This window comes from Xenopus laevis, chromosome 8S (assembly GCF_017654675.1).
Source record: "Xenopus laevis strain J_2021 chromosome 8S, Xenopus_laevis_v10.1, whole genome shotgun sequence".
Lineage (NCBI taxonomy): Eukaryota > Metazoa > Chordata > Amphibia > Anura > Pipidae > Xenopus > Xenopus laevis.
In genome coordinates this window covers 79,000,661-79,072,749 of record NC_054386.1, presented here as the reverse complement: position 1 = coordinate 79,072,749, position 72,089 = coordinate 79,000,661, and the positions used below count along the sequence as shown (strand labels likewise).

Genomic DNA, 72,089 nt, shown 5'->3' with positions numbered 1-72,089 from the left:
CTAAATCAAGGTTAATTATAGTAATGCTCAGGTTTTTTCCCCAGTAACGTAACTAGAGGGGGGCAGGCCCTGGTGCGGGACATGCAGCCGGGCCCCCGCCCCCCTCCGTACATCATTTTCTGCCGACGGAGTCAGTGGCACGCAAGCTACCGGGGGGCCCTGAGGGGGTGCGGGCCCTGGCCCAATCGTACCCCCTGCTCCCCCGGTAGTTACGCCACTGTTTTTTCCTTTTCTATAAAAGTTCTCTCTGAGCCTTTTACTTTTAGAAAATAATGTAGACACCAATATTCTTAGACAAATTGCAATTGCTTTTTTTTTGTTACTTGGCTTCTTTAATGATTGCTTTTTATGTTCTTCAGTTCTTAGAACTGGATTTTAAGCGTTATTTGTATGCTTAGTCCTTAATTAATCTAGCAAACAGGCAGCTATTAGGAAGTCAAAATGAATATGGATATGAATAGGATAAATGCTGAATAGAAAGATAATTAATAAAATCACAGTCAAAGTGTTTTTGGTTTCTGGGGTCAGTAACAATCAGAAGGCATTTTCACAGGCTGAACAGAGGCGGACCTTAAATATGTCAAATAATAATAATGAAGACAAAATGAAACATTCCTTCGAAAAAGTCCTCTTATAACATACTAAACATTCATTTAAAGGTGAGCTTCCCCTTCAAGTCACAACACATAAAACAATAGCTGGTGTTATGCCTCACAGTAAAAGAAAAAATAGATGAATAGTTCTCTGTAAAATGTAAACAGTGAAGAATTCCAAAATCACTTTATATAAACTAAATGAAATTTAATAAGCTGTTAATATGAATAGACTAAAACAAAAGCACAGTGAATGCAGTTATACAAAACCATTGTGTAATTGCCACAGAAACGCATGGATAGCTGCCATACCAATACTGAACATAACTAAGTAGGAAAGGAATAGTATGTGATTGTTTTTAAAAGAAAGAACAGCCATGCAACTTTTCACTCCTAATAACTTTAAAGACAACTTTTCATACCCAGATACACTAAAAAAGTGGACTATTGCCCCAGTGTCAAACAGAAGCCAGCACAGATACTTCTTTGACTGTATTTCTGCAAGTCTCATTGCTATGTAAGCTTATGTAAGTTGTGGAATGTGCCTACAACTGCTCTTTCTGAGTACACCCTGCACCAGATCTGGAAAAGATCTATGGCATCCCCACTGTATTTCATTTTTAGGTATTGAGCTTACTAGCTCCATTAGAACCTTATACAAATTCAGGTCTGCTCAATGTCTTTGCCTTAATTCTAAGGGAGGGGTGGGGGGCAACCACCACAGAGTTGTCAGGTAGCTGCTATCTGGGCAGCTGTTGGGCTGCTAAAAGGGAAGGGTGGTGATATTACTCAAACTTTGAGTGTAGCAGTAAAGAGTGACTGAAATTTAGCAGAGCAGTCACATGACCTGAGGGCACCTGTGAAACTGACAATATGACTAGCCTGATGTCAGATTTCAAAATTAAATATAAAAAAAATGTGTTTGCTGAAAAACAGATTTTATTGCAGAGGTCTACTGGAGGAGTACCATCACCATCAACTGATGCTATTTTTAAAAAAAACATATTTTATAGCGACCGTTTCCCGTTAAAAAATGTTTACTGAAACATCAAGAAGCGATAGCAGACTAAAAAAGAAAAGCTCAATAGCCCTTCCATGATTCTGTTATTCCTTTTTGATGGTCTAGTGAAGAATTGATTTGTTTTATTTTTAGAAGAGTACAGCATGTTTTAGAGCCCAGGACTCTGCCTTACAGAAATCCAAGCAACCCCAGGGAGAATATATAGGGGCAGATTTATCAAGGGTCGAATTTCGAAGTTTAAAAAACTTCGAAATTCGACCATCGAATTGGCCAAATTCGATAGTCAAAGTTTTCTTTTTGAATTTTTTGGCCGTTTGCGGTTCTAGGAGGTCCCATTGGCTAACATAGCAATTCGGCAGGTTTAAAGTGTCGAAGTCGAAGTTTTTTAAAGAGGCAGTACTTTGATTTTAGAATGGTCGAATATTCGAAGTATTTTCAATTCAAATCGAAGTCGAATTTGGCCTATATATCTATCTATCATAAAATTATCTTTGAATGCTATTTATAATTTTGCCATAAAAGTATCTGCCTGATGTTTTTACATTACCTTTCTTACCCCCTTTTTTCCCTATGAGGGGGCTGCCATATTTGTGCAGCAGGAGTCTGTTAGCATTAGAAATTATAACTGACAGGTTAAGATGGGACAGTCAGGTTGGCAAAACAGTCAGGTTTAGAAACTTCAACTAACAATCACTTACAGAAGCAGAACTATCAGCGAAAAACAATCAACATGACCTATAGGTAACTTTTAATGTAGATTAATATTTTGAAATAAAATTTTTAGTGTCAGTATCACTTTAAAGTTATCCGTCTCATTAAATTATACGGCAAACTCTCCAATTGATAACCATTCATTTAGATTTGATTGTGTTACATGCTACATTTTGCCCCTTTTTGGAAACTTTATCCAACTTACTATAAATAATAAACAACCGTTTATATAACTGTCTGTCTCTAGTGAAAATGTGCCGAAATATGTCCCTTTCATTCATTGGCCTACAGAGAAACACAGCTTTCACTAAATAATATCCAAGCCAGTCCAATATAAAAGTCTGGTGCAATTTCCAATGCATCAGCTACATTTTAGTAACATTAAGAAGTAAAAATATTTATTTACATTTAACGTTTCTTCATCAATCACCTACAAAGACATTCTTTCTCGGTCACAAATGTCCTATTTCATATGAGGAAGGTTCGGCCTGTAATCCTGTCAAGATCCATTAATTTTTTATATCTGTAAAAATAAACCCATTTAAAGGATATGTAACCCTTAAAATCATAAATAAAACATAAAATTACTCAGGGTGCTTAGGCACTTTTGCAATTTACTGTTTACATTAATTCTATTTTTTTTCCAAAGATATTAAACTGTTTTTAAACTGCAAATATAATTAAAGGGGAACTCTGGCTTCCAAACCAAAATTTGATAAAGAGGCCCACATAACACAGAAACCCCTAATATACCCATCACAGTTACCTGTTTCTTCAAAAAGTATGAGTAAATGCCATTTTCTATGCTGCAATGAATCCAGCTGGTTAACAGTTCTTCTCTTTCTGCATCATTTCAAAGGGAAGGAGGGACTTAACACTGATCTTACATATTGTAACAACTACTCTGCAGCTTACAGACAGCATGTAGGAACTACATAACCCACAATTCATTGCACTGTGATGTTCCTTTTCTTATTGAAATCACGTGTTTAGGGAATTGTGGGGTTTCGAGGATGCAGGCTGAGGACAGATGGCTGTTGATACAAAGTAACAGTAGTCAGCCAGCTCAGCAAAGTAGTCTGAAAGATCAGCAGGAGAGAAGGGGGGCTAGGCTTAGGGAACTGTTCCAAACCATTGAAAATCATGAAAAGATGGCATATTTTTAATTGATGTATATTGCAAATTTGCTTGAAATTGTGTTTACTTTTCAAAATGCTTAAGTTATGTTTTTGAGTTCCCCTTTAAGAGTCAGATTAAAAATTCGAATTTTGAATTATACAAACTCGAGTTTTAATTTGAATTTCGAGATTTATCATACTCTGGCCCTTTAAGAACTCAAATTAGACTATTCACCACCTAAAACCTGCCAAGTTCATGCATAAGTCAATGAGTGAAGTCCAGGGACCAATATGGACATTAGTAGCCTTCCTGAAATTCGAGTTTTAGATATTCGATTTTTCTTTTATAAATAACCCCCCAGTCGAATTTCAAGTATATTCGAATTTAATAGAGTTTTAAAAATGTGCCTCCCAATGTATCAATTTAAAATAGTTACAGTCAGTGAACCCCCCCCCCACCTCCCAGAACTTCTTTATAAGGTGAAAAATTTAATTTTACACTCCAGTATTAGAAAAACAGTCACAAATAGAAAGTAATTGCAAAAAAGTCTTTATTTCTGATGAACTATCTGAAAACAACTAAACTGGAAAAAGTGTTTGACGGTGAACAGTTTAATACTTTCGTTTATAAATTTTACTGTGGCAGTAGAAGTGACTACTGAGATTGGTTTGCTGAGATTTTCTAATGTCACAGAGCAACTGTTACAATTTGTGCATTAGTTGCTGGTAGGGTTGCCACCTGGCCGGTATGTTACTGGCTTGGCCGGTAAAAATGATGGCTGAAAAAAGTTAAATATATAGGAAGGCCGGTATTTTTTTCCAGAAAAGGTGGCAACCCTAGTTGCTGGCATCTGCCAGATACTACTGAGAAATGTATTAACAATTTATCTGTCTGAAACAGTGCACAACCTATCTAATTGAGATAATATGAGAAGTGAAATGAATTTTTAAAACCTATATTTCATAAAATCTATATAGAAAACAGCAATTATTTTATTTGTGATATATCATTTCAAAATAAGTCACGCAAGGTTAGACTGCCCCTAAATGAAGCTAGCAAAAATCCAGGTTAAAGGCAAAATAATTCTGTTTAATTTTTCCTCTGCTTGTGCCCAGGGCAGCCATCAGGGGGGGACGGGGGAGAGTTGTAGGGGGCCCGAGGGTAAGAGGGGCCCTGCTACACCACACTTACTTGATTAGCTGGGCCCCCCATCTTTCTGAGAGCTGCTAACTTTGGGATGGTATGGATGTTTAAGGGGCCCTGGCCACCAATTTTCTTATTTTCTTACAATTTTGGCCACCACATTTTTTTTCTCATGTGGGGTCCTAGCCACCAATATTTTTTAATGGGGGGGCCCTGGCCACAAATGTTTTTTATGGGGGGCCCTGACCACCATTATCTTTTTATTTTTTATTAACATGTGGGAACCCTAGCCACCAATATTTCTTTTGTTTTTTCACTGTGTGGTGAGGGCGGACCTGTGGGGTGGGGAGGTCGGACCTGTAAGTGGGGCTTGCGGTGGGCGCAGCCCAGGGGGCCCAGGAAATGTTGTCGTATGGGGCCCTGTGATTTCTGATGGCAGTCCTGCTTGTGCCCATAAATGTTGAGGCCAGCACAAACAAACAATTGTGTGTGAGTTTTATGGTGGGACAAGAAAAATCTTTAAAAATTAAAGTTAAAATATTAAAATAAAGTTTGCTCCAAAAGATTTGCATTGTGGCCAGAGGTCATCCTGTCTGAGTTGGGAGATATAAATTTGTTGGAGAAATTTGTAGTGTATAAGTCTGTCTATTAGTGTAATTTTAGGCAGTGTCTGTTGCTTTCAATGATTGCTCATGATTCAAATCAAAGATTTCCCATAAAATCTCTATAAGTCCCAGGCAGAACTTTAGCTGGAGAAGGGGAGTAGAGTTTCCTCAAGAGCCACAGTTATCATTGTGGAAAAGAGAGTGTGTAAGGGATGACCTAGGAGTTTCAGAGTGATGGACCATCCTGTGTGTTGTATATTAGGCGGTGCCCTCAATAGAGTGGAGGATGGAGGCAAGTAGGGCAATGCTGGAGTTATAAGGTTTCAGGAAGGGGGCACCAGTGTAATTAATAAATTCCAGTGGCTGAATAATAGAAGTAAAATGGGGTATGACCAGTCCCCATTTAGTGGTAGCTGCAGTTAGTCTCTCCCAGTAGAAGCTAGAGGGCAAATTTACTAAAGGGCGAAGTGGCTAACGCTAGTGAAAATTCACCAGCGTGACGTCATTTTGCTACTTCGCCGATTTACTTACGGTCCCTGGCGTAAATCCGCTAGTGAAGTATACAGCCTTTAGCACCCTTATGCCAGACGAAATTGTGCTCTGGCGAAGGGACGTTACTACGCTAATTCACTAAATTGCAGATTTTACTGAACGTTACCTCTTGCGCCAGACTTGCCTTCGCCACCTCAGACCAGGTGAAGTGCAATAGAGTAGATAGGAGTTTCTCTAAAAATAGTTGAAAAAACGCTGGGTTATTTACTTTTTACTTGGTGATAGGCTGAAAAAGATCGAAAATGTTTTTTGGGGTAGCCTCCTTCCCCCATTTGGCACCTAAACTTTACAGTGGGCAAATGTTTAGGGCAATATAAGACCGCTATTTAATTCTATTAAGTTTCCCTGGGCTTGTGTAGTGTAATGTAGTTGCTGCAGCATACAGTCCATTGTACTTTAACTGCACGCCGTATACTAATTAGGCATCGCTAGCATAACTTCGGACTGCTTATCGTATTATCGCGCAACTTCACAAGCGTTTGGTAACCTATGCGCAACTTCGGATCTTCATGAATTTGCGCAGATCTGGCGAAACTACACCTGGCGAAGTGTGGCGAAGCCGTCGCTAGCGCATTTTCGGCGCTTACTGAATTTTGTCCTTAGGAGCATTATTTGTCTAAATAAATGGTATTATGAGTCTGCTTAGAAGCAGGGAATAATAAACTGTGTGTTATAGAATATGTAGAGAAGTTTGGGTAGATACACCATCTTGATCAGGGCTGGGCCTAGCCAGCTAGGTGCCCCCAGCCAATCTCGTTGTCCCCTTGCCCCCCCCCCGTGGTAAACGGTAGTTTGGTCTAGTTCTTAAAGGAACAGTAACATCAAAAAATGAAAGTGTTTTTAAGTAATACAAATATAATACAGTGTTGCCCTGCACTGGTAAAACTGGCGTGTTTGCTTCAGAAACACTACTTTTGTTTATATAAATAAGCTGCTCTGTAGCAATGGGGGCAGCCATTCAAAGGAGAAAAGACTCAAGTTACACAGTAGATAGCAGATAAGCTCTGTAGAACATAATGGTGTTATCGGTTATCCACTATTTAACCTGTGCCATATAGCCTTTTTTCAATTTCCACCATTGCTACACAGCAGCTTGTTTATAAAAACTATAGTAGTGTTTCTAAAGCAAACCAACAGTTTTACCAGTGCCAGGCAACAGTACATGATATTTTCATTACTTTAAAACACTTTCATTTTTTTGTGTGTTACTCTTCCTTTAAGAACTAGAGCTAAGGAGTCAGTCCCCCAGGCAATAACTGGTACGTTGCCTACAATAACATGTGTATTCATTGTTAAAAATATTGTCTCAAGCTCCCATTTATATTAACTTATGTGCGTACATTTTTCAGTTGATTTAAATTTTGAAAGTTTCTTTTTAATAATTTGCCTACCTATTTGTCCTCTCATTCCCCAACTTGCAATCTCAAATGCTATCTGGTTGGCTGGAACTAGGGGTAGGCGGAAGAAGCACGTGCCTAGCATGAAAAGCTTGGGGGGCGCCAAGCACATACCTTCTCTTTTGCCTGCCCCAGTCTGGCTGAGCTGAACTTTATTAATGATTAAACTTGGGAATCCAGAAAGATTTATCCAAACCTTCCTGTCTGGAAAATTGAGCTGACAATCTGGAAAGTTTTTACAAACTAAAACATTCATTAAAGCTGAACTTGTCAACAACATTTGGTTGAATTGTTTAGTAGTGTTCAGTGTTGCTCAACAGCAGCACAGTCATCCAAACCTTTACTCACTGATGCAAATCTTATATGCTCCAGATTATTTTACAGAGTAGTAACTATTGATTGTTAATGTTGTTAAACTTTAAAGATCATTAATGAGTTAGTCCGTAATCCTCTGTACGGTCATTTATAAACAGTGGGAAAATTTGCTCTTGGGCTGTGACCCATGGCAACCAATGAGATCATTGCTTTCAGTGCTCAACCTGCAGCTGGCTAAAAAAAAGCTAATCACTGATTGGTTGCTATGGGTTACTGCCCAGGTGCAAATTTGCCCAGTGTTTTTAAATGAGCCCTACAGAGTTAAAAAGGTAAGACCACTTGTATATGTTCTTAGAATAACACTGCCTTCTGCTGTTGGTTATTTTAATTTGCTCTTCGCTAGACATATCACTAGGAGTTTTGTAGCGGTGTCATTTCTGATATAGGGCCTCAGGTTGCAGTCCCACAGCGGAGGCAAGTAGCCACCCAACATAAAACATATGTTCACTCTTGCATGAATTAAACTTGTGGGTTTTAACCAGGAGGTTCAATTTTAAATTATGAGAGAGCAGCAGGTACAATGTGGTTCATTACTGGTATGCATTTTGGCTATCACTTTCTAGGTAGTTCCTAACATTGCCTTCTGTGTTCTCCTTTTTCACAGGCTTGACATGGGTGGAACCTGTCCTACTTACTACTGCTCTGGTGGCACAAAAGCAGGACAAGGTGGCTCCACAGCCTGTCGAAATGAACTCATGCGAAACACATAAATGATGAGAGCAGAGTTAGCATGGGAGAGAATAACAGCAGAAAGGATTACATCTTCAGGTACCACGCAACTTGGAAAAAATAGTCGCACTACATTTAAAATATGAATAGGAAGCCAGCAAATGTCAAAATAGAAGACAACGATGAAAAGTGATGTTGCCATATGTAATTCTTTCACCGCTATTCTGCGCCTTCTTCTCCTGCTTATGTCTACCTCTCATTCAGCAATTTGACAAATCTGTTTCTGGATTTCTAGGAAAATACGGGCATAAAGAACAAGCATGGCTGCTAATGGTGGGATGACAAAACCAAAAAATATCAAATAGACCATGTAGGATTCAGCATTTGCTGTTCGGTGGAAATGGTTTCCGCCAGCCCATGAGTGGAAAGAGGCCTGCAATTGCTGCTAGAAACCAAGTCCCAAGTATAACAAGAAAAGAGGTCCGGGGAGTGGCAAAGGCACAATAGTGGAAGGGCACATAATAGAGTGTAGCGTTCTACAGGCACAGCTAGTAGTCCAAAAATTGAGGCTAGAGAGAAGGTCATGAAAATGCAGCAGTACAGGTTACAGCGGGCCACACCCATTTCCAAAAGAATGGCACATGGGACAGCCACAGCTCCAACCACGATATCAGCAATGGCCACTGAAAGAAGAAAGTAATTGGTGACAGTACGAAGCCTTCTGTCCCTTATCACAGCCAAGCAGATCAAAATGTTTCCTGTCATGGAGAGCAAAGCAGTCAGCACCTCTGTGACAAAATATGGGATGTTGGTAAGGGTGACACTGGGGCCAGAGGTGCCACCCACATGAGGAGATAAAGTAGAATTCATGTCTGCCAAAATAGGGAGTATCTTTCCATCCTGGATGTAGTATCGAAAGGCAATGCTGGATTGGAGAAAAAACACTTTGTTAGATCAAATGTTTACCATAATCTAATAATTTTCCGATTTTAATACTATTGTTAATAATACCAATAATAATAATAGTAGCCTTTTTATTCTCCTATATAATGATATCTGCTACAGTTTTCTGTTACATTACATTTTAATTACAATCACACAGTTTCCAATAATCCCTAATTTCATTGAAAGATTTCTGTTTTTCTCTTGTCTGGAAGAAATTCGGGATTCATTGATTGTTCTTTTTCTTGTAAAAACCCAACACAAGCTGGAAAAAGCATTCCTGTCTGCAAAATAGAGCATAACTTGGCATCCTGTTAGTAGTATTTTGTTTTGTTAAAACCATGAGCATTGAATGGGTTGTATTACCTATTCCCTAAAATAAAATTTGTTTCTCCAGATGTTATTGAACACTTTCACATGTTGAACACATGGACTGAGAATGTTTCTTCAAAAATGATCACATTCCGAAGTTAATAATTTTTGCCACAGGGCTACATCCTTGTAATCTAACTCAGACCTGCATGTTCATGTAGAAGTCAATGGCAGATGCCCTGTTGATATCCTGATATGCACTGGGTTTCGTTCAATAATCCGAAGATTTCAGGGTTTTCAGGTGTCAAATCTGCAAAAAGTCAGCGGTTTCGGCGACAAACCCAGAAAAATCGTACGATTCAGATTTTTTTCTAGTTTTTTCCCACACAAGAAATTTTCGAAAAAATGTATTGACAAATAGGGGGAGTAGTTTGCAGAAAATAGTGAGAACTTTTTGGATTTTGATAAATAACCTCCATCATGTGTGACCAAGAAGAGAATGTATGAAGTAAGGTTCAAGCAAGCTAGGAAGCAGAAGTAGTGTCAAGAACCATGGACCTGTTATCCAGAATGCCTGTGACCTGGGGTTTTCTGGATAAGAGATGAAATGGAGTTTATGGAAGACAGTCAAGGCTACAGCATTTGCATTGCTGGACAGTCATTACCAGAACAATGCCTTGCAGCGGCTTCTTTGCCAACAAAATTATTGCCCCTGATTTTAACATGTCTGAAGATGAAGACAGTTCAGGCTGACAGCTATTTATACTTCTGCTGAAGCATTGCCAACTAAGAAGCATTAGATTTGCACTTGACCTGTTGACTTTGACTGTGCATGGATGGCTAATTTGGTCATCCCCTATCTCTATCCCCAAGGAAGGAAGAGGAGATTATTTAAATCCTTATCACCTTATTTGTTTCTAGTGTTGCAGAGGTGGTTTTATGTATGTTGTGTTTCCATGCATTGTAAGCATTAGAATTATCCCTACATATAATAGACAATTAGCATTTATGCACATATGTTTACAGTCAGTCAATCTGGAAATGATATAAAACCACTTTGATCTCATAGGCTGGAGACCAAAGGCTGTATTCATCTTATTGGCCTATCATGAATCTTTTTAGCCAATTTGCTTTTAGATACAAACATCAGGAAAGGTTGCATTCCACTTAAAATGTGAATTGCCCAAGTATCAGAGTCACCAAATCGGTATCATCATTTAAAGTATATGGTTGTTATTCAGAATGCTCTGGAACTGGAGTGTTCTTTCTGTAATTTGGTTCATGCAGTCTGTTTTATGGAACAACAATGCTAGAATTCTGGATTTGAATTGTGTCGATAAATTTAAGTCAGTTCTCTGACTCTGATGAAGTATATATCTGGCCCCATTAAGAGCATGGAAAAAAATTCAACCTTGCAGTACCTTTGGTAGGTACAGTAGTTCTACCATCTCTATTGGACATCTGGGTTTTTTTTCAGTTCAGTGTGCATGTACTGAGAATTTTCAGTTGACAAAGTAAAAATATTGTCATAAAAGAAGCATAGATATAGTTGGTAGCAAACAATGATGAGTCTCACATCTTAACTGTAAAGAGACAGAATAGAGGGTGGGTGAGAGATCCTAGAACAGAAGGTAAGGGAAAAAAATGTAAATTACGGAGCTCATTTTTGAGATCCCCAAATGTAACATATTGCATATTGAAATTGTAGGAAATCAATGTTTGCCTAATAGACTAGATTGGTAAATTCTAAATATAAAAATATAAGAAAAAACAACCCAAAACTAATGGTATCTCCTCTAATGCTCCTTGGTCCCCAGAGTTAGGGAAAATCTAAGAGAGTTCAACACTGTAGCAGTTGCATTCAGGTAGAACCTACAGAGTCACTTCTTAATCTGATATTTATATATATATATATAGTTCAGAATGCTCTACATCCCAAACATGGCCGGCCCTCTATTCCTATTTAAATCATGAAGCATTTATAAGAAGAGTCAAATGGAGTCTTGGCCCACACTAAGTGGGACAGCTTATTGAGTCCAGTGGTCTCATATTTTTTAAACTGAATTTGTCTGTCATTTACTAAATTAGTAAGTTTTGTATTAACCAAAATCCAATTACTGTCATTTTCTGCTGAAGCCGTTGTATGGGTAATGCTATCTGATCAGAGAGCAGATCCTCTATGAACTTACATTTTTATTGTTACTTCTTATGTATTTTATCGCTTTCTGTTTAGACGCTGTCCTGTTGATTTAAAAGACTATTATTTAAAAAAACTGATTATATGCCAGGGAAAATAAGTAATTCTAAACTGGAGAGCTGAAGACAAAAGCAATAATAAAAACCCAAACAATTCAAATACGGGAAAAAAATCAAACAAGTTGTCTTAAGATCACAACTGCCTCCTACATCATAGTAAAAGTGAAGTTAAGGTGGAGTGTCCCTTTTAATATAGGATAATTTACAAAAGGAGTAAAATGTACATAACAAAACAAAGCTGGTGCGTTTCACAGCATTCCAAGTCTGTCACACTCTGTGACACTCTGTGTCTTGTAGAATACTGGGGGGCACATTTACTTAGCTCGAGTGAAGGATTCGAATGTAAAATACTTCGAATTTCGAAGGTTTTTTTTTGGCTACCTCGACCATCGAATTGGCTACTTTGACCTTCGACTACGACTTCGAATCGAAAGATTCTAACTAAAAATCGTTCGACTATTCGACCATTCGATAGTCGAAGTACTGTCTCTTTAAAAAAAACTTTGACTACCTACTTCGCCACCTAAAACCTACCGAGCACCAATGTTAGCCTATGGGGACCTTCCCCATAAGCTTTCCTAGCAATTTCTGATCGAAGGAAAATCGTTCGATCGATGGATTAAAATCCTTCGAATCGTTCGATTCAAAGGATTTAATAGTTCGATCGAATGATTTTTCCTTCGATCGAGTTCGATATTCGAAGTCAAAGGATTTTACTTTGATGGTCGAATATCGAGGGTTAATTACTCGACCCATAAAAAATGAGCCCCTGGATCTATACTTATGTCCTGGAAAGTTTTGGTTTTTGTAAGATTAAAGATTTACAAATAGTTGTTTTTTTTTTTTTTGAACAACACAATGTTGGTATAAGCTTCCTGGAGAATCTTCTTCAAGTCTGTCATGGAAAAATCTCACTTAGCTTCTCTTTCAACGTTCTGATTTTTCGCTTAGGCAGGGGTGTAATTCTCACAGCAAGAGAGGGGCAGGGGCAACCTCAGGTCACCTCAGCTTAGGCAAACTGCATGCACTTTTTAAGGTTCTTGTTTTTAGTCACTGAGGCGTAGAAGGGATATGTTCATATAAATATGCATATTGCAAACATACAATAATATGTTATTCTCACACTAGATTATACATTCATGAGTACATAAAGGATGAGCTATATTTGTATTCATGGCAAAATATTCTTATCCTTTCATATATTTGTGTGTCTGTATACTGACTGAGACCATGATGTCAACAAATGGTACCTAGTGAATAGTCTGATGTGTATGTCACGAACGCCGCCCGGAGCAGTTCCAGGAGCTCCGGGCAGCGCATCCGTCTCTTCCGGTGTCGCTCCCAAAATGGTGGCACCCATTGCTGCCACGTGGGTAGCGGCGCCAGCGCAAACACGCCAGCGCATCAACGTTGGCGTAAGGATGCCAATGACGTTACTATGGCGCCAAATTCAAACTTAAAAGCGCAACGAAGATGCCAGAATGTCGCCCAAGTATAGTATTCATTTACTATGTGTATCCTGGGTTCCCTGTGAACAGTTATTAGACTGTATCTTGTTCCTGATTGTTGCCTGACCCCTTGCCTGGACTTTGGATTTTGCTTATTATCTGCCTGCCCTTGAACTCTTGCCTGGACTCTGATAATCCGTTGATTAACCCTTTGGACACTTTTGATCCCTCAGAGGGCCTTCCTACTTGATCCTGACAACCTCCCTGGTGGGAGCTCCTGGCTCCCTGACAGTGTACAGTGTGATCTCAGGAGATATTTTTATTGGTTCACCACCAGTACTTTACAAGTTATTTTTAAAATGTTCTATAATAATCTCCATGGGTGACAGGTGACATTGTCCTCCAATGCTTATCACACTTGCGCCTCAATAATTCTCTTTGTGGTTATAATGTTTTAATGCAGTCAAATGTGAACTTTGAATGTTTACTGAAACAAATGCTATATCAAGCGTGAGGTTAGAGAAATATGAGGAGTGTGTTATGGAGGTAATGAAAATTGTGAGGTGTTTGCAAAAGTTCAAAGCAAATTTCCATGTGACAAGAAATTAATCTAGTTAAAGCACCATCCTTTATTGGTTAAAGAGTATGTGTCTACAGTAATAAAATGAACGACTGAAAACAGTGTGTGCTAATGCTATATACACGGTGCTGCATTTTTTTAAGAAGCAAAGTGGTCTAACATATTGATAAAGTTAAATAGGGATATTTTCTCTGAACAGCATAAGTGGCCTGATGGGATTTAAGCCATATGCAGAATATAAATACAGTTTTCCAAAAAAAAAACAACAATGTTTTTTTAATCAACATAAGTAAACATAGATTACTAATTTGCGTCAACTCTGCAGATACCACAAAACAGTTGCCTCGTTTCCATGTCATCATAACACATATACATTTCAGCTGGGTGCTTTCCCAGCATCTCCTATCAAAATATTTGCTCCAGCCTACCTGCTATTTGCTTGGTTGTATGTCAAATGTATGCACACTTCTCTAGCCGCCCCTCTCTCTCCAGTAATTTATATGCTTTCTTATTACAGAATTAAAGAAGATTTATTCTGCCCTGACGGTTCTCTAACATACTAGCTTGTTTAGGGATTTGAGATAGACAGCCATATATAGATGTAATAGCTCATGCAATAAAAAGCAATAACTATCAAATAAATGTTATTCTAATACACCATTGACCTCAATATTCTGCTAAACATATTTGAAATAATAAACACAAACTATCAATAACCTCCATAACAGATCATTATAAATGGTGCTAAGGGATGTTATCAATTATAAACTGGGATTAAAGGGATAAAAATGAATGTACAGTTGCTTCAAAATATGAGGATATAAGAAGTCAAACAGGAGCTCCATGACCTGAAGCCTTGTGCTTGTGTGTATAATTGGATTACCAGCACACAGATAATCCCCCTGCATACTAGAGTCCTGCTTACAAAACAGTCACAACACATTGCAAAGGGAGGGGGTGAATATTGGGAGTATAATTATCTGTCAATACTCCACTTTCTTTCATATAGATTGATGTATAAAATGTGCTATTGTGTTTTTTTGAGGGGCCCAAAGAATCTACCATAGGGTTGCCACCTTTGCCAGCAACTAAACCAGAACACAGGGGGTGGGGCAGAAAGCATTGGGGGAGGAGCAGTGATGACATAAGAGGCAGGCACAATGAAGTAGATGGAGTTATGACCTCAGGGTGGGTTATCACATCACTTTCAATGTTGTAATGCCGAACAGAAAGTTTTGATGTCCAGTTCAAAACCACACTGGTGGCAACCCTATCTCTTATCTATATTCTGCCTGTTGAGTAAGCCCAATCCTTTAATTATTATGGGATCTATTATACAGAAATCAGTCATCCAGAAAGCTCTGAAAGATATCAATCCTAATTTAGAAAAACAATTTTTTATTTTTGTTTCTGTAATAAGAAATGAACCTCACTTGATAATTCCTTTGTCAAGTCCTTTGGTCTTATTGGCCAGATTATTGTTTGGTTTTCACAAGGCTGGAAACCGAACAGAAACTTGAGACCCGAACAAGCCTCAGAAAAACCGAACTGTTCGGGTCAAAACCAAACAGGTGGCAACCCTAATCTACCATGAGAAAGGCAACCTATTCATACATAGGGTTGCCACCCGGCCGGTATTTTGCTGGCCTGGCTGGTAAAAATGATGCTTGATGCCAGTGTTATTAATAGGAAAAAACGGCAAGACTATAGGAAGGCCGGTATCTTTTTAGAGAAAATGGTGGCAACCCTATTCATACATATTTTTGGGCCATCAGGTCTGGGGCCGACTGCCATGTTTCAAACATGGCAGTCGGCCCCAGACCTGATGGCCCAAAAATATGTATGATTGCAATTCAGTATACAAGAATTGTATTATAACTTCAGAATAGTTTATGTTTTACTCTTAAATTTAATCCTGACAGACACAATTACAACTACAAATTAACATTTTTTTTTTTAAATGTGTCTCAGACTAATAGACATTTTTGGACAAGTTTATAACTATAAAGCTCATGCATTTTGTGAAAAAGTCTTTTGTACTGAATATTTTGTTTCCCACCCAATAAAAAAAAAAAAAAAAAAGCTAAATCTCAAAACATGCGATGTTTGCCATTCCCAATATGTCTATTGCCCGCAGGACAAGAGAAATATGGCGGGTACGTCATGCACAAGCAATCTGCCATTCTCAATGTGGCAGCCGGATGTCGCAGTGTCGCTCTGTTAGTGACGTGTTGACAGTAACCGGCAGCGGGAACATGGCAGAGGAAGAGCGAGCTGTAGAGGCCGGAGGAGAACCAACAAGCAACAAGGAGAAAACCGCCGAGGAGCTAAAGGAACAAGCGAATGAATACTTCAGGGGTAAGAGCGTCACTCCTTATTGTAGTATAATAAATAGCTTTACTACTCGTGTTGGTTCTGTTCTCACACAATTACTCCTCGTGCGCGTGTAAAGGAGAGACGAGTGAACAATATAAGCCGCATGCTGATCTCTAGCTCTTTCTTATTTATCTGAAGATCTGTACGCGACTGCCACTCATATTGCTGACGTCTCAGTGTTGTTTTGGGTCACTTTCTCTGTAGATAACTTTCTGCTCGTGGTAAATTGAATTGACTTTTTTTTTTTTACATTTAATGATATATTTGCAGCCCATGAACGTGTGTACGTGCGCCTGTCACAAAATAGTCATTTGCCTTTGCGCGAGGGATCTAATCTGTGATGTCACTCCAATGACATCAGCAGGGAAGCCACCTGGAACATATGCACGGGGAATGGCGAACAAGAAGCACATTCTTAATGAAACACAACTGAATCAATAGCTATGTGCTAATAGAAGCTCTTAGTCTCCTCTATTGATGACATGTTTTGGGGGTGCATTTGCGGCCTCTGGATTGAAACATAGCATAAGTGAGACATTGCATTAGTCCTGTTGGTCAAAAACACTTTTTAGCCCATTAACATGCTCGTCTAAAGTTGGCCATAGGCGCCAAACGAGCGGATCTCTCCCCCGATATGCACACATTGAAGTGGGCGATATCGAGGCTGATCCGATCGTGGGCCCTAGGGTCCAACGATTGGATCAGAACGGAGGCGGTCGAATCGCGGAACTGCATCAACGAAAAGATGCGGCTGCGGTCCAACAGGATTTTCTAACCTTATAGAAGCTTATTGGCCCATGTGTAGAGCCCCCCCCCGACGGGCTTTCCCGATCGATGTCTGGCCTATAGTCAGCCAGATGACTTTAGGCCAGATATCGATCGGGAAAGCCCGTTGGGGGGGGGCTCTACACTTGGGCCAATAAGCTGCCGACTTGGTCTGTCGGCAGTCTGCGGATTGCAGGACCGCATCAACGAAAAGATGCAGCCACGGCCCGACGGGATTTTCTAACCTGCCTGATCGACATCTGGCCGACTAGTCCAGATATCGATCAGGAAAGCTGGTCGGGGGGGCTCCACACATGGCACAATAAGCTGCCGACTTGGTCTGTCTAAAGTTGGCCATAGACGCCAAACGAGCGGATCTTTCCCCCGATATGCCCACATTGAAGTGGGCGATATTGAGGCTGATCCGATCGTGGGCCCTAGGGATCAGATCAGAACGGAGCCCAAATGGGCTGTCGGATCGCGGGACCGCATCAACGGATTTTCTAACCTGCCTGATCAGCATTAGGCCAGATATCGATTGGGAAAGCCCTTCGGGGGGGCTCTGCACATGGGCCAATAAACTGCTAATTTTGTGCCAATGGCGCCACCTGCTGGTAAGCTTCCCACCAGTCTGACCACCAAGTAGTCAAGAAAATTGTCTGGAGAAAGAAAAAGGCTGCTCTGATGTTCTTCTGGTTAGGAAAGATTTGAGAAATGTTTCTAATTTTTTTCCTAAGCAGAAGAACATCAGAGCAGCCTCTTTCTTTCTCCAGACAATTTTCTTGACTACTTGGTGGCCAGACTGGTGGGAAACTCACCAGCAGGTGGCATTTGGAAGCATTTGTAAAAGCTGCATCTACTTCTGTGTAAATAGTAGCCCTTCTTCTGTTTAAGCATGTTGATGTAATTTATGTTGGCTAAGTGGAGTTTGGCATCTGTGTGAGTTGCATCTTTTCTAGCTCTTGTGTAAATCAGCCTGGAAGCAAATGAATGCCACACCGAAGCTTGAGGGATCCAGAGCCATATCTTATGCTATAATGGAGGCACCCTACTTATAATATGTAGAGCAGAGTGAGCCCAGGAGCATTCCAGAGTGTCTGCAGCCTGTATGTATTTAATCTATATGAAGGTGGCTTCACAGGTTATACACTTTGACTCATTACTCACCGCATTAGTGATGGTGGCTAGTGTGCACAGGGTGCTTGTTCTATTTTGAACTGGCTTGTTATGTACTATATAAATTCATGGGATTCACTGTGCGGTGAATTTTGTAATGCCGAACTCTTAGAGGCACATTTATTAACAATCGAATTTCAATTTATGCGAGTTTTTTTAAACTCTATTAAATTCAAATGTACTTGAAATTCGACTGGGGGGTTATTTATAAAAAACTAAAAAGAAATAGGATATCTAAAACTCTTACAAATTTTACAGACTCAAAAACTCGAATTCGATTCGAATTAGACTAAACTCGATTCGAGTTTTCTTTCCAAAAAAACTTTTTCCACCCCAGGTAGACCCCCCCGCCCTCCTCCCACCAGGCTAACTACCCCCCCAGGGAAATGCCCCATATTCCATACTTACCCCTCGGCGCAGGTTCTTCCAACGGAGTTGCACTAACCCATCTTCTGGCTCCTCGTTAAGCTGACTGAAAGATCGTCAATTTCCATGTAATTCCGCGCATGCGCAGTTGTCGCAAACCGGCAAACTACTCCATAAATACTGATCTCCCAGTTAGCCAACAGAGGAGCGGAAGATGGATTTGTGGAACTCCGCTGGAAGAATCTGCGCCGAGGGGTAAGTATGGAGCATGGGGCATTGCCCCGGGGGGGTGGGGGGGTATGGGTTTTTTTTCCCCACAGGTTGAATTCTCCTTTAAAGGGTCATAGTATGATAAATCTTGAAATTCGAACTAAAACTTGAATCGAGTTGGGATAATTTACAATTCAAATTTGTGAGTTTTGACCATAAAAAAATAGAGAATTCTAATTTTTAATTTGACCCTTAATAAAACTGCCCTCTAGATTGTGCTATAAATATATTTACTGAAAGTCAAAGTAAACTTTGTCATCTCAGCAGTATACGAATACACAGTGAGATGAGACGCCGTGGCTCCAGCTAGTACATATCACAAAAAGGCACTTACAATACACAATAAATATGTAAACATTTGAAATGTGCAATATATTGGCAGAAAGCGTCTGCCGGATGGGAGCAGCGTGAACAGTCCTTGTGAGGGGTTTGTGGAGTTCAGTGCAATGCAGGAGGCCTTTCTTGCACAGCCCTTGTGGAAGATGTCCTGCAGTGATGGAAGAGCCACTCCAATGATATTTCCAGCTGCTTTGATAGTCCGCTGTAGACTTTTCCGGTCAGCAGCGCTGGCACTACTGTACCAGATGAGATGCAGCTCGCCAGGACACACTCTATGGTGCCCCTGTAGAACACTGTGAGTGTGGGAGGCGGAAAGGCTGGCCCGTTTCAGTCGACTTAGGAAGTGAAGACGCTGCTGAGCCTTTTTGGTGATGGAGGCGGTGTTGGTGGTCCAGGTGAGGTCATCTGAGATGTGGACTCCCAGGAATTTGGTGTTCTTTGCAGTCTCTACCGTGGAGCCGTTGATGTTGAGTGGTGTGTGAGCAGGACGAGTTCTCCTGAAGTCGACGATTATCTCTTTTTCGTTTTATCCACATTCAGTGACAGGTTGTTCTCACTGCACCAGACCGCCAGCTGCTGAACCTCAGCTCTGTATGCCGACTCGTCATTATGGCTGATGAGCCCCACCACAGTCGTGTCATCTGTGAACTTGATGATGTGGTTTGAGCTGTGTCTAGCTATGCAGTCATGTGTCAGCAATGTGTACAACAACAGGCTGAGAACACATCCTTGAGGAGCTCCTGTGCTCAATCTGATGGTGCTGGAAACGTTGTCGCCGATACGAACAGACTGAGGCCTCGCTGACAGAAAGTCCAAGATCCAATTGCACAAAGTGGTGCTCAATCCCAGCTCACTTAGTTTCCCGTTCAGCTTTTGAGGGATGATGGTATTGAATGCTGATTTAAAGTCTTTTAACAGCATTCTCACATAACTGTCTTTTTTGTCCAGATGAGTAAGTGAGAGGTTGAGAGCAGAAGATATGGCATCCTCAGTTGACCTGTTTGGCTGATGTGCAAATTGTAGAGGGTGCTCTTGATGTGTGCCATCACAAGTCTCTCTAACCATTTCATGATGACCGGGGTTAGTGCAACAGGGCGGTAGTCATTCAGGCAGGTTACTGAAGATTTTTGACACTGGAACGATGGTGGTGGACTTGAAGCATGTGGGGATGATCATCTGGTTTAGCGATATGTTGAAAATGTCAGCCATTCTTAAGAGGTGAGCTTGTGCCATCACAGCCTGGGCCTTTCAGAGTTTTCAACCAGCCAATGAAGGCTAACTATGTCCAGTAGATTTTGTGTGGCATTGTATTTTGAGGTTGAACATTACTTCAAAGTATTCATATAGTGCAGTATATTTTAATGGTTTAATACACTTGCAAGTGAGGAAGCGCTGAGTAGTATTTGTACCTATAGTAATTATTCAGGTACTTTTATTGTGTTTTCATGTTTCTTCTTTTTTTCTTGGTAGTCATCAGATTTGATTTGTTTCAAGATCTAACAAATGCTTTTTTTGTATTCTCTTTCCAGTAAAAGATTATGACCATGCCGTGCAGTATTACACCCAAGCCATTGATCTTAGTCCAGACACGGCTATTTACTATGGAAATCGCAGTCTGGCATATCTCCGAACTGAATGTTATGGCTATGCCCTTGCTGATGCTTCCCGTGCCATCCAGCTGGATGCCAAATACATCAAAGGCTACTACAGAAGGGCAGCCAGTAATATGGCCCTAGGGAAACTAAAAGCGGCTCTAAAGGACTATGAAACGGTAATCTTGCCCTACTTTCTCCATCACAGTTGTCTTTTTTTTTACCTTTTTTTTCCCCTTACTTTTCTTTCTGCATTATGTGCTCTTTTATCTCAGGTAGTTAAAGTTCGCCCTCATGACAAAGACGCCCAAATGAAGTTTCAAGAGTGCAATAAGCTAGTCCGGCAGAAAGCTTTTGAAAGAGCAATCGCTTGTGAACAGCACAACCGATCAGTGGTGGACTCACTTGACATAGAAGGAATGAGTAAGTGGAACTGAGAAACAGAGATGAGAAAATTGCTAAAATGTAGCTGATCATTATTAAAGGGGAACTAAAGCCTAACTAAAGAAGTAGGCTAGAAATATTGTACATTATATTTTGGGCTTGTGTACCAGCCCAAGGCAACCACAGCCCTTTAGCAGGGAAGATCTGTGCCTCCAAAGATGCCCCAGTAGCTCCTCATATTCTTTTCTGCTGATTCACTGCACATGCTCTGTACTGCTGTCACTTACTGAGCTTAGGGTCCCACTCACAATATACAGTACACATAGAATAGAAATGTCACAATATAAGGCTGTTTAGTAATTTTAATACAGATACTACATGGCAGCACAGAAACTAAGTGCAACTCGCATCAGAATTTAGTAATCTGCCCTGTAGCATCAGCTTGTATTAAAGGCAAACCTCATATTCGTCTTGATAATTTGTGACGACCCCTAAGCTTAGCTTCTCAACAGCTGCTCAGAGCCCAATGAGCATGTGAGTGTCAGACGATTTCCAAGATGGTGACCCCCTGTGACAAGTTTGAAGTCTTGGATCATTGCTGCCATTGAGAAGCTGAAACTTTAGGCTGGTGCAATAATTATATAAAACATGGAATTTATAGCCATATTCATGTTTAGGGTTTAGTTCTCCTTTAACTGTTATTAATGAGAATAATGTAACTTTATTTCATGCCTATAACAGTAGCATTTAATAATTTTGCTTTCCCTATATTTAATTTTTCAACCATAAATCCATAAGGGTAAGCATGGCTACCATCTTTATACATCTGTCTCTTCAGATAATGAACTTATCTCCTTTAAAATCACAGAATAGTCTCCTTTACTAACATTTTCTCTCTCTTCAGCCATAGAAGATGAGTATACGGGTCCACAGTTACAGGATGGGAATGTCACCGTGGATTTTATGTTGGAGTTGATGCAGTTTTATAAAGATCAGAAGAAGCTTCATCGGAAATGTTTATATCAGGTACGTTTAGTAAGCAAATGTCTGGTCCATATTAAACAACTTACATTCATCATTTTTGCTATACACAGTATTTTACATGAGGCAAAGTTTTTGTACTGTTTGTGTTTTTAAGTCCCCGTCCCAAATTTTTACTTGTTTACTGGAAGCTTTAGTGTAGTCTAAAAACCGTCATATGCATTCTATCAGGGTAGCTTTTTTTGGCTAAACAAGTCCATCACGTAAACAAAGGCTTTCCATGTATTGATCTTCGCTACGTCAGCTAGTGTTTTCCTTTTTTAAGATTTCTACTCTAACTGCACCTGAGTTTACGTTTGACTCTTAGCTCTTTTTTCTTTAGCTTCTTCAACTCCACTAACACAGTTATATTATTGTAATGTTTGGTGCACTTATATTATATGAGTGATTTTATTATGGTTTATATAGTGTTGACATGGTACATAGCATTTTTCAGAGACGTTGTTCAACAGGCCTGAGTTCAGGTTAAACGTTAGTCTCCAAAATAAAAAAAATTGCAGATTTTGTGTATGTGTGCGCAGTGTACATTGTGAGTTGGTTCCTAAACTCAGGCAACTGTCAACAGCATAGATCATGTTCTGTAAAGCTTCTGATGGCTACTGGGGTTTGTTCAGAGGCACAGATCTTGACTGCTAAAACATTTGTATCATATCTTAATTTTCAAGTTTTAGTTCTCCTTTAAGACTAGTCAGGGCTTCAAATTTAGTCATTGATGCCACTTTAAAAATTATATGTATTAATACGTTGCCCCTTTGTTAGAATCTAATTGCTGCATCACCTTTCTTCCTCTGGTAGATGCTGGTACAAGTCAAAGATATTTTGTCTAAGCTCCCCAGTCTGGTGGAGGTCTCTCTGGAAAAGGTTGGTAGTTTAGTAATCTATCATGCTTTTTTGAATATCCGTTCAGTTTTCTGTTTTTTTGTTATCTCTGTTACCTTTGCTTTACATCCTTTCTTGTCCCCCCCCCCATCCCATTTACTTTCCTTTTATGCAGTATCTCATGCTATGTCATATCTGCCCTTGGCTGTCTCTGTCTTTTACAGTCTTGTCTTCCTTTTCTGTTGATCATAGTCTCAACAGGTAACAGTCTGTGGCGACACACATGGTCAGTTTTACGACTTAATGAACATTTTCCATCTAAATGGTCTCCCGTCTGAGAATAATCCATATGTATCCTTTATTGTACCTGGTAACAAATTGGTCATTTGATCGCTGACCATGGTAGTCCTAGCTGAGTAACTTCAGATATTTCCAGGCTACAATCAACTGGATCGTTGCTAAATACATTATTATTTTTGACTTGTTACTCCTTTCATGTTGACTGAAAAGCATAGTTATTATACCTTCATCTTTTAAGTGATAGTCATAGCAAGAAACATGCAATACTCACTCTGAACTCACAAAAAACATGGATTCCCTCCTAGTTTTTGTCATGGTTTTGTTATTAGTGCACAATAAGTTTTGGATCCTGTTAAGCAAATTTTTTGCACCAAATTCAATATTTTAGGATTTGTCTGAACCATAATTTGCATATGCAAATTAGGGAAACAAAGGGCAAATGAGAAACACAGGCAGTGCATGGCTAAAAAAAAATTAATTCCTTGTTTGTGTGAGAATAAATCACATGATTTTATGGAGTCTGTTCAGCTAAACACTTGGATTTGGCTGAATCCAAACCCTTCTGAAAAAGTCAGAATCCCGAAGCGAATCCTGGATTCTGTGCATCCTTACAAAATCAAGTTTATTTGATACCCAAGATATTAAAGCATTTATACAATGTGCATTCTACCCCCCACCCCCATGATTTCTCAATACATTAGAAAAAAATAAAAAGCAATTTTATTATTGACATTTGCAAATATATAGAGACCCTAAGCTCCAAATAGTAATTTTGTTGGAAAAAGTAGGAAGAAACAGTTCTGAAATTCTGCTTAAATGAAAAAAAGTACTATTCATTGTTGCTAGATGGGGAAATTGAAATTGCGCCATGTTTGGCCCTTGCGAGGTATTACATTACCAGTATACTATCCCCTTCCTTCCCCCTTTGTTGTGTCTGTTTTGTTAGCAAGAGTACAATATGCAGGGGGATTATATGTGCATTGGTGATTTAATTATCTACTATCTACCTCACAAGTAAAACATAGAGCAGCTTCAGATTCAGTTTCCCTGTTTAAATGAAGTAATAACAAAAATCATAGTTGAATGAACAGGACAGGAATATTGCTTTAATTACAAAAACATCTAATTTACAACTGGGTGTATTGCCCCAAGACCTGCTAAAAGTGTTGCTTTTATATACGGGGTTAAAAGAAGATGAATATTTTTGCAAGGGACTGCATGTTGAAAATAATATATATTCTTTGAATCAACTACTACTCCAGGCTTTAGTGAGTTTTCCTAAGCTATTGCAGATATTTAATGGTGACTTTGTGGATCGTGGTTCATTCTCAGTGGAAGTCATAGTGACCCTCTTTGGGTTCAAATTGCTCTATCCAGCCCACTTCCATCTGCTCAGAGGTGAGTCAAGTGCTTATCACAACAGCATGTTGTCTCATTTAGTATTACCTGGGTTCAAGCCTTCGTTTTCTGGACAGTTTTTTCTGTTTCTCCAGATTTGGACACTATTACAGTTATATGTAAATATGGCCATAAATATTGATCTGTTTGCTTGTTAACATAATCTTCTCACTGAACCCCAGCTTCTATCTTCTACTGTTGTTTATTCAGTGTTGGGAGGGCTTGTAGGAGTTGCTGTGTTCCGTTCCCCTCTGAAGGCTTTTGGCAGGGGGGGCCCGGTGCCGACTAGTTTATCCTCTGTTTATAGGCTTCAGTTTGTCACTGACCTGGGGTGAATAGTTCCATTTGTTTGGCATGTTCTTCATATTTGTTTTTTACACATGAATCTGTTCAGATATATGTCACTGATGCTTTTCATTTTTATGTGATCCTGTATAACTTCTACGACTGCAGGTAACCATGAAACTGACACTATGAATCAGATGTATGGGTTTGAAGGGGAAGTAAAGGCTAAATACTCGGCTCAAATGTTCCAGCTATTTAGCGAAGTCTTTCAGTGGCTACCACTGGCAATGTGTGTAAACCAACGAGTCCTGGTAAAGTACCTCTGAAATAACAACAAATAATATGCTCATAGTCTTCTTCTTTTTAAAGATTTTCAAGTGTTCACTTTTTTTCTTTGCTTTATCAGATTATGCATGGAGGTCTCTTTTCAGAGGATGGAGTAACTTTGGATCAGATTCGTAACATTGAAAGGAACCGGCAGCCACCAGATTCAGGTGTGATTTCAGGGTGGCTACTGCTTTCATTTATTATCTACTATTTTGATAGTGGTTCTTCTTATGCATACCCTCCCAGCTTCTATTACATATACACAAATATTCCATTCTTCATGTTTTCCCCTGATTGTATTTTAGGTATGTTTTACTAGGGTGTTAGCACCTGTTGCATTTGTTTCATCTACACACTTGTGGTATTAGCTGTGGAGCGCTCTATACTATAAATTATGAGTCCCTAAATTTTTTTTTTTTTACCCATGAGCAACATTCATATGGAAAAAAGGGTTGGGGGAGCAACACAAAAAAAATGTTCTTGGGTGGTGCAAAATAAGTGATGTGATTGGCCATTTGGCAGACCCTGTATGGCAGTATAGTTGGTTTTTATGCAACTTGCCTCCAAGCCTGGAATTCAAAAATAAGCACCTGATTTGAGACTACTGAGTGGAACATCCAAGGGGTTGGTGAGAAACATGTTACTCACGAGCCATTGGTTGGGGATCACTGCTATAAATAGTATTCTTCTTTAAATCGATACAAGGTTGTCCTTATAGTGTAAAGGCTGCAATACCCTTGTCAGAGTGCAACAATTCCAAGTAAACATGGATAGTACCCATAGAGCACATTTTGTCTTTAAATCTTTATGTCTTCATTTCAGAAAATTGTGCACTACATGTTTCGGCTCATTAGCCTTCATTGTGCACCTGATGAAGGCTGATGAGCTGAAACATGTAGTGCACAATTTTCTGCAAATAAAGACATGAAGTTTTAAAGACAAAGTGTGCTCTCCGGGTACTAACTATGTTTTCTTAGTATTCCACTTTACTCTTCAACCCCTTACTTTCCCATTTCCTAGGTCTGCACATATTAAAGATCTACATTTACAAAGTACAGTAGTTCTTTGGTCCAGTAAGCGATCATTCTTATTGCAGCCAGTACAACAGAAGATTTGATTATGTCCCTTTAAAATAGGGATTCTCCGGATTCGGTTCGGCCTTTTTCAGCAAGATTCGGATTCGGCCGTATCCTTCTGCCCGGCAGCAATGAAGGATGCAGACACAGGAGCAAGTGGAGGCCGGCAGTTTCTTGGCCTGTGTTTTTTACTCCGGCTGAGAAACAGCTACATGTGACTGTAGCCTAAAACTAGAATATGTCTTAAAATGGTCTAATTCACAATATGTGGAATAGTGATGTGCGGTCGAAAAAAACTTGACCCTAACCCGCGCACCCCAATCCACACCTGCACCTAACTTCCACCTTCCTATTATAGACCCACTCTGACCAGCCTCGCCAACGACGTTACAAAAGGGGCGGGTTTGAAAAGCGCATGCCTATAAAACCGGAAGTCGTAAGGTCGAGGGCAGGGAGAGCAGATAGGAGAACTCAACCCAAACCCACCCACGACCTGCAAATGGGGGAGCAAGCCGCGGAACCCGCGGGTCCCCCAGATATCAGGCTGGCCCGCACTAATGAGGAACTATTAGAAAATTACATAATCCAGCTAACTTGAACACGTGGAGCAAATCTGACTGGAAGAATGGGAAGAAAAATATTTAGCATAGAACTTGATAAGTAAAGATTTGGTCAAGGGTTTGAATACATTTGCTGGGTACTGTGTGTGTGTGAAAATACGGGAAGAGTAAAACTAATTAATATTTAAAAATTACAATCTTCAGTTGTACCCCTGTGTCATTGGCAGTCCCTATCTTGTCCATTGTTTTAATGTTCAGTTTTCTTTCTATTCCATTTGTTCCTTTGAGTCTAATTATTCCATATATTACACTTTTTTTTTTTTTTCTTTATAGGTCCAATGTGTGACTTGTTATGGTCTGATCCACAGCCTCAGGTAAGGTGTTTTCTGTCCTCTATAAGCCTCATTTATCCTCTTTAATTTTATTAACCAAGTTTACATAGCAATTTGCACACAACTGGTATTGCAATAGAGTAATAGTTCTACACAGCTTCAACCACGTTTTGAAGTAAAGAGAATTGTGTTGTATTGCCAGGAAATGAACTTTGTGATGCTTGTGTTTGCCAGGATGGACGCTCTACTAGTAAACGTGGTGTCAGCTGTCAGTTTGGCCCTGATGTCACGCACCAATTTTTGGAAGAAAATGGTCTAGACTACATTATCCGCAGCCATGAAGTGAAGCCAGAAGGATACGAAGTGTCTCATAATGGTTTATGTGTTACGGTGTTCTCTGCACCGAACTATTGGTAAGAACAGTCTTGCATCCCATCTTTCTCACTGCAGTCCTTTCTTTTTAAAAAACTTAAGATGGTCTGCCTTGTTCCCACAGCGACCAGATGGGCAATAAAGGAGCATACATACATCTCAGTGGCTCGGATCTGAAACCTAAGTTCCATCAGTTTGAGGCAGTGGTGAGTCACTTCTATGATTTTATTAGTCTGCTTCCTGATCTGTGTTCTACCATAAAGGAACTGATCATCACAACTGTCCCTTGTTTGGTCTGTGACAGTTGGAGACAATTGTAAATTACACCTTTCCTTTATGAATTTGTCTTACAGCCGCACCCCAATGTAAAGCCAATGATGTATGCAAATTCTCTGCTCCAGATGGGGATGATGTAAGGAGAAGGTGCCTGCTGCTACCACACCTACTGTTGCCCATCTGATGAGGTAGTGAAGGGGTCCCACTGTATTTGCCCCTGCTTTCCTCTGGAGTCAGACAAGCAACAAACAAAGGGAGAGGAATATTTTTAATACTGTAAAAGAGACAAATGAGAGGGAGAATGGGAACATATGCGCTGTTTGTTACCTGGTTGTGAGTGAACCTTGCTGTGTGTTGCTGAATGAGTGTAAATATAACAGTCTAAGCAAGGGGGGGGGGTTATCAGCTAGAAACGCACAATAACTATACCCCCACCCCATTTCCTATATGGCTTGTGCATACACTCTCCCTCCTGTATATGTCCAAAGCCCCTTTGCGCTGTCTGTAATTAATATGCTTCTAATAAAGATTCTGATAACATGACCACCTACCAAATATCTGTGTTTATATAAGACTATAACTAGCACTGCAACGATAAGCTTTGGACCCACCTATCTGTGTATGGCAAGAACATATCAGTAGTTGTTTTTTTTTTTTGATGCAGTCTTGTATACAGCCATTTTGTATCTCTGCTTCTGACCCTGAACACAGTGAGTCAGACTGCAGCAATGTTAGGACATCTTGTTTTTGTAAACAACTATTAATATCAATATTATATAATTTGGTAATATATAATTAAAATAATTATGTCCCATGACGGTGGTAGTTCTGAATTGATGACCCTATAGAGTGACTTTAATACCCGGCTCCTCGTGTGTATTAGTATTTATATGTTATGTTTAGAAGAATACAGAGCACCAGCAAGCAGAACAATAAGGGGAAGAAAACTTTAAGTTTAGGACTGGAGAGGTCAGAAGAGAAATGAAGAGCATAAAAAAGTCAGATGGGGTAAAAGAGACAAAGACTAAAGATAGTGTTGACTGTAGAAGGAAGGCTAAGAAAAGCAAGGTCACAGAGTCAAAGTTAAAAGGAGAAATAAGAAATTGTGATGAAGAGGAAAAGGGGCAATGAGGGCAAAGTCAAAAAGAAATCAAGAATGAAGCGATGTGGAGTTAAATAACATCACAAAATAAGCAGAAGCAGGTAAAGAAAAACAAAGGCAAGATCGGGGAGCATAAAATAGGGCTACACATGTGGAATTCCTTTTGTGGGTTCTTGCTAAGGGTTTCCTTTTAAAAAACTGACATGGCTTAAAAAATGAGGCAGCCCTCCAGCATCTAAATCCAACAATAAATGGTCCTCTCTCTAAGCAGGACAGCACTGTTCCAGGACATAATGTCCACACTAAATCAGAATCCTGAAAAGTGTGTAGTATGAGAACAAGCGTTCACCTCAAAGCTCATATTAACTGACTATTTTAGGATTCAGATGAATCTGAAAATGTTTGACTTCCTTGTTTGTGTGACAAAAATTCACGTGATTTTTTTTTTTTTTGAATTACGTTTAGCCGAATCCAAATTCTACTGAAAAAGACCAAATCTTGAACAAATCACGAAATGAATATTCATCATGTAATATTTTATTGTGAGTATTGTGCAAGACAAATGGAACTGTAATAAGGTTGGACATAATGGGAAAAAAACTCTTTTTTTTCCTACCTTGGTGGCTACCGGTAAATATTGTTTAAAGGACAATGCACCCCCCCCCCCACACACACACACACACACACACACCCACTGCTTTGGATTTTTAGTACAGGTATGGGACCTGTTATCTAGAATGCTCGGGACCTGGGATTTTCCGGATAACGGATCTTTCCGTAATTTGGGTCTTCATGCCTTATGTCTACCAGAAATTCATGTAAACATTAAATAAACCAAATATGCTGGTTTTTCTTCCAATAAGGATTAATTATATCTTAGTTGGGATCAAGTACAAGCTACGGTTTTATTATTACAGAGAAAAAGGAAATCATTTATAAAAAATTTGGATAAAATGGAGTCTATGGGAGACAGCCATTCCATAATTCGGAGCTTTCTGGATATGGGGTTTCCTGATTAGGGATCCTATACCTGTAGTAATAAAGAGCTTCAGATTTGTTTGTCGGCAGACTTTATGCTCATGCTGTCAATAGCCAATGGTAAATGTTGGTCATGAAGTGCTGTTGGTAGCCGTTGAACACCCTCTAGTGTCCTATATGTGCTGGACCCATGGGGTCAGGTTGGTTTCTTGTGGTGGCCAGGATGTTTTGGAATACCAAACCGTGGAGCTGGCTGCCCTCTGGAGGGAAGCTTTAAGGAGAACTAAACCCCCCCGTACCAAAAGCCCACCTAAACGACCTTCCATTGCCCCCCTTCCCCTCTTTCTCCCTCCATGTGCATTAGTCAACAAACAACCCCTTTGAAAAATCATAAAATGCAGAGCAGTGCAGCTGAACTCCAGGGCACCATCTTCCACCACTACTTATCCTCTTCTGGGCTCAATGTTCTCCTTTAAAGCAGAGTCTGGACAGACAGACTGGGAACCTGGAGGGTTCCAGGTTCCTAGTCAGTCTGTTAGAGATATGCAGAAATCAGGGATATTCATTAAACTGAAACTGAATGACTAATATAAAGGCATGAGACCTGTTATCCAGAATGCTCGGGACCTGGGGTTTTCCGGACATCGGATCTTTCCATAATTTGGATCTTTATTCCTTAAGTCTACTAGAAAATCATATAAACATTAAATTAACCCAGTAATCTGGTTTTGCTTCCAATAAGGACTCATTATATCTTAGTTTGGCTCAAGTGCAAGTTACTGTTTTATTACTACAGAGAAAAAAAATTGTTTTTCAAACTTTGAATTATTTGATTATAATGGAGTCTATGGGAGGCAGCCTTTCTGTAATTCAGAGCTTTCTGGATAATGAATCTCCGGATAACATATCCCATACCTGTATTAATATTTTCCTATATCCTTTACCCATTTCAAGGGCTGAAAGAGGCCATGACCAAAGGCAGGGTCTTCAAGGGGGGCAATGGGTAAAGACTAGATCTAGTTGGGCTTGAACTGAAAATGTTTGACTGTAAACCAAATAAATTTTTTAAGGAGCCTGACTTTTTCTGAACAGCAGAATAGTGATTAGGTACAGAATTAGATTGCAGGGGCTTCTTTTTTAAATTTCAGAACTATTTTTTATGCTCTCTGAGCATGAATAACATAAAAATAGATTTTGTTTGATGTGAGTTAGCATCTCTAAGAATACAGTATGTTGTACAGATCATGGCTGAACTTCTGCGAGATGACGGCAGAGGGCAGAAAAGTTCACTTGTTTCCCAGACACACAGACTGGCAGGAAAAAGCCAACAGTCTCGAGCAAACTAGCATTAGATTACCACAAAATCCCTTAAGATCCAGCCAAAAATACTGCATGGATTGTATTTAATTGAAAGGCATTTTATTTATTGGAGACATATAGGATAAGTGAAACCTCTAATACCGTAGGCAATAAGAAATAATATATGGAACTGTTTTTACTTTAGGCTTAAAATAAATATCTTTAAAAACAGCTCCATTATTGGAGCTCCCTATAGATCTGCTATAGTCACGGTCCGATTTCAAATGAGGGGTGCAGTCGCGCAAGCAAAGACCGACTTCAGTTCCCTATCAGGTCCTGCTAGCAGCTGATTGGTTTCTATCCTATAGTGCTGAGTGCTGCTGACTCCCCTGTACACAGGCCTGGATTTGTGGCAATGCCCGGTCCTAGGGTGGCATGCTGCCCAGCCCCATCAATGCGCCTCACCGGGAGCAGAAGAACAGTAAAACTGCTCGTGTGTGCAGCTGGTCTCTGATCGCATAGTTGAGAAATCTGCAAGGGGAGGAGGAGGAAATGCTTGCGGGGGGAGGGAGCACTCGCGAGGGGGGCAGGTTATTTGACCCTCTTGCCTAGGGGTGGCCCAAAAAAGAAATCCGGCCCTGCCTGTACAGCCTGGGAAAGGAGGCAGCAGGAAATGGAACAGATGGGAGGGGCTAGTAGGGTTCACTACTTTTTTAAGCACATTATCAAGTATTTAAGAGTGTACAATGCACTGGCACATTCTTGTTTTTCACACAATATGTCTCCTTTAAATTCATTCAATTTCCCATCAGTGCAGCCCTACCAATCTGCATTTATTAGAAGTGTCCAAGACACTATTTTAAATGGCCTGGTAACCATAAACTAACAGGGACTGTAGCAGTAAACTTTCAGTAGGATGTGGCCCTTTTGTTTTAGCCTAATCGCCTTATACCTGAATATCATTATGGTACGATTCGGAACTTTTAATAGGAAGCAGACAACAGTTTTCTAAGACAGTTTGTAACTGTTCTTTATCACGGTATTTAAAATAAATAGCTGGCCAACCTACTTATCTGTAATACATTCAAATGATTAATGTATCAAATGAGCTTGAAATAGCAGCATGATTTCAGTAAAAGAAATACATCATTGGTACTTGCATGCCCAGTGTTTCCAGAAAGGTCTCACCTGTTTCTACCAACCTAAAAGTCTCTGTACTCACTTCAGAGCCCTTTTGAATGTGTGATCATACTGTAGTTGCCATTGGTAGGTAGAACAAATTGAGATACTTTTGACAAGCGAATAATGTGTTTGGAGGAAGTCTTGTAGCTGCAGTCAGTAGAGACTGGAGACTTTCCACAAACTGTATGCAATAAAAGGCATAATGTAGAAACCCCAAAGAAGTTTAGTTTAGGTAACCAGTAAATTCTATCTGCTGATCTAGTTCTAAAATATCTCTGGATTGTCTAATGGCCTCTGCATTATTATACCTGGCTACGTTGGGAGCGTGTAGGAGCTGGTCCCCTACCGTCCACCTATGCCTCCCGACGCGTTTCACCGGCAACCTGGCTTCTTCAGGGGCATAACGCTGGGAGGCATAGGTGGACGGTAGGGGACCAGCTCCTACACGCTCCCAACGTAGCCAGGTAGTCAATTCTGGGGGGAAAATGGAAGGGAGGTGTGGGTGATCTGTTTCATATTATGCCACAAGAATGGCTAAAAACAGGCGAATTTAAACTTTGAAGCGAGTTGGCTTGTTAATTTATCTGGAACACCATTATGGTGTGTGGCTGGTTAATTACCACTGTGTGATATCACCACTCAAACAGACTCAAACACCATCCATCCTATGTTTTTAATTGTTTGTATTTTTATGGACATGGTCCAGCTTCACTGAAATGGATTCTCAGTGTTGAGTTATATGTATTAGGTAGCGTGGTCTGTTTTTTAAGCAAGTCAAATAAAAGTTGAATTTTAATGATTTAATTATTTAAGCACCTGAACTAGTTAACTGGAGGATTGGATGGTGGTGACAAAAGATACAATTGTTTCCACTGTGCTATTCCTCAAATGCTACATGTATAGATACGTTTATGGTCATTTAACTTGCGGGTGTGTGGATACTTAGCAATACTTTTCTGTTACTCTATAAGCAATTCACAAAACAAGGAAGTAAGAAATATTTACCCTTTCCCGCCCCTAATTTGCATATGCAAATTTATGGTTTGGTATTCGGCCGAATCTTTCTCTATGGATTGGGGGGTTCGGCCAAATCCAAAATAGGGGATTCCGCGCATCCCTACTTAAAACTATATAAATAAAATAGTTGTTTTTCTCATTCTTTGCTTGTGGTTTACAGAAAGGTATGACCAGTCTACTGTTGTAGCACCCTTAAACTGGCCACCCATGGGCTAAAATAAACTGTCCACTAAGGGCCTCCAGACCAAGGCAGCAGCTTATTGGCCCATATATAGGGCCTGCCCAACCAATATCTGAATATTGGCCGGTTATCTATTAGGAGGGTTAGACAATCCCATCAGACAAGGGCCAGGATGGCCTGTAATAGAAGCTGATGTTATAGTGCTGATTATTAAATTCTGACACTACCGCCACTGGTTTTAGACTTGCCATGTATTAATAACCTAAATTAATTGCCAACACTAATCGGATTTCACTTCAATATACACAGTATATTGTGAGCCAATACCTAAGCAGCACAGAGCATGTGCAGTGAATCAGCAGAAATGAAGATGGGGAGCTACTGGGGCATCTTTGGAGGCACACATCTTCCCTGCTAAAGGGCTGTGGTTGGGCTGGTACAGAAGCATTGAACATAATGTTTAGCATTTCTACCCTACTTCTTTGTTAAATTAGTTCTTCTTAAAGGGGTAGTTCACCTTCAAACAAGTTTTTCAGTTCAGTTGGTTTCAGATAGTTCCCCAGAAATAAAGACTTTTTTCTAATTACATTGTAGTTTTTATTTGTGAATGTTTTTCTAATATGGAAGGTAAAGTTTTATTTTTTTTAAAAAAAAAACACCCAGAAATGTAAGCAAAGTAAAACAATAGTTGTTATAGTCAAGAGTTAAAAATATTAAGGTGTCCACAAACACGTATATCAAATAGAAAATACTCGAAATGGGACTTAACCCCCAAACAGATCAACTCTTGAATAATATCATATTACAAATAATCCAAAGTAGAATGCTGTAAAGGCAATATTTATTCACAACCATGCCATGAAGTATTGTGAAAGTTTTATTTTTCATCTTCTAAAGCAGCTCTGGGAGGGGGGTCACAGACTATTTAACTGTTTTAAATTGATTCATTTAGTTGATACATTTTTTTTAATCCCTGAGTTTCATTAAAGGCAGCTGTTAGAATTGATACAATAGTTGCTAATATCCCACAGATACTGCTGAGAAATGTATTATTATTATTATTATTATCATTTATTTATATAGCGCTGTCAAGATACGCAGTGCTTTATCAATGAAATATGTATCGACTAAATGTAGCAAATTGCAACAGTTCAGAATCTGCACCTGAATTACTGAGCTGCCAGACTCAAACACCAGAGACAAGAACGTTAACCTTCAAACACCTTTTTTCAGTTCAGTTGGTTCACCAGAAATAAAGACTTTTTCCAATTACTTTCTACAGTATTTGTGAACATTTTTCTAATATTTCATTAAAGGGATACTGTCATGGGAAAAAATTTTTTTCAAAATGAATCAGTTAATAGTGCTGCTGCAGCAGAATTCTGCACTGAAATCCATTTCTCAAAAGAGCCAACAGATTTTTTTTATATTCAATTTTGAAATCTGACATGGGGCTAGACATTTTGTCACTTTCCCAGCTGCCCCAAGTCATGTGACTTGTGCCTGCACTTCAGGAGAGAAATGCTTTCTGGCAGGCTGCTGTTTTTCCTTCTCAATGTAACTGAATGTGTCTCAGTGAGACATGGGTTTTTACTATTGAGTGTTGTTCTTAGATCTACCAGGCAGCTGTTATCTTGTGTTAGGGAGCTGCTATCTGGTTACCTTCCCATTGTTCTTTTGTTTGGCTGCTGGGGGGAAAAGGGAGGGGGGTGATATCACTCCAACTTGCAGTACAGCAGTAAAGAGTGATTGAAGTTTATTAGAGCACAAGTCACATGACTTGGGGCAGCTGGGAAATTGACAATATGTCTAGTCCCATGTCTGATTTCAAAATTGAATATAAAAAAATCTGTTTGCTCTTTTGAGAAATGGATTTCACTGCAGAATTCTGCTGGAGCAGCACTATTAACTGATGCATTTTGAAAAAAAATTTTTTCCCATGACAGTACCCCTTTAACACCAGTGGTCTAATGGATAATGGGTTTGCATTTGTCCTGTTTAACCAGGGTTTTCTCCTTTTTTGAGATGCTCCCAAAAGCTGTACTGGTTTAAATCTTTATATTACAACCACATTGGTTAAGTCTGGGTTACAAAAGGGCATAAAATGTCTTCTAAATGTATCTGAGATTTTATCAGTAGAAAGTCCTTTTTTGCATACAAGTCCGTGCCTTTCACTATTGCAGCCCCTTTAGGTAAAAGTCTCTTTTTTTCAGTTCTCTTGCTAACTGTAGTGTTTCCAACAATCTTATTTTGATGGAGGAAATAAAGCAGCCTCACGTTCGCCCATGCCTTCTCTTTCAGAATCTCTTTCTTTTATAAGATTCCCCACACAACACGTGTCTCCCACCTGTAGCAGTTCTGGTGATCTTGGTATGAATCCTGGGCTTGATGGTTCCAGGAAGCTAGTGACACTTTTTGGTTTGTTAGTGTGGCTCCATCCAGAGCAAAGTATGGAACGGAGTTTTCTGAATACAGATCCTCGGAAGATAATGAAGATCCATGGGTCTAGGATGGGGTTAAGGGCACTGAATCGAAATGCCAATAGATCCGCTGATTCATTATCATCTTCATAAAGTGCACCTAGAAAAGCACGCAGCTGTAAGGTAGAAAGAGAGGCAAGTCACCTGCTGTGTGTATTAAAATATATTTTGTAACATTGAGGGGCAGGTTTATTAATGGTCGATTTGTAAATTCAAATTTTTTTATGGTCAAAACTCTCAAATTCGAATTGTGAATTATCCAAACTAGATTCACGTTTTAATTCAAATTTCAAGATCTATCGCACTCTGGCCCTTTAAAAACTCGAATTTGACTATTTTCTACCTAAAACATGCTGAGTTCATATATAAGTCAATGGGAGAGGTCCATGGACCAATTTGGACACATTAATAGCCTTCCTGACATTCGAATTTCGAGTATATTCAAATTTAATAAAAGAGTAAAAAAAACTCACATTAATTTGAAATTGGACCTTTAATAAATGTGCCTCTAAATAATTGAGGGGTCACAGAGTATATTTATCAAAGGGTAAAAACAGAATTGTTTGCACTTGCCTACTGGAGGAATTGTGTAAAAAAAATATAATTTCCCAAAATATATTTAATAAATGACCCTTTGCAGAAAGCTAGAGCAGAAGTTTTTCCGCCCTCTCAGCCACATGGGCAGGGGCATAACTACAGAGAAAGCAGACCATGCGGCTGCGGGTGGGTCCAGGAGTTATAGGGGACCCCATGAGGTCCTAATTAATGAGCAATTTCAACATTTATTGGTAAAATGGGCAACCTCTGGATATGTTGGGGACACTAACTAGTTATGCCACTGCCACATGGGGAGATTGTGAGCATTTTGGTAGCAACATGATTTCCAGGTAATAATCTGGACCCGATTGGTGCAATTGCAGAGCATCAGATCATTGCTTGAGTGCATTTTCCCAATCATCCTGCCAAGCTGATAATCATGTAGATGGAAAACCACTTGCATATAAAATAAATGACAAAAATCTCACATCATGGTATGTTATGAAAGCAGAAAATATATTTTAAAGTACAGAAAAATGACGCATGATGAAGATAAAGTATAAATCACTGTATGTGTATAAAGAGATGCAGAGATAGGAGCACAGACACCAACTCTCTCACATGTGGATCCAACATCAATCTCCCACGCACCACAAACATGTACTGCCACCCATAATGGCATTTACAGGACCTCACCTTCATTCAAGTTACAATTTATAAAAGTGTATCCGGTATAAAAACAACACCATTATCTGCAAGATATAGAACTATTAGCTTGGAGTTGTATTCTGTACAAAACTAGCTTTATTTTTGTTTGTTTAAGCCTCTCAATAGTGATGGGCGAATTTATTCGGCAGGTGCAAATTCGTGGCGAATTCCCGCAATTCGCTGCCGGCGAATAAATTCACAAAACCGCTGCAATAATTCCCCGGCATAAAAAAATGGGCGCTGGTGTCCATTTTTTGACGCAGGCGCCGTTTCGAAAATTTTTTGCCATTTCAAATTTTTCGGCGAAGCAAAATGGCCCAAATTCGCCGATCACTACCTTTCAGTGCCAGTTTTCTCATTCCACATGTATTTGGTGCAAGGTGAATTTTTTAAGGACACCCTAAACTTAATAAATCTGCCTACATTTTTATGTAAGAAGATATAGGTCTCTATTCTCTATATATGTAATAAAAGACCCAAAGATTGAACAGCTGCAGTAACCCATAGCAGCCAATATGATTTTGCATTTAAACAGGTGACCGGTAAATGCTACGTACTGATTGGTTGCTATGGGTTACTACTAGGGATGCACCGAATTCATTATTTTCGATTCGGCTGAACCCCCGAATCCTTCTCGAAAGATTCGGGCGAATACCGATTCGAACCCTAATTTGCATATGCAATTAGGGGTGGGAAGTGGAAAGCATTATTTACTTCCTTGTTTTCTGACAAAAAGTCACACAATTTCCCTCCCCGCCCCTAATTTGCATATGCAAATCAGGATTCGGTTCAGCAGAAGTATTTGGCCGAATCCGAATCCTGCTGAAAAGGCCGAATCCTGGCTGAATCCGAACTGAATCCTGGATTCGGTGCATCCCTAGTTACTACACCTGGGCAAACTTGTATTTTGTATTACAAAACCCCCTAAAAATGACATTGTTTTTGTGTGAAAATACAGTTGATTTTAAATGCATCCTTTGCACACCCAAAAAAAGAAGAATCTAGAAAGGGGTCGATTTGTATTTCTACAAAAAACTGCCAAACTGCAAATCTTTACTAAATTTAGCTGGTTTAATGACATTTCTAAAAATTTACTCAAAGCCTGCATTTGAAAGCATTTTTATCTCCCACATGTCTTAAGGTACAAAAAAAACAACATAAATTTGAATACTGGTATCTAAATTTTCATTGGTGACACTAGCCTGCTGCAAAATTGATGAGAGTGCTATTCTAAGAACTTTTGCAATGTACATTCATTGTTATTTTTTTTAATTCCAAGATATTAAAGGACACATGTACTGTATGAATTTTGAATGAATGAATTTTGTTACAACAGCGCCACCTGCTGGTCATTTTCTGACCACTTAGTAGTCAAGGAAGAGGCTGCTCTTATGTTCTTCTGCTTAGGAAAAAACTTATATCCTTCCTCAAATCTTTCCTAAGAAGTAGAACATCTTTCTCTCTTTCTCCTGACAACTTCCCTGACTACTTAGTGGTCAAACTGGTCGGAAAATGAACAGCAGGTGGCGCTGTTGTAACAAAATCATTCATGTTTACAGTACTTGTATCCGTTATTATCTTGTAATAAAAAAATAAAATAATGAATGTACATTGAAAAAGTACTTAGCATAGCACCCTCATTAATTTTACATTCACTCAAGTCATTTTTAAGGTTTCCTTATCCTTTAAGAGTTCACCTATGCCTAAGCACACAAGAAACTGAAGTTTCTCATCCTTACCCATTAGCTCACTCTCATACACCCCTCTACGCACACAGATCATTTTTTTTTACAGTGCAAATTGAGATGAGGGAATAATTTACAAATAGCAGTGCTAGGTGCAATGTTTGGCATAAAAACGTATCTATTGGGCAGATTAGAAAATCAGGTTGGGCAAGGACTGCACTGGCATGTTCATGAAGGCCTCAGATTTTCATAGACCAATAGAGGAAGAGCCAAGCTCAAACACTCCCTTTTATAGACTCCTGTAGGGGAATTCCTCTGCAGACCAACCTTATGGGTTGGTGCCACCAGTTGGCTGTCTAAGAAATTGCCTAACTATTTACATTAAAATAAAAATATATATCTCATCTCCTAAAGGTGGCCATACACGGGCAGATAAAGCTGCCGATATCGGTCGTCTGGACCAATTTGAGAGCTTATCTGCCCGTGTATGGGGGCTTCCGACAGGTCTTCCCGATCGATATCTGGCCACGATATCGATCGGGAAGGTTTGATTTTTACCCAACCGACCCGTCGGAGCCCCTTGGCGTATCGTAATTCGATCATTCGGCCATACGGCCAAATGTTCAAATTACCCCCGATATAGCCGTGCCGTTAGTGGCATATCGGGGAAAGATCCGCAAAGTCGCCAAACGGGCAGATCTTTGAGTCTATGGTCAACTTTACACACCTGATATGGCCAAGCACCTGGGTGGCCAAACATTCATTCTTTGGTGACCAGGTCTAATTAGGATCTCTAAGGAGCAGATTTATCAAAGTTCGAAGTTAAAAAAGCTTTGAACTTCGATTTCAAAAAGATCGACCGAAACAACAATATAAAAATCGTGACAGAATCCCTCTAAGATGTTAATGAAGGCAACCTGATCCAAGGTATTGTGGTTTATCTAGAAGAAAGTTCTGTATGGAGAGAGGGCTGGTTTTATTAATGTCTGGCACCATTTTGGCTTTTACCAAAAGCTTTTTTTTCTTTTTAAGGGCACCTAGTGTCAGAACACAGTAATCGTTTATGAACGTGACCCATGGTGCAAAGTGCAGTTTCAGGATATGCGGGTCAAACAAATGGGAACATGATGCTGCTATAACCTCACTATGTTGGAACTGACGCCATTCGAATACAAATCCTGTGGGGATTGTGTCATTGCAGTGTGATTTGTGTTATTATCAGCATTAGCACCTGATTCATGTGGCCCAAGTCAGTACCGACTATTGAATGGTTATTTGGACGTTATCGGTGTAACAAAATTTTTTTTAGAAATGAAATAACTTTTAAAAGCATAAAAAAAAGAAAATTGATGGTGGCCCTTTAACTTTAATAAACATCTAAGCATATTTTTTCGCCTTGTTTTGCAGCAAAAATGACGCCCATAGACTTGTATGGGGGCGTGCTGCGCCTTGCGACAAAAATGTTTTGGCGCCCATAGACTTTAATGGGCGTCGGCGACATTTTGCTGGCGGTGAATTTTTGGCGAAACGAAACGGATCAAATTCGCTCATCCCAAGTCACTATGCAAACTTTCTCCAGCAGTGTAAAAAATACAAAACTCCTGTTTTCGGTCCACACAAATAAAAAAGGTTTGTTGTTCCTATGAAAAACCCTTCTCTTTGCCTTAGACATAAACACATCCTAACAGGCGGAACCCCCCTCCTCTCTTTCACATATCCACAACTCCAGCATTCCTTCATGGCATGGTCATTTTCACTCCCTCTCATAATCTAGTCTTCTTTCTCCCTTACGTATGCAGTGACATTTCCGCCCATGACTTGTAGTCTAGCTGTCTTTGCCCCATACATTTCCTTCTTTTCGCTTCTGCTCAAGTACTGCCAGCATTCTTTGTTTGTATCCCTTGCATGGAAATGAAATCAGGGTGTTATATCAGCCTTTTTCACACACAAAGATAATCTTTATACTAACACAGCACTATCCTTACCGATTTGTGCAAACGGTGGCAGCCACCACCCCACATATGAATAATTTCACTGTAAACCTAATGCACACAGCATCTGTCTCACTTCCGCACACAAAGACACATTTGCGTTCTTCTTTACGTTCGCTAAAATTTTCCTTTTATCTTACTCCAATGTTCCCAGTTTGCCAAGTTATAATTTATAATTTAGAGCTCAATTAGCAGGTTGTCTACATATATATATTCCATTAACACATGCACTACTATCTAGCACCCCACTTGCAGCTTCAGTTTTCTTGCAATACCTCTCTCGTTTTCCCCATTTCACTTATATTTTTGTTCTCACACACCAAACAGCCAAATTACTCATTCTCACTCACACATACATTATGCTTTTCTCTAATACACTCAGAGTATCATTCTCCCTCTGCCTTACAGAACAGATTCTGCCTCACCCTTTAGACTTGGAATTTTAGCCTCTTCCTCCTGCTCCAGTGTCTCCTCCTGTGTCTAGTACTTACCGTTAAGGGTACAGAGCAAACCATGAAAATAATTGTCATCAGTGCTAAGAGGATTAAATGTTCCAACTCCTCCTCTCCTGCTCCCAGAAGCCAGCCACGAGCCCCACATCTGCGCAAGGACCCTCTTCGAGCCTTCTGTCCCTTCCACATTTGGCAAAGGCTGGCAGTTACTGAGGTATTGCAAATAACTATGGCCACAATGAGAAGCCCCGTGAGACTGGCATAAAGCAAGGAAAAGGCTAGTGCTCCACTCTCGCTGTGTTCTGGTACTGTCATTCTGATGAAACACCAAGTGCCTGGACAATACTGTTTATGTTCTCCTACTCCGACCAGAGGCAGAGCACAGAGTAGGGCTCCCAGAACATAGGAAGCAGGAATGGCAACATGGGCCAGACGGTGTCCCCAGGCATGTTGAGCATACACATAGGGATGACTGATTGCCAGACACCGCTCCAGGGCCATACAAAAGAGGAGCATCATAGAAGCTAAACTGAAGAAGGTCATGGCAAAAGCAAAAAGATGGCAAAGAGGTGCTGCTCCGAGTGTCAGGATGGATGACTGTTGAGCGTAAGAAACAAAGACCACAGGGCTTAGTATACAAGTGCCCAGGAGGTCAGTCACTGCCAGACCAGTCACTAGAACCCAGAATGGTGATGCGCGGGCTCTCCTTTCTCTACGATGCACACCTAGAATGCCCAGAGCTAAAAGATTGCCCAGTACCCCTGCAGCAAACATCAGGGTGCTGATTGCAGGGTGGCTATTCTCGTGTACTCTTGTTGCATTCTCACAGGAGATGGACATGGTAGGGGTCCAGACAGCTAGTGATTCAGCAGGGTTCCAAGGTAGGTGGCAGCATTTGCCTGTCTTGTCCACTGTAGTCGTTCCTTCTTTCTCCTATGTTCTTTACTTTATTCTTCCATCCAGTTGTCTCTTACCTGTCTCAAACCCTCTATTCCCATGCAGCTGATTAAACCCTTCTCACTGCACTTCCTTACTGATCCTTTTTATCATTCTTGTATATTTTTGCTCATTACTCCTATGCAGAATCTTTTACTAAGTTCTTCCACTCAGAATGTTTTTCATTTTAATTTTTCTATCTGTCATTATCGCTCTCTTTCTTAATATCCTGTTATTTCCCCTCTCTTCTATGCACTTGTCTGTGGCTTGCCCTGACTCTAATCTGACAGTGGTTTGTACTCCGGGGAAAACGAAATGGGAGGGGGAGGAGAATGAGACAGGCATAGAATAGGAGGGAGAAAGAGAGTCAGTTAATTATTGGGAGAAACTCAAGAAAAACTGACAGAAACAAAAGGAGGACCTGAACAGTCAGACAGGGCCATTGGGGCAGCAGTTATCCAGCAGATACAACTGAAGTGACTTTGTGTGACAATGTACAAAACATAACTACAAGTTAAAGTGTCATTGTATTTTACACAGGAAGGCGATAGTAAAACTGTCTGTGTGCCAGACTGTGTGACAGCTACACTTCCACTACTTTTGTCACATTGGCTGCCACTTAAGCCTGATGCTCTCATAAGAAAAATGTAGACACAGACATAATACCTGAATACCAGCTGCAGATTCCAGGGGAATGCAATGTGAAAGCAGCGAAGAGATGATGACCAGAGACAGTCTGTTTAGAAAGGTCAGAAAGAAGAAATCAGCCTGTGTCTGTGCGCTGCCTGTTAGTGTATATGTGTAGTGTATAAATATATAATACACAAAAGCCATGAATATCTTGTAAATTATATCCTTATAAACGGTGAGTTCTGATGTCATCAGTTATAAACGGTGAGTTCTGATGTCATTTCTGTCACATGACTTACTGAAACTTGTGTATTATAATAAATAAAGTATCCCCAGTTATAAAATATGAGGATATTAGAAGTTAACTCGGAGTTCCATGACCTGTATAAAAACACTCGGCCTTCGGCCTCGTGTTTTTATATGGTCATGGAACTCCTCGATAACTTATAATATCCTTATATTTTACAAGAGGGGGTACTTTATTCACTGTATAAAGTGTAAGAAGATCCGCACTCACAGGACTTATAAAAAATAAGAAGATTTATTGTATGGGACTAACGTTTTGGCCTCCCCAAGGCCTTTCTCAAAGTGACAAACTGAACCAAAGGTATACATAAGGGCGGGAAAAGACAGCTGGTAAATGTCAGATGATCAGTATTGCAATCATTAATAGTACATATCACTTTAAGTACTTTCTTTATTGTATCGCTTTAAGTATAACATTTAAACATGTAAAAAACTAGACACAATATATCCCCTAGTTCATATCACTAACAAGTTAAAAACAAGACATTTTGTAACCACATAATAGCTCTACATAGACATTTAAATAACTAATGTTACAATTACGTCAAAATTTGAAGAGTTAAAAGCACAATGTCTCTATCTACCTAATTACAAAAGGCTGTTATATCCATAATTGATCTGGTTCTGTGTTACCCTTTACATACTATCTTTTCATTCGATGTTCACCCTATATTATGGTATACTACTGCTTTTAACACAGCTACTTATTAGATGCTAATTAGGGGCAGGGTCTCAACCTAATCATAAATGTGTCTCAAATATGTTTTCAGGCATATTATGTAAACAGGGGGCAGTGATCTATCGGCATAGGGTCTATGTAAGCTACAATATAATCAATTAGAAACTAAACTCGGTATAGAACAAAATAAATATAATGTGGTAACCCTTAAATATAGTCATTTGCATAGTAATATAGTAGAAGTGCGCCCCACTAACTAGATACAACATTTTATGATAAATTGTGAATGACATAAGTGAGTAAAGACCCCATATGTTGAAATTCAACAGTGATTGTGCAAACAATCTACAATGTATAGAACAGGGGTCCCCAACCTTTTGAACCCGTGAGCAACATTTAGAAGAAAAAGGAGTTGGGGAGCAACACAAGAATGAAAAATGTTCTTGGGTGCCAAATAAGTGCTGTGATTGGCCATTTGGTACATTTGGTAGCGCCTATGTGGATTGTCAACCTACATTGAGGCTCTGTTTGGCAATGCACCTGGTTTTTATGCAGCCAAAACTTGCCTTCAAGCCAGGAATTTAAAAATAATCTCCTACTTTGAGGCCACTGGGAGCAACATCCAAGGGTTTGGAGAGCAACATGTTGCTCACGAGCTACTGGTTGGGGATCACTGGTATAGAATAAGCATTCCTTACTCCCCCAGAAGCCTCAGTATACGTAAATAAGTCACCACGTGAGTGAAGAAATTAACTAAATATATATACAAAAATCACCATATGCATAATAAAAGAAAAAATAGAAGCAAAAATCCAGAAACATATAAAAAAATATATGTAAAAACATTTACCAGGTCGGTGTATAGCTTTAATAACCCTCTCTTAGTTAGAGAAGCATGTCAAACTCTCTTATATTCAGTCCACATCCAGACCCGATGTCAGAAAAATGTAAAAGTCATTACTGTGTTCACTCGCGATCTCTCCAAACCGCACCAGATCCGTCAGCACAACAGGCATCCATCACAGACCGCAGGCACAAGCGAGGGAGGTAATGTTATTCCTACAGAACGATGGTAATAGCCGCAGCTTGTCTCAAATCACCATCACAAACCCACTGCACACCTGAAAGGTAAGGGCAGAAAGTTACACCCCCAGCAAATCTCACGGTCGCCATCTCAGTCACCCGGACCCCATAGGCAATACGAATCTTGCATCTGGGCCCGCAGCCGACCATTTGCGCTGGCTGGAGCTAACGGTGCTGTTCTTGGGGGGGTTTTAACCCGAACTTGCTCTCCTGGTGCATATTGCCCACCACACTTCACAGAACCCGCCTCCACTCCGAAGTCGGACCCAGCTGCACATGATCGATACACGGTCTCTCCTTCTTTTGTAACAACAACCAGCACGTCCAAAGATCAGTTAATGCCCTTGTATGGTAGATTTGTTCAGGTAGCACCTTTGGATTTATGATTTTATATATATATATATATATATATATATATATATATATATATATATATATATATATATATATATATATACAAAAGCCATAAATATCTTGTAAATTATATCCTTATAAACGGTGACTAGTGATGTCATCCGTTATAAATGGTGAGTAGTGATGTCATTTTTGTCACATGACTCTTGTGTACTTGTGTATTATAATAAATAAAGTACCCCTTGTTGGAATATATGAGGATATTAGAAGTAACCTCGGATTTCCATGACCATGTAAAAGCACGAGGCCTGAGGTGACTTATAATATCCTTGTATTTTACAATAGGGGGTACTTTATTCACTATATCTCTTTACAAACACGCATAATGATAAATAATATTTCTGTTACCTTGTGGAGCCCGTGGTTATATACTTTACCCTTCTTGGAGGCTATTACATTACCCCCTGTCAAACAGAGACCAACTTACACAGTATCTAGAGCAGACTGTAGTATAAAGTGTTTTGTCAGGATAGTGCTATGCATTAGAAATGGCACTAGCTGATGTCTTCTGTAGCACTACATCTTGTAAATCAGGGGTCCCCAACCTTTTTTAATAGTGAGCCACATTTAAATGTAAAAAGAGTTGGAGAGCAACACAAGCATGAAAAAGTCCATGGGGATGTCGAATAAGGGCTGAGATTGGCAGCTTTGGTAGCCTCTTTATGTACCGGTAGCCTACAGGAGGCTCTGCTTGGAAGTACAAAAATAAGCACCTGCTTTGAGGCCACTGGGAGCAACATCCAAGGGGTTTGATGAGCAACATGTTGCTCGCGAGCTACTGGTTGGGGACAACTGTTGTAAATGATACCTTTTAGCATTGTTGTAAATCCTGAAGATATGGTTGCTACGTGAGACCATAACTTGATGTCTCCAAAATCTGTGGCCACAGTGCGTTAAACCCTCAAATAAATATACTCAGCACTCTAAATAGGGTCCCAATGTGAATCCAATACATACAATGGAGGTCTCTGAGGAAATATGTAGTCACGAAACGCATTAGACATCAGATGCTGTTCTATCAGATGTATTAATAAAGATGTATCAATAAATACTCCAGTTCTTAAAGGGATACTGTCATGGGAAAAAAAAAATTTCAAAATGAATCAGTTAATAGAGCTGCTCCAGCAGAATTCTGCACTGAAATCCATTTCTCAAAAGAGCAAACAGATTTTTTTATATTCAATTTTGAAATCTGACATGGGGCTAGACATATTGTCAATTTCCCAGCTGCCCCAAGTCATGTGCTCTGATAAACTTCAATCACTCTTTACTGCTGTACTGCAAGTTGGAGTGATATCACCTCCCTCCCTTTCCCCCCCAGCAGCCAAACAAAAGAACAATGGGAAGTAGGGATGCACCGAATCCACTTTTTTGGATTCGGCCGAACCCCCGAATCCTTTGCAAAAGGTTCGGCCGAATACCGAACCGAATCTGAACCCTAATTTGCATATGCAAATTAGGGGTGGGAAGGGGAAAACATTTTTTACTTCCTTGTTTTGTGACAAAAAGTCACGTGATTTCCATCCCCACCCCTAATTTACATATGCAAATTAGGATTCGGATTCGGTTCGGCCAGGCAGAAGGATTCGGCCGAATCCGAATCCTGCTTAAAAAGGCCGAATCCTGGCCGAATCCCGAACCGAATCCAGGATTCGGTGCATCCCTAATGGGAAGGTAATCAGATAGCAGCTCCCTAACACAAGATAACAGCTGCCTGGTAGATCTGAGAACAACACTTAATAGTAAAATCCCATGTCCCACTGAGACACATTCAGTTACATTGAGAAGGAAAAACAGCAGCCTGCCATAAAGCATTTCTCTCCTAAAGTGCAGGCACAAGTCACATGACCAGGGGCTGCTGGGAAATCGACAAAATGTCTAGCCCCATGTCAGATTTCAAAATTGAATATAAAAAAATCTGTTTGCTCTTCTGAGAAATGGATTTCAGTGCAGAATTCTGCTGGAGTAGCACTATTAACTGATGCGTTTTGAAAAAAACATGTTTTCTGATGACAGGATCCCTTTAAACTGGAGTATTGAATGAGTGATGTTCTAAATTTCCCCAAGTGTGCTGCCATATTCGACTGCTTTTAGGAACCCATCTACTTTATTATGTACCCAAGGCTTCTGCAGAATGATGACATAGTTTATGTAGTCACCCATGCCAGGAAATGCCTTGGCACAGACCGACTGAACAGTTGCTTATGCCTTTCTAAATTATTGCCAAGCTATTCTGATGTTGACATAGGCTTGTAAGGTAGATCTTGGCAGCTAGTGCCAAGGGGAGCAACAAATAAAGGTTTCTGTATTTGACATATTCTCCATAGAGGGAAATACCCAGAGACCTCTACATCTGGCGTCTAAAGTAAGGACGACCAACTGATTATCACAATAGGCAAGACTTATTGATCTATGAAAGGGGCAGCTTATGGGTATTATTATTATTATTATTCTACAGCACCAAAATAGATGCCAGTGATATTATTTTGCTGTGTCCCGCTATGCTTGGTATAAACTTACTATTGCTTTTTTGGTAGCGACAATAATTAGATGTGTGATTGTAATTCTATAAAAGTTATTTCAATTTAAATTATAATACACATTGTTTTTCAGCACAAGTAACCACTCTTTATTCTGATGAATAACTCCTAAATGTTGATAGGTTTCCTTATGAAAAAGTGTATAATGGTATATATCAGTAACGAGCCAACAATGTGCTTATCTAAGAAATGGCCTTCCCTGTGCTGTGTATTTCACCTGTAGCCGATAGCTTGCAAGGTCAGTCTTGAGAAAGCTCTAATGGAACTAAGCAGCTGTTCCCAGAGACCTATAACTTAAATGCCTACTTGCTGCAGGGTGTTTGTAATTGTTTCCTACTCTTCTTATAGTGTTATAATAATATATATTTTATACTAGCTCAGTCCAGCTGGAGGCCCACAGTGTGGATGTGGTCCTCAAAGCGATTTGTATGGCCTCCAGTTGACCTGAATTCTGTGTACAACACCATCATTTTAATATAACCTAACCTGCAATTTGTCCCGGCACATAATGGGATACAGTAGGTAGTTTGAACAACAACTGGATGGCTTCATTTATGATGGCCTGCAGAGACACTTCACTCCTGCCTTTTACAGCTCCGCAGCTTCACTTTTTTAGTTTTACATGTAGCCAACCATTCTGCCGTGCCATGTTTCTTTAACAGTTTAGTGTCCCACAGCCATTCCTCTCAGGTCTTAGATCCTGCATAACTCTCCTCACTTAATAGCCTTAGTGAGTTACCGGCATTCATTCTAAGGCTCTCCATAATATATACTTTTCAATCAAACAGTAGCACATATAAAATAACTCTATCGTATGACATAGTCGATAACTTTAGAGTAAATAAAAAAGAATATATTTCACACATTCTCCAAATGCAACCATTAAAAACGCTTTGTGCTTATGAGTCTCTGTACAATCTATACATCTTTGTTTCACATCTTCTAAAACACAAATTATTTTCACATCTTGTATTAACCCCGGACCTACCTTTCTCGTTCTTTCCGGGTCTTATCACTAAAAATAAATGCACACACCCCACATACACACACCTAATAAACATACAGATATCAGCTGGAACTTTAGGGGTGTGGTTAGAACACGTCACCTCCAGCATATCCCACAGCCTCCACCGCATCTGCAAAAATGAGTAGCTCCATATAGTACGGAAAGTTACCCCACACCCGGCACACCTGCATATCTACTAAAAGGCATAGCAGAATTACACAAGGATAATGCTGCATATTGATGATTCTTAAACTCATACAAGGGTGTATCTTGTGACAAAGTGGGTGGCCATACATGCACAGATTTAGTTGGGCAGTTTCTTGATTTTCAGCGTTTCTTGTACAACCATCTTTGAATCTACCTAGGGAAGTCTGCCTAGATTAAAAATGTCTCCCATCTCGACAAGGGGATAGGGCACTGGCAGATACAATGCACTTCCATTTAGATGTATTTATTCAGAGCAATGCATTAAGTAATGGATTGGTGCTGTTTGGTCATTCGTAGTAACATAGTAACATAGTAAGTTAGGTTAAAAAAAGACACACGTCCATCAAGTTCAACCTTTCAACTATTTTAACCTGCCTAACTACTAGTTTATCCAGAGGAAGGCAAAAAAACCTAATCTGAAGCCTCTCCAATTTGCCTCAGAGGGGAAAGAATCCTTCCTGACTCCAAAATGGCAATGGGACTAGTCCCTGGATCAACTTGTACTATGAGCTATCTTCCATAACTCTGTATTCCCTCACTTGCTAAAAAGCCATCCGACCCCTTTTTAAAGCTATCTAATGTATCAGCCTGTACTACTGAGTCAGGGAGAGAATTCCACATCTTCACAGCTTTCACTGTAAAAAATTCTTCCAAATATTTAGGCGGAACCTCTTTTCTTTTAATAGGAATGGGTGACCTTGTGTCAGCTGAAAAGACCTACTGGTAAATAAAGCATTAGAGAGATTATTATATTAATCCGTTATATATTTATACATAGTTATTATATCACCCCTTTAGCACCTTTTCTCAAATATGAACATCCCCTATTTGGCCAGTCTTTCCTCACAGCTAAGTTTTCCCATACCTTTTACCAGCTTAGTTGCTAGGGTTGCCACCTGCCAGAGCCGGGGCCGGTATTACAAATTTACCAGCAATGTAGCTGCCGGTAATTTGTAATACCATTTACAAAATCCCTTGCCTGCCGATGAAAACTTACATTTCTGTCGGCTTCGGTGGTGGCCACGCCCCTTTTGTGGTGCTACCCTGTGACTCCGCCCCTTTTGTGGTGCCCCTCATCGGCTACACCCCTTTTTGCGTCACGTCCCTCCCCTTTATTTTCCGCCCACACCACTGGCCGGTAATTTTTTTTAAAAGGTGGCAACCCTATTAGTTGCCCTTCTCTGTACCCTCTCTAATTCAATAATGTCCTGTTTGAGCACTGGAGACCAAAACTGTACGGCATATTTTAGATAGGGCCTTACAAGTGCTCTATACAGTGGAAGAATAACCCCCTCCTCCCGTGACTTTATGCCCCTTTTAAAACAACTCAAGACCTTATTTGCTGCTGACCGGCATTGCTTGCTACAGCCAAGTTTATCATCTACAAGACTCCAAGGTCCTTTTCCATAATGGATTTGCCTAGTGCAGTCCCATTAAGGGTATAAGTGGATAGTTTTACATCCCAGGTGCATGACTTTACATTTATCAACATTGAATCTCATTTGCCACTTAGCTGCCCAGATTGCCAGTTTGTCAAGATCCTGTTGCAAGGATGCCTCACCCTGGATGGAATTTATTGGGCTGGATAGGTTTGTGTCATCTGCAAACACTGATACATTACTTACAATACTCTCCTCTAAGTCATTAAAAAATAAGTTAAATAAAATTGGGCACAATACCGAGCCCTGAGGGACCCCACTAAGAACCTTACTCCAAGTAGAGAATGTACCATTAACAACCACCCTCTGTACCCGACAGGCCCGAATTTACATAGCAGGCGCCCCTAGGCCCGTTGCTGTTTATCGCCGCCGTCCCCTCCTCTTCCTTTGAGCACATGCTCAAATTTTTAGCATCAAGTCCTGAGTATTGGGGATTGGTGTACAGGATATTTTAATAATATTGTATCCCCTGTAAATCCCAAGTGCTTCGAACCAATGCAGGTGTGGTTGGGCGGCATGCCGCCCCCCCCCCCTCAAATTCTGCCCCCCTAGGCCTTTCCACAAATCTGGCCTGGTACCCGATCCTGCAGCCAGTTTCCTATCCACGTGCAAACAACTTCATTAAGCCCAACAGACCTTAGTTTAGAAAGCAGTCGTTTGTGGGGCACGGTTTTAAACACTTTGGCAAAAACCAAATATATCACATCTACTGCTCAGGCCCGGATTTGTGTTGAGTCCACAAAGGCCCGGCCCTAGCACGGTAGAATTTGAGGGACGGCATGCCGCCAAGCTGCATCAAAATTAGATATTATCACTGAAGACGCACGTCAGTCTCCAGTGCTGCGCCTAACTAAGAGTTGCACGCTTGAGAGTGAGGCACGCACGCAGGTGAAGGTGACAGCGCATGAAAGGGGAGGGGACAGCGTAGGGGGGGGCAAAACTGGAAGGGGTGGGGGGCGAAGAGCAGCGCTGGCCTAGGGGCGGACGGTTTGTAAGTCTGGGCCTGCTACTGCTCCCCCACTGTCCAGCATCTTACTTACCTCATCATAAAAATGTATCTGGATTTTCAGAAAGGAGACTCTATAATCTACACATCAATATGCTGGATTATACAATATCTAAATTGTATGGTTTCCTAAAGAGCAGGTGGTTCGGGTTAGGGCTACACGTTACGTCTCCCTGCTGCTCCTCTTCTGCTGCGCTGCAATATATGGGTAGATCGCAGAATAAAATATATGCAGTGGAAATATACTTAGCAATAAAGGAAATGGATTATTCCGTTACCATGGTTTCCACAGCACTGTATATATAAAAAGATTCTATACATTAATTTTACCAAATACATACAGAAACTTTTTATCTAGAATGGTTGTAACCTGGGGTTTTCTGGATAATGAATTTCTGGATAATGAATCCAGAATTTGGATCTCCATAACTTAAATCTACTAAAATATCATCATCACAAGTACAAAGAACTGTTTTATTGTTACAGAGAAAAAATAAATATGTTTTTAAAATGTGAATTATTTTATTAAAATGGAGTCTATGTGGGAGAAAGCTTTCCTGTAATTTGGAGCTTTCTGGAGAACAGGTTTCTGGGTAGCCGATTCCATATCTGTACAAATATTGACCAGTTTAGGGGGCAGAGAGGAGCCTGTTTAGAGCTGACATGAAAATGACAACCTTATAAATGGGCAATTTGGTTGCTTCCAGCTGCTGCATTGTATATATAGTACTGTAATTCAGAAACAGCTGGAGAGCCCCAGATCTGAGCTCTTTGCCCTGACACACGCAATCACTTTAATACACGGTATAACAAACACACAAATTTCCAGATAAACAGATTCACTAAATATAACACAGGTGCACTTATATGTTTATAACACATACCAAACACAGCTGACTATTCACACCCATCTTATCACCACCCATGGAGGGGAATTGAATCTCTTTATTCATGTTATATTTAGGATTTATAGAAATTAAATAATGAATTTTGTTTTTAGATAATGTTTAGTCCCTCCACTGGGAGCAAAATAATGTTCTCTAGTGTCCAGCTGAACAACATGACCTCTAGTTACGCCTGTCATGTAATTCTCAGAAATCTGCTTTTATCTAGCTCCTTGCTAAACCCTGCACTGTATTATACATTTCTAGCACATCTCCCCCACACTTCTCTCCTCCAAGCTGTACATTTGTGTGTTTCCATTCACTTTATATGCCTCCTCTGAGCAGTACTCCATGCTAAAAGCCTATTTTTGATCTATCTCTGGCTTTTGTCCTTGTTAGGATGTTGGATCCTTATTTTGGATGATGGTTAAACGTAACAGACAAGTTATCTATGTCCGTTTCCTTGGCTGTTAAAGGACATAAACATGAAATACCTGAATATGAAGATACTCTGTAATTATAATATGGTGTCTCATCCGCTGCTGGAAATAGTTTAACTGTTTTATGGAAAAAATTGGGCTTACACACTTGTGGTGTCATCTCTGATCTAAATGTCCCTATTACACAGACCTTATTTTTCTTTGGCTACTTAGCAACAAGTAGAGCTAGTAAAACTTTGGGTTTATCTACTAGTAACAAGCAGTTATCTAGTAGTGACAACTGAACGCCCTGTTTATCATGACGGGGATTCATTTCTTATATAAGTCACTGTAAATGCAAAGTGTTTATTTCTTATGTCATATACAGTAGAACCCCATTTTGCATTTTCCAGGAGACCAGACAACAGTGTAAAATCTGGGAAATGAAAGGCCTATACATAATATATTGGTGGGACCACAAAAAAAAATGCACAAAAACTTAGAATCAGGTACAAATAATTTTAGGTGAAAAACTGCCCATTAATTCATATAATGAATGTTAATTAATACTTATATACAGGAACGTCACTTATTTCATACTAAAAGCAGCAATATAGTTAATAAAAAATCTCTTAAACACTCTCAAAGTCCTCAATTCAGATTTAGAGCATATTGAAACGATAGTGTGTACGATTTTGGTATTATTAGCTTGTTATATATCATCAGGGTATAGAAAATTTAGATTTCACTGTATGTCGCAGATGTATTACCACATGTCTGTTTGGTCCCCGATTTGAGCAAAATGCATAAAAAAACTTTGCTGAATCTAAGGTTTCTTAGTAAGTGACTCTCCAGCTGGTAAACTACAACTCCCACCATGTCATGAATAGTGATGGGCGGATTTATTCGGCAGGTGCGAATTCGTGGCGAATTTACGCGTTTCGCCGCCAGTGAATAAATTCGCAAAATTGCATTGAAAATTATTTTGACACGGTCGACAGTTCTGGTGCCGGCGACAATTAATAGGCACCCATTGACTTTAATGCACGTCAGAATTGTCGCAGGATTCAGAATTGTCATAGATGTCAGAATTGTCGCCGGGGTCAAAATTCGCTTAATTTTTGCCGTTTCTCGGCAAAGCAAAATGGGACAAATTCGCCCATCACTGGTCATGAATGCTACAGGAAGAAGAAGAAACTTTGCTTAGTGCAATTCACTGTGTGTATTGGAGAATCTATATTTTCTTTAAATAAGTGTCAAATACAGCTCCTGCTTATTAGCTCACATTATACAATCGGCTATTTTTACTTACTAGTTGCAAAGCTCCTCCTCCTTTATAACTCTGTGACCTCTTCTCATTATCAGAGATGATTTTGTACTTGACTGTATCCTGTTAGTGTTCATTATTAACTTGTCACTGTAAGTGTAACACTGTTTACTTTGTTATAAATCAGTATATCACACTTTCAAAGATTAAAAGCATTTAGTCTGGGTGATGATGTAAAATAATGTACCAAGCAAAGCAACAGCAGGAAGATCAAAAGACAGAGAGAAATGGAAAAACTGAGGGGTGAAAGGGAAAATATATAACTGTATATTAGTAATTATTTACCTTTAAGGGGAAATATCACGAAAATTTAATATAATTTTTAATATCAATAAAAAAATTCTACATTGTTTCTGAAATTATCAAGTTTATCTTCACTATTCCTCTGTCAGCATCTATTTCTCTTCATTCTGTCTTCATGCAGGAGTTGGGTGTCAGATAATCATTGACAGTTACATCCAATATATCTTATAGGGGGGGCTCCTTTTGCCTAGAAGATGTATTAGAGCTCACTCTATTAAAATCACCAGACATCATGTCTCTCTACATGCAGAATTTGTGCATTTATTTTGTTAGATTTTGTTTGTACTGGAATCAGTTATTTGTATGAGTTCTAATTCAGCTGCTAGTAAAGGAAGCCCCCTATAAGATATATTGGATCTAACTGTTTTGTGACACCCAACTGCTGCAAGAAGACAGAAGGAAGAGAAACAGATGCTGAGAGAAAAAATAGTGAACATAAACTTGATTATTTCAGAAATGGTAAAGAATTTTTAACTGGCACACTTTGCGACACTAAGGGGCACATTTACTAAGGGTCGAATATCGAGGGTTAATTAACCCTCGATATTCGACCATCGAAGTAAAATCCTTCGACTTCGAATATCGAAGCCAAAGGATTTACCGCAAATTGAAGAAAAAATCGATTTGAAGGATTTTAATCCATCGATCGAAGGATTTTCCTTCGATCAAAAAAAGCTTAGAAAGCTTATGGTAAGCTAACATTGATGCTCGGTAGGTTTAAAGTGCCGAAGTAGGTGGTCGAAGTTTTTTTTAAAGAGACAATACTTCGACTATCGAATGGTCGAATAGTCAAACGATTTTTAGTTTGAAACGTTCGATTTGAAGTCGTAGTCGAAGGTCGAAGTAGCCTATTCGATGGTCGAAGTACCCAAAAAAAAAACTTTGAAATTCGAAGTTTTTTTACTTCGAATCCTTCACTCGAGCTAAGTAAATGTGCCACTAACTAATGGCATAGGAGGCATGTGATATTAGTCTAGACATGTATAAACATTACAGCCCTAAGGCTTCATATATGTCCTGCACTTGGCGCCTGTTCTGCTTTTGTTGGTTCATCCTGTGAGGTGCTCAGAGCAAGGGATCCCTGTACTACCATAGGCAGAAGGTAAGTAAAAGACTTACTGAATAATTCTAAATATTGCTGTCCAGGGGCTTAGGGATTACAGAGAACTGCTGTTGTGCAGTTGTCAGGCTTGGAATTTTAACTATTACTCCTGGTCACTAGCGTTTAACACCTTAGCAACCAAGTATCAGTTAAGATGTTACGATAACACTGAAGCTTCAAAGTGCATATTTTGGTCTCTGTTCAGTGAGAATGACACCCAGATCTGCAGGCTGTACAAATGCAGAATAGGAACTTAAAGGAACAGTAACACCAAAAAAAATGCATGTTTTAAAGGAATGACACAATATAATGTACTGTTGCCCTGCACTGGTAAAAGCTGTGCATTTGCTTCAGAATGACTACTATAGTTTATATAAAGAAGCTGCTGTGTAGTCATGGGGGCAGCCATCAAGCGCAGGATACACAGTACATAACAGATATATTCTGAAGAATCCCATTGTATACTACAGAGCTTATCTGTTATTTGCAGTGTATCATGTGCCTTTCTCCTTTTTCAGCTTTAAATGGCTGCCCCCACAGCTATCTAGCAGTTTGTTTATATAAACTGCTGTAGAGTTTCAGAAGCAAACAAACAGTTTTACCAGCGCAGCACAAGAATACATTATAGTTTCATTACTTAAAATAACTTTCATTTTTTTGGTGTTACTGTTCCTTGCTCAGTACCTTAGTTAATAGGTTAATGATCTACTAATAGATCACCTTCATTATAGCCCTCCAGTCTCTAAAACACAGAATTCTAAAAAGAATTAATCATAGCCTGTAAACTATGTTGTCATTTTCAGCAGCACATTTTTAATAATAATATTTGCTATCTGTTCCCCATGTAGTTTTTCTTTAAACCTGGTTTCATAATGCCGTAACAGGAGGTGATCGTGCAAAAGCTGATACAAGGATGTGTTCAAGGTTTAGCAAAATTAACCCACAAACTCACTTGAAAAGATAATCAATATTTTGGCTAGATAACCCTTGTTTCTGCAGGAATCCACAGTTTGATTCTTGCAGTCATATTCATGGTGTTTACAGATTGATGTGGATATGGCATGATTAGAATTGTAGAGACGGCTACTGTACTTTGTTGCCAGCTAATTGCTGCTGAATGAATAATTAATATTTGTAACTGTTATTTATGCTGTCCTTATAACCTATGGAAATAAAAATACGTCATGCCTTTTTCCCGAAAGAACAATGTACCAGTCTTTATTAAAAAGAAAAAATCAGACTTGTAAGCCATGGAAGGGACTCAGCTGTTTCATGTAGATGAATCTGGTGTCCATTTGTGACACTTACTCAGTTAACTTCTACAAACATTATGTTTCATTAGTCTGGTTCTGTGCTCACAGCCAGTCTGGGTTACTAGATAGTATAAATAAACATAGGGCCCTGGGTCTGTACAGTGTGTCTCTGCAGCTTGATGTATAGCTACAATAGCAGAAGTGAGAACACTTTTAGTGGATGTTCTTGCAGATTCAACAAGCAGAAGGGTCAGGGACCAACATTAATTCCAACTGCATGGATATGTGTAGGTACAGGCAAGGAACCTGGTATTCCAGAAGTTTTGGGACCTATAGTATTCCAGATAAGGGTTTTTTGTACTTCCGTACTATCAGTCTATATGGAATATTGTGCTTGGAAAAATATTTTCTCTAAGGCCCACCTACTGGTTTCATCATCCAACTGGGTTTAGGACAGAACACCAATGGTGTTAAGTAATAAAAGGCAGCTAGCATTTAAGGCCTTTTGTTTAAAAGCAAACGTCTTATTGGCTACTATGGGTTACTGCACCTGAGCAAACTGACTGCCTTTTATTACATATGCGGACAATTCAATAAAAAAAGTGAAAATAATAAACAATTTTCTCCTTTTTCTACAGCTCTTCTAGCATGAACTGTAAGCATGACTTTCCTGTTAATATTTTCAGCATCAGATTCTCCTAATTACATGTGATCTTTTTATCTCCTTTACAATAAGCTTTGACATTTTGGTTTACAATATTTATCAGCACAGTTGATTTGTGTATAGGAGGATCGCCCACCACTAGGGTTGCCACCTGGCCGGTATTTTATCAGCCTGGCCTGTAAAAATGCTGGTTGGTCCCAATGTTATTAATAGGGAAAAAAGATAAATATATAGGAAGGCCGGTATTTTTTTCCACAAAAGGTGGCAACCCTACCCACCACCTGTCTCAAGTACCATATAATGTCTTGGAATGTTGTATATTCTGTTTTGTATAACGTGAAGTGCATCAGGTTTTCCCACTCTTCGAAAAAAATGTATTTCTACCAAGCTTGATTATGAACAGATGGTTGGGGAGGGGGGGTAGATTCTTCACGTGTAAAGTAGTTTTCATTTCAATTCAAGGAATTGCTGGGGCTGATTTACAGTGGAAATATTTGCACTAGTTCAATAACAACGTTAATTACAGGTTTCCTGTGGGTTACAGCCCAAGTACATATTTACCATTGTTAGTAACAATATTGTCTTTTGACCATCAAATATAGACTTGGATTATTTATCGGAAAATCTTTTATATGCTGCCAAATCATTTTATAACCAGTGCAATTCCAGTGCCTACACATATTATTTGAGTACACACTACATTTAACATAACAAAAGCACTAAATTTCAGGACCCCCATTACTAAGGGGCCCATTTACTTAGTTCGAGTGAAGGAAAAGAATAAAAAAAAACTTCGCATTTCGAATGTTTTTTTTGGCTACTTCGACCATCGAATTGGCTACTTCGACCTTCGACTACGACTTCGAATCAAACGATTTGAACGAAAAATTGTACGAATATTCGACCATTCAATAATCGAAGTACTGTCTCTTTAAAAAAAACTTTGACCCCTACTTCGCCACCTAAAACCTACCGAGGTGCAATGTTAGCCTATGGGGAAGGTCCCCATAGGCTTCCTGGCAATTTTTTGATCGAAGAAAAATCGTTCGAATGATGGATTAAAATCCTTCGAATAGAACGATTCGAAGGTTTTAATCATTCGATCGAACTATTTGCGGTAAATCCTTCGACTTCGATATTCAAAGTCGAAGGATTTACATTCGGCAGTCGAATATTGAGGGTTAATTAACCCTCAATATTCGACCCTATGTAAATCTGCCCCTAAATGTACTAATTTTTTTTTATCAATTATTATGTACTCTTATGTATAGCACCTATATATATTGTATACAGTATATATGCTAATGTTCTTTACTAGTACCCAGCCTGTGAATGTGTTTGTAGAGTGATCCACAGTTCACAAATATTTTACAACTAAGATCTAAATACAGTTAAATCTTTGGACAGAGACAACTTTTTTCTAATTTTGGTTCTGTACATTACCGCAATGAATTTTAAATGAAACAACTCAGATGCAGTTGAACTGCAGAATTTCAGCTTTAATTCAGTGGGTGGAACAAACCGATTGCATAAAAATGTGAGGAACTAAAGCCTTTTTTTTAACACAATCACTTCATTTCAGGGGCTCAGAAGTAATTGGACAATTGACTCAAAGGCTATTTCATGGGCAGGTGTGGGCAATTCCATCATTATGTCATTATCAATGAAGCAGATAAAAGCCTTACATTTTTATGCAATCTTTTCGTTCAACCCACTGAATTAAAGCTGAAAGTCTGCAGTTCAACTGCATCTGAATTGTGTCATTTAAAATTCATTGTGGTAATGTACACAACCAAAATTAGAAAAAAAGTTGTCTCTGTCCAAAGATTTATGGGCCATACATATACTATATATATATATATATATATATATATATATATATATATATATATATATATATATATATATATATATATATATATATACAGTCACTTGCCACCACCATCAAACTATCATAAATACACTGGGAGTGCTTTCATTACCTTTTACACGATTTTTTTCCCCATTTAGTTGGTTTGAAATCCTGAGTACAGTTAATTCTTTTACTACGTCTCCATGTTTCTGTAACTGTGCAACATATAAAGAAGAGTGACAGCCTGGCAGGAACTTGTTAAATTATTTTGTTGATGTTTAATGTCCAGAAATCCTGTTTCATTTACTGATTACGTCTGTCCCTAGGTACAGCATATATGTGACATACGCAAGCGAGACTGTACATATCATTAAGCAGTGCCATAAAGATACACAGTGTTTAAAAGAAAGTTAACTCACAGTGACTTGCATAATGTAAAAGCACTTTCTAAGTAAACATAAAAAAATCTCTCGGGTTTTCTCTTGCAAGCTTTTGTTGCTTTACTGTTATGGTTAATATCAGAGCAGGGGGTTCTGGGAATGTGACAAGCCAAGCATTAGAGGAATGCTAAACATGGTATTACATATTCTGCTATTTATTGAATGTTACATAGATCTTTCATTATACCTCCTTCCAGCCCTACAGTCCAATCTACTATTTAAGAAATGTTGGGTCACATCTGGACTCTCTGCAAAACCTACAAGGGAATGCACGGAATTTTGTTAGGCACCTCCTTTTTTCAGTGCTATGCCATTAAGGAGTTTTACAATTCAACAGAAACTGCTTGGAGGAGACATTATTAAGTAATCATGCAATTTCAGTTCTCTTTGGGCAATTTTGAATTGCAGCCCAATATCTTTTGAGATTGACATTAATGCACTGTAGTTGCGTTTTACAAGATCTAACTTGTATCAATTGACATGAAATATACAAGCTGTAAATCATTTGTTTTTCTGGTAAAATAGAGGATTTACAGCCAACTAAGAGACAGTTCAAGACCTAGTTCAAGAAAAATAGTGAGTATACCATACTTACCCATTAGGGGGTGGGTTGGACATTGAGAATCCAATTTTGGTTTGTGACCTCTCAAGGAATGGCAATATTTTATTAAAGGACAAGGAAAGGCAAAAATAAAATCCCATTTTTACTTTCTTTAATGAAAAAGAAACCTATCTCCGATATACTTTAATTAAAAAATGTGTACAGTTTTTAGAAGAAACCTGACTGTATGCAGTGCAATTCTCCCTTCATTTACTGCTGTGGATAGGAATTGTCAGACGGTCCCTAAATGCTGAGCAGGGAAACAATCATACTTATGAACAGCAGGGGGAGCCCCAGCCTTACTTCCCAGCCATGCAGAACTCAAGCAGCTTTGTTTATGATGATCCCTAAGCAGCCCAGACCACACTGAGCATGTGCAGGGTCAGGGTCAGGAAAGCTGTTTAACAAAGTTACAAGATGACAGCCCCCCGTGGCCAACTTTGAAAGCATAAATAATTTGTTTGATTAGGCTTGTGGTGCAGTAAGTTCATGTTTATGTTTAGTATACAAAATACAGCATTTCTAGCCTTATTCTATTTTAGACTTTCCTTGTCCTTTAAGAGGCTAATCCATTTACAATTATACCCATAGGCGGATGGTGATTTTTTTGTTTGGGTAGGCTAAAAAAATGGTAAGTATCTACAGGCACATGAAAAAGTTTTGGGACCCCTATTAGCCTGCATAATAATTTACTCCACTTTCAACAAAAAAGATAACAGAAGTATGTCTTTCATCTCCCAGAAACTGGGTTGTTTTCTTTAGTGAAGCAGTATTCAGTTGTTTTAAATGAAATCTAATGTGAAAAACTGCTCTGCAAAAATGTGGGTACCCTTATAATTTTGCTAATTTGAATGCATGTAACTGCTCAATACTGATTACTGGCAACACCAAATTGGTTGGATTAGCTCCTTCATAGGCAGGTGTGTCCAATCAAAAGAAAAGTGGCCAATTACAAGTTGTGCTTCTGTTTGACTCTCTTCTGAAGAGTGACATCATGGGATCCTCAAAGCAACTCTCAAAAGATCTGAAAACAAAGATTGTTTAGTATCATGGTTTAGAGGACGCTATCTCAGAGGTTTAAACTGTCAGTTTCAACTGTAAGAAATGTAATCAGGAAAGGAAAGTGCTTTGGACTGATGAGACAACAATGGAGTTATTTGGTTTTAACAAAAAGAGCTTTGCATGGCGGAAGAAGAACACGGCATTCCATGAAAAACACCTGCTACCTACTGTCAAATTTGGTGGAGGTCCCATCATGCTGTGGGGCTGTGTGGCTAGTTCAGGGACTGAGGCCCTTTTTAAAGGGTCGTATGAATTCAACCAAAAATCAACAAATGCTTCAGGATAATGTTCAAGCATCAGTCACAAAGTTGAAGTTACGCAGGGGTTGGATATTCCAACAAGACAATGACTCTAAAGACACAATTCGAAATCTACAAAGGCATTTATGCAGAGGGAGAAGTACAACATTCTGGAATGACCATCACAGTCCCCCGACTTGAATATCACTGAAAATCCATGGGATGATTTGAAGCAGGCTGTCCATGCTCGGCAGCCATCAAATGTAACTGAACTGGAGAGATTTTGTATGGATGAATGGTCAAAAATACTTATGAATTTTTGGTAGCAGATAAACTACAAGGATAAGAAAGTCTCGCAATTTAGTAGAAATAGTATCATTGTCACATGCTTCTTTTACCAAGGTCGCCCGATTGTGTCAGGCAATGGTTGGGGTTTCAGCCTATCTATTTACCCAGTTTTTATTTTTACACTGAACAATTCCTTTAAGGGGGTTATTTACTAAAGTCCAAATTTTTCTCACTATTTGCTTAAAACCACTTCAACCAAACTCCCAGGCACATTTTAACTGTATTTATCAATAAATTTACTCGAAATATAATCTGTTGTGGGAAGAGACTCGATAAAATCAAGAAGAAATCCAACTTGCTATTTTTTCGAAAACTCCGATTTTTTTTAGGATTTTTGCCTGAATTCTAGGAATTATTTGGATTATTACATAAAACCCAGCACAGATCAAGATATCTTCCAATTGTAAAAGGGACATCTGGCATTGACTTCTACATAGGGTTGCCACCCGGCCGGTATTTTACTGGCCTAGCCGGTAAAATACCTGCCAAGGCCGGGGCCGGTATTACAAATTTACCGGCAATGTAGCTGCCGGTAAATTTGTAATACCATTAAAAAGAGCCCTCGGCCTGCCCCCAATCCCCTTGAACTTACCTTTTCTTTGTGGTTCTTTTAGTGTCCGTGACGCGTCCCCGCCCCCTTTGACGTCATGCCCCGCCCATTTTGACGTCACGACCCCCCCCTTTGTGTCCCCGCCCCCCCCACAAGCTGGTAAAGAAATTTTAAAAAGGTGGCAACCCTACTTCTACATGATCGCGGCAGGTTTCAAGATGGAGTACTTTTTTATTCGGACTTTTAACAGGTATAATAAATCATGAAAAATGTGTTTGTTTTTTTTTCTATGAAGAACTCCGACCATATAATTAGTAACTAACTCCCTAAGTGTAAAGATCACTGTACAGTCTTACAGTATACAATAGTATATGCAGGGAGGACAGGTATTATAAATACAATAAGTAAGTATAAATACACTTATTAAATGCCTTGTGGTATAAGACACAGTAGGAAGGAGGTTCCTGTCCCATAAAACTTACAGTTTAAGTACTGTTGTTTCTAACACAAATCCTTAATATATATAAGTCAGTGTGTACACAGCAGATGCAAAATACTTGATGCCTGGAAATCAAGGACATTTGCTCAGTTATAGCAATGCACCAGTCCAGAGTGCCATATAACATTAATAAAGACTTGATTTAATCTATGCATGAATCCTAACAGAAAAGAGATATACAACAGAAAACTCTTTTAACACAAAAAATAAAAATCATGCAGATGAAAGATGAAAGAAAATGTGTTGAAAATAACACCCACCAATATTTTCACCTTTTTAGCAGGTATAACCACTGTATCTAAAAAATGTCCCTGATGTTTAGAATTTTTTCCCAGAAGTATCTAGCTAGTCACTTGTCTCTGCCGTCTGGATACGGTCTCAATAATTTGGCTATGAAGATGGCATTTGTTTGGATTACGGACTATGAGCTCACAATTTATAATAAAAGCAGGGTGCTGCCACCTGTGCTGGCTGAAATGGCATTACTTCCCTTTAGCATCTGTATTCTTTTTACGGAAAATTATTGTGATGGAAAGGGCAGAATTCCACATGCTAAAAAAAGAGACAAAGGGGGTAGAAAATAATGCAACAAAATGAGGGACTGGAAATGAAAAAATCCCAGAAATATTTACATGGATAAGTAAACCTTTAAAACAAGTGAATGTAAAATTGATGAGGGTGATATTCTAAGCACTTTTGTCATTTACATTCATTATGTATTTATTTTTCATTCCAAAATATTAAGGGATACAGGAACTGTTAATATGAATGAATTTTGTGCCAACAGCACCACCTGCTGGCCAGATTCCCACCAGTCTGACCACCAAGTAGTCAAGAAAGAGGCTGCTCTGATGTTCTTCTGCTTAGGAAAGATTTGAGAAAAGTTTCTAATTTTTTTCCTAACCAGAAGAACATCAGAGCAGCCTCTTTCTTTCTCCAGACAATTTTCTTGACTACTTGGTGGTCAGACTGGTTGGAAACTGACCAGCAGGTGGCGCTGTTGGCACAAAAGTCATTCATATTAAAAGTACAGATTTCCCTTAATATCTTGGAATGAAAAAAGAATAAATAATGAATGTAAATGACAAAAGTGCTTATAATAGCACCCTCATCAATTTTACATTCACTTATTTTAAAGGTTTACTTATCCTTTAATGGTAGCGGTCAGATTGATGTGTAAGCTGAGATACATATGCTTTCAGTATTGGATTACATTTTACAAGACATTTAATGGACCTTTTTCATAAGGCCGTGATATTTTATCCTGTTATTGTCTAGCTTCTCACTGGCCTTTAATCAAATCCTTTTCATACAATGTATGCTTTCAGCATCAAGCAGAATATGCTCATTGTTCTAATTTTTACAGACAAGAAGCAATGATTAAAGATCCAATAAACTGAAAAAAAAAGCTTTGGTTATGTGGTGTATTTTCCATTGCCTGAAGATACAATACCTTGGCAGATAGTGATTGCAGTTTCTGCTACTGTATTGGCCAGAACTCATCTGGTTCATTCAGACAGAATTGGTCCAGGCAGGTAATCCTGTCACAAAAGGATCACACTGGACTGTATATGTAGTTTGTAGTGATGGATCGTGGGCTCATTATGTGATACAATTCTTGGCTACATAATAATTCTTTCATATTGATTTGCTGTTTCCATACATGTTTGAGTTTATGATGATATCTTTGTTTGCTAAAGGCAAGTGACTAACCCCCTTTTAATTGAATTACTAAAGCACCGGTCTCATTCCAAAGATTATCAAAGCGACTGAAGATGGTGCCTGTGAACTCAGGTGGACAGAATTAGCACAGAGGTGTAACTAAAGAGTTAGGGGCATTTGTCTGGGGTAGCAGCTAGGCTGGGGAGGAGGAGGGAGGGGGATCTATGTGGGGCAGGGCTTTTTTAATTTTAGGGTTTAGTTCTCCTTTAAAAGGTATCAGTACTGAGATTGTTTGCACCCCTATACTCTGCCTCCCTTCTCTGCCTGTGTGTGCCATACTCTGGCTACCTTATGCCCCCTGTGTGTGCCATACTCTGGAAGGTACGCCTGGTGCGGGGGTTGCTCTGGGGGTTTAAATGAACAATCTTAAAAACAACTTCTGAGAATTAATGACAGAAAGAAAACTCACCATAACTGCCCATAACAAAGATAACGCTTCCACTCTTTATTTTGTGTTTTACACAAAGATGAGACAAAGAGGAATCAGATTATACAACCGTTTGACTTATTCCATCACATCCGTCCTTTCCGTGCAGTTAATATCTGTCATCTGTACATTTTCAGCACTTTACAGATATTGTACATCGTTCACTTAGTTCCCTTTCCCGGTGGAGCTTACAGTCTAAGGTCCCAATTTTATAAGAGCCAATTAACCTGCCTGTGGGTTTTGGAAGTGTCAAAGGAAATCAGAATACCCAGAGAAACCCAAGCAAACATACAAATGCCTTAGGCTGGTCATAGACACACCTTCGATTCATACAATTTTCGGACCATGTGTGGATGACCTGACATTTTTCATACCGGCGTTTAGTCGATCGGACAGGTCAGAAGATTTCTGCCAGCTAACGATAACATTTCCGCATGTATTGCCTATCTGACAATATCAATGAATGACTGACACGGGATTTGTTCTTTTACTACTTTGTTAAAATCTAAATGATTAGTGGCAAGTCAGAAGATTGCAATGTGCAATCATTCGTCAGATACAAGGCTAAAATCCTGCACGTCTATGATCAGCTTTACAGATAGTAACCTGGACGGAGTAGAACTAGGGACAAGCTGAGCCACAATACTGCCCACTGTGTTGCCCTGTTCTTTAACTTCCTGTCTCTGCCCAATTACCCAAACTGTCCCTCATATTCTGAAGAGAATCCAAATATGTACAGAAGAGAAGAAGAATGTGAAAAGAAATAGGATGGCTGTTTTCGTGTAAAATGCAAGGGTAGGGAGAGAGGACTTTGTGCGGAAATACTGTTTTCTGACTTCGATGAGTCTAGGGTTGCCACCTTTGCCAGCTGCTAAACCCAAACAAAGAGGACAGGGCAGATAGCATTGTGGATGTGACCATCAATTTAGTATCTGAAATTCTGGATTAAAGGAGAAGGAAAATCGTTAACCACTTGGAGGTGCCAAGTGTTAGGCACCCCCAAGTGAATGTATTTACTTACCTGAAACCCCGGGCCGTTGCTCCTATCAGCAGAAAACTGCACCAGCCCGAGGTTATACCATTGAGCACCACAGAGTGCTCCACTTCTGTCTTATTCTGTCTTCTCGCGGCTGCGCATGCGCATTAGAGTGAAAATCCAAACTTTAACTAAAAATTCGGCTTTTTCATTCTACTGTGCATGCGTCTGCCCCGGGAAATTTGAAGATAGAAGAAGCCGGAAGAGAATCGCTCCGTGGTGCTTGATTGAATAACCCAGGGCCGGTGCAGTTTTCTGCTGATAGGAGCACCCAGTGTCAGACTGGCCCGGCGGGATACCGGGAAAAAACCCGGTGGGCCCCGACCCCTAATGGGCCCCCGCCGGGCCAGTCCCCCGTCCCGATTGTACTTGAAAGAAAAAACTGTTTTTTATATGTGCTGCGCAGCGCCATTTGTGCATGTGCACAGCACCTTTCACTGAGGAGCGGCGCCTACACGCAGGCGCGCTGAGCAGCGCCTTCGCGCATGTGTGGTTGGCGCGTCGTAGTAGGGAGGCAGGGGGGTCAGAGGGGGCCCTGGACAGTAGTGCAGTTTCAGGTAAGTAAATACATTCAGTTGGGGGTGCCTAACATTTGGCTTGCTACCTTGCTACCTTGCTACAGATTAACATATTTATGCAATAATAGTCATGTTAAAACCCATTTTCTTGCATCTGTTGATTTACCCAAATGTCCACGGTGCATGTTCTAGCTGTAAGTGTATTACCAGAATAAGAACCTGTAGAGAACATGCATAAGAAAGATGAATTACCCTCCCCACATTTACTGTAAAGTGAAGCTCATAAAACCTTGTTTAGCATATGCACATACTTACTAGGGAAGCATAAAATAACCCCACTCTGCCCAGCCTCCCTAGCAGTTGCAGTGTGTTCTCATATAGAACACGTAAGGGGGAATGTAATTAAAAAGTCGCAAGCAATGTTTAAAATGGCATGTTTGCGAATGTTTAGCGCAGCTCACAATGTAAAATAATTTGCTGGCAAATATTACATCGCTAAGCAAAGATTAGTTTATTTAGCTAATTATAACAATAGAAGTCATGGTTAGAAAAAAACAGCTGGAAAAAACCTATACACAGCTCAGCAGCTCCACCTAGAAACAGAATAGAGAATAGCCAAATGTTATTTACATGATAAAGCAACTATAGCCTTAATAAAATCGGTACTCGGGTGACCCTGCATGCCGTTACCCTAACAGTCTCAGTTAGAATGCATGCCTGAGTCCTTTGTCACTTCTACTGGCAGGCAGTAATTAGTAAATTCTTTACAAGAAGCGAGTGGTGCAATTTAATCCTTGTGCATAAAGAATGAGGTCCAGGCCAGACATACAGTACAAGTGTCTCACAATAGGAACTGCTCTGGGGACTGACTAATAATGTGCAGATGATAAATACAATAATGGGAACGTGTAACTTTTATATTTGCAAACAGACACAAGAGTACACAAGAATAAGCCAGAATAAGGTTGACCTTAATAAAAGGAACAGTTACATCTAAAAATGAAAATATTTCAAAGGGATACTGTTGCAGGAACACATGTTTTTTTTCTAAACACATCAGCTAATAGTGCTGCTCCAGCAGAATTCTGCACTGAAATCTGATTTTTAAAAGAGCAAAATTATTTTTTTTATATTAAATTTAGAAATTTGGCATGGTGCTAGACATATTGTCAGTTTTCCATGTGCCCTCGGGTCATGTGACTTGTGCTCTGATAAACTTCAGTCACTCTTTAGGGTTAGTTCACAAGAGGAGATTCAGGGGGGTTTTGTCGCCTGGCGATTAATCGCCTCTTCTTCTGGGCGACAATCTCCCGAACTGCCTCCACGTGTCTTCCCATTCGCTATAATGAAAAGTCACATGCGATAAAGCACATGCGGCGCTTCGTTCTCCAAAGACACCCGAAATTTCCTCGTGAGGCAACTTCAGGCGACTTCGTTTGGATTAACCAGTAATGGAGAAAAAAGAAGATGCACTCACCCAATTCAATGCAGTGTATCCAAAGTACCTACAATATTTTATTGGTGCGGAGTACAAAAATCGAATGTTTCAGAGGCCTCACGCCCCTTCGCAATAAAATATTGGAGGGACTTTGGGTAAATCGGATGAGTGCATCCAGGGCCAGAATTCCACAGAGGGCGCCCCAGGCCCACTGCCGTTCGTCCCCCCTGTCCCCTCCCCTTTATTCGTGCAAATTTTCATCATCAATGGGGAAATTTTAAAAATTATTGTATCTCCAGATTTTGCAGTGTTGCCATATTTATTATGTCATATGCCACCTGAGAGTGGGAGATTATTTTAAGGCATAAAGCCGCTGTGGAAAATAGTAAAATGCATTTTTGTAAATAGCACAAAAACTTGCAAAAAAATAAGAGACTCGTACCTGTACTTCTTTTTATTAAAAAAAAGCTTATATTAAAGTGGTTGTTCACCTTTGAGATAACTTTTAGTGTGATGTAGACAGTGATATTCTGAGACAATTTGCAATTGGTTTTCATTTTTTAGTATTTAAGGTTTTTGAGTTATTTAGCTTTTTATTTAGCAGCTCTTCAATTTGCATTTTAAGCATTCTGGTAGCTTTAGTCCAAATTACCCTAGCAACTATGCATTGATTTAAATAAGAGACTGGAATTGTGAACAGAAGAGGGCCTGCATAAAAATAATAGTAATGAAAAAAAGTAGCAATAACAAAACAGGTGTAGCCTTACAGAGCATTTGTTTTTTTAGAAAGGGTCAGAGACGCCCATTTGAAGGCTGGAAAGAGTCAGAAGAAGAAGGCAAATAACAATAAAACTGTAAAAATAAATAATGAAGGCCAATTGAAAAGCTGCTTAGAACTAGTCCTTGCCTTGTACCTTAAAGGACAAGGAAAGTCTAAAATAGAATAAGGCTAGAAATGCTGTATTTTGTACACTAAACATAAACATGAACTTACTGCACCACAAGCCTAATCAAACAAATTATTTATGCTTTCAAAGTTGGCCACGGGGGGGGGGCTGTCATCTTGTAACTTTGTTAAACAGCTTTCCTGACCCTGACCCTGCACATGCTCAGTGTGGTCTGGGCTGCTTAGGGATCGTCATAAACAAAGCTGCTTTAGTTCTGCATGGCTGGGAAGTAAGGCTGGGGCTCCCCCTGCTGTTCATAAGTATGATTGTTTCCCAGCTAAGCATTTAGGGACCGTCTGACAATTCCTATCCACAGCAGTAAATGAAGGGAGAATTGCACTGCATACAGTCAGGTTTCTTCTAAAAACGGTACACATTTTTTAATTAAAGTATATCAGAGATAGGTTTCTTTTTCATTAAAGAAAGTAAAAATGGGATTTTATTTTTTTTCCTTTCCTTGTCCTTTAAAGGTGAACTACCCCTTTAAGAATGCTAAATTAGTTTCACTTTGTTGTAAATCTGTGTAAAGTGTGGCAGAGCGTCTCCCTTCTGAATGTGTGACTATAGAAGCCGCTGTGCAAAAGTTAATGAGGCCAAGTGACTGGGTTGTGTTCCTAAATACCCTGATTCCAAAACACAGCAGTGGCAGATGTGATGGTGGGTGCAGATCATATAACCACCCCGCTCCACTGAACAATGACTGGTGAGCGTGGGTGGTTTCAGGAATGGCCTGTGTGTATATTTATATATGTTTCTACTGCAGTTAGCTAAGACTCAGGCCTGGATGCTTATGTCTGCATTCAGATTCTTTTGACTGGGCTGCTGTATATACTGTTTAACCAAACTCTATTAGCCTTTCACATTCTTTGCATAACCCAAGATCCATGCAAGTAAAACACCTGCCAAGGCCGGGGCCGGTATTACAATTATCGGGAATGTAGTTGCCGGTAATTTGTAATAACCTTAAGAAAAAAACCTTGGCCCGCCCCCAATTTGCTCAGTACGTACCTTTTTTTTTCCAGGCTTCTGGCCATCGCATGTGGTGCTCCACCCCCTTTTGCATCACTGTATGTGACTCCACCCCCTTTTATATCACAGACTGCCCCCTTTTGTTCCCGCCCCCCCACCGGACGGTAAAATTCTTTATAAAAGGTGGCAACCCTACATGCAAGTCACGTTCAGGGCCGGATTTGCCAGCCACGCGCACACATCTCCCAGCAAGCACACAGGCAGAGCACTGGGGCAGGGTTGCAAGGTTGGTGGTTTTCCAGCCAAATTGGGCTACTAATTTAAAGCCCAGGCAGGTTTTGGAAGTAGAAACTAGCCAAGGTACAGATTTGGCCTATTTTTGGGCCTTTGGCTGGTTTGTACAAACCAGTGTTTTTCTTGCCCTAATGTGCCAAGCTTGCGTCTCCCAATGCATGTTGGGTAATGTAGTTTTTGTTTGACAATATGCTGACAACCAGGTTTCATACTGTATCTACAATACAATGGGACTGACTTGTGTAGAAGTCAGGAGTTACCAGATTTTGGGCTCTGTACCCCAGTCTCCAGTCACTCTTAAAGGAGAACTAACCCTAAAAATTAATGTGACTAAAAATTACCTATTTTATATAATAAACTTATTGCACCTTATGTCTCATTAGTACCCTAACCTTTGTTTTCCTGTCTACTGCTCTGTTCTGCCCTATGCTCCCTGTGTGTGTCATACTCTGCCTGTGGAACATAAGCCTAGTATTTGTTCTGGGGGTTTGTTAGCATTTGAAAATTGTTGTTAGGGGCCCCTAAGGTGTTTAATCATGTGCTGGAGGAGTGCTGTGTTATGCACAGGGGAGGAGTATGCATATGGATTTAAGGGTATGTTTTAATATAACTTAAATCTTTCACATATAAGTGATGAGTGATATCCCTGCATTGAGCACCAACCATTTGTTTTTTTTGTGTGCTACCACCATTAATGTGGACATGGTCTTAAAAGTTCTCGTTTTTACATGGGTGTGGGTAAGTGGGTGTGGTTTAAAAGGAGAGTGGTCAACACTAGCTTCTATTATCAGCCCTCCACTATGTAGGCCAGAAAAATTCCTGCCCTCTGTACCACAGAAGTTGGACAGCACTGAGCTATGGTAAAGCACTGAGTAACTTGTCGGCACTATAGAAATAAATTATAATGATGAAATAAGTGATGGTGATTTTTGCATTGTTCTACTGTACAGTGCCAGGGGAGCTTTATTATGCCATTGTTCATATTCTACAAGCAATGTAAATGTACTGACAAAATCATCAGAAATATCTGTGCTGCAGACATTGCCCAGCAAGTGCCTTCAAAGGGAAACTGAAGACATTAGTTTTTCATATAAAATGCTTAGGAAATAGATCTGACACTTAAACCACTTAAACTGTTTCTTCATGAGGAAGGTAAGTTCTACCCCCCAAAATGTTGAATCTCCTTGTCACATACATGGCTGTGAAAAAGACTTACAACCAAAGAACTGTGTCCAGGACTTAGTGCATGCTTTGTCTATGTGCAGCATGGAAATACACATTATTACAATGTAATGAGAAAAATGCCAATGAAAACATATAAATGCCATATTTTCTGGAATTTAATAGCCAATAATTGAGAATATTTAGAATTTTATCACATGCTGCTGAAAGACCAATAAAAAATCGTAAATTACATACAACACAGAAATTCTTTTTTTTTTTTTTTTTTAATTTTTCATCAAATCTATACACAGGACATTTAATATTTTTAAAGTTGGTCACACAGAGCTGGTCAAGAATAAAAAGACGTTACTGAATAAACCAGCATGTTTAATTGTA

At 39.5% G+C, this 72,089-nt stretch overlaps 3 protein-coding genes across 3 annotated transcripts in view; 1 reads left to right on the top strand and 2 right to left on the bottom strand.

The window, feature by feature from the left end:
- Positions 1–15,909: 15,909 nt before the first annotated feature.
- On the top strand, positions 15,910–28,320 carry ppp5c.S (protein phosphatase 5, catalytic subunit S homeolog). Its single transcript, NM_001088229.1, is given in 13 exon segments — positions 15,910–16,081; positions 20,545–20,786; positions 20,883–21,030; positions 21,896–22,017; positions 22,828–22,893; positions 23,104–23,202; positions 24,444–24,549; positions 25,003–25,145; positions 25,241–25,328; positions 27,131–27,171; positions 27,364–27,542; positions 27,626–27,707; positions 27,855–28,320. Coding segments are annotated over 13 exon segments (1,482 nt in total). The 5' UTR covers positions 15,910–15,978; the 3' UTR covers positions 27,918–28,320.
- Positions 28,321–35,463: 7,143 nt separating this feature from the next.
- ptgir.S (prostaglandin I2 receptor S homeolog) lies at positions 35,464–42,561 on the bottom strand. Its single transcript, XM_018233151.2, has 2 exons — positions 41,429–42,561; positions 35,464–36,132 (listed from the first exon to the last, which is right to left on the bottom strand). Exons 1-2 carry the CDS (start codon positions 42,227–42,229, stop codon positions 35,782–35,784), a joined length of 1,152 nt encoding a protein of 383 aa, XP_018088640.1. The 5' UTR covers positions 42,230–42,561; the 3' UTR covers positions 35,464–35,781.
- Positions 42,562–71,451: 28,890 nt separating this feature from the next.
- LOC121397756 (guanine nucleotide-binding protein G(I)/G(S)/G(O) subunit gamma-8-like) overlaps positions 71,452–72,089 on the bottom strand; it is a 3,851-nt gene continuing 3,213 nt past the window's right edge. The window contains exon 2 of the mRNA XM_041575160.1: positions 71,452–72,089. This exon is cut by the window's right edge and continues 162 nt beyond it. The gene's annotated coding sequence lies outside the window, so the exon portion shown is untranslated.

What these genes read in the sequence shown, in the direction of transcription:
- ptgir.S (XM_018233151.2), bottom strand. Translation starts at nt 42,229, where the DNA reads ATGTCCATCTCCTGTGAGAATGCAACAAGAGTACACGAGAATAGCCAC. An exon ending in TTTGCTCTGTACCCTTAACG is followed by an intron (nt 36,133 to 41,428) that starts GTAAGTACTAGA and finishes TCTACCTTACAG; the next exon opens with CTGCGTGCTTTTCTAGGTGC.